This window comes from Pituophis catenifer, unplaced genomic scaffold (assembly GCF_029215685.1).
Source record: "Pituophis catenifer annectens isolate HBS135680 unplaced genomic scaffold, rPitCat1.0.hap2 SCAF_10, whole genome shotgun sequence".
Lineage (NCBI taxonomy): Eukaryota > Metazoa > Chordata > Lepidosauria > Squamata > Colubridae > Pituophis > Pituophis catenifer.
The window spans coordinates 10864350-10935816 of NW_027256890.1; the positions used below are offsets into that span (position 1 = coordinate 10864350).

Sequence of the window (71467 nt, forward strand, 5' to 3'; positions counted from 1 at the left end):
CTATGTTATCCCCACCTGGGCAAAAGAAATGCAGCTTTTGCCATCCTTTGTGCACCATCATCATCCTCCTTCCATCCTTCTCCCCCTTTTTCCGTCTGTTCCCAGAAAATAGACAGAAAAATATGGAGGAGTTGAAAGAGAACAGGAATGGGACATTTTAATACCATGACACCAAAAAAGACACTTTAGCTCAACATTATATCTATGTTTTGTCTTTGTGCTTCTCTGTGCTTCTCCTTCTTCACTTTAGTGGCATGCTTGAGGTTGAGGTGAAGGATGTACAGTATCTTCCATCAGAAGAGTTTCATGTTTTTAGTGGCACATTCGTTTCTCCTAAGAAGCACAGCTTTAGCACATGGTCTCCTCCGTTCAACATCTCATGTAGGAGAACCACACATGACTGTGCCAATCTTCACTAAGAGTTCATCCATACTTCCAGAGTCCATGACGCAAACCTGACCCAGGAATTACTTTTTAGTGCTCTGTCCTCCTACAATCTCTTTTATTCCATTTCCATTTAGCATTTGTCTAAAGATCACACCCAGCTTCTCCAATTTCACTTCTTCTCCATTCACAATTTGTGAAGGACTGAGACCTGGGACCTGTGCGCTTCCCTTGCACCCTTCTCATCCACACTCCTGTCTCCATCATCCCTCTTGTTGGTCAATGAGAGATTCCTCTGCAGAAGGAGATGAACCTGCAGGAGTTTTGCTTGTGTCTTCTCCTCAATTCGAATGTCCCCGTTCACAAGCCAAGATAGGTTCCTTCTTGTCTCAGGCTGAGGAGGCACAGAGGAGGTTTTTGTCACACTTCCCCATAAGAATTCACCACCGTGGAACGCGTTGCCTGCACTGTTCCAGCTACCACAGTAATAATCAGCCTCATCTGCCGCCTCTGCACTGGTGATGGTCAAAGATCCTGTGGTCCCAGACTGGGTGGCAGTGAATCGATTTGGGATCCCTTCTCCCCTGCTGCAGCCGTTACAGTGGACAAAATGAGGGCCTTTTCCTGCTTTCTGTTGATACCAGTGGATGTTGTAAGTACTCTGGGTTGTGCAGGAGATCGTAACGGTTCCACCTGGGGACACGGAACCTGTCGGAGGCTGAGTCCAACTTAGTTGACCATCAATGCCTTCAGGGGAGAAAAAGAAAGAAATACTCTGACTCTGATTCTTTTGCTCTTAGACACTTACAAATTCTTATGAGAATCACAGCCAAATCCTCTCTTGGCCCAGGAAAACTTTACCTGTGCAGTAAGCGAGGAGCGCAAGGAAGACCACAGCCCAACCCATGGTCACCTTTGGCAAGGAAGGTCCTTCTAGGGGAGACAATTCTAACCTTCTTCTTCTCCTTTCCTTTCCTTAAATGCCTCTGATTGGCCGCTTCATGCAAATGAGATTTGCACTCATTGGTTCCGCTGGAATATTTTATTCCCCCAAAACACTTTGAAGTCTTCTAGTTTAGCCAATGAAAGGAGGACAGATTTGCATCGAGATTTGAAAATTGGAGAGACTTCAAAATTCCCAATTTAACCTGACCGTGTTATTGGGGATCAGGGAGCCTTCAATGTTTCTTCAAGCATACTACTTTTTAGGTGAACGGGAGATAGAAATGTTTATATGTAAATCTAATTTTAAAACGATTTATCTGCATAACATGTCAGGGCTAATATGTCATTTTTTGCACAAACATGAAAGGACAGCAGCACCTCCTGTTGGCCACTGATTTTGCAACACCTGTGTTATCCTCACCTGGGCAGAAGAAATGCAGCATTTCTCATCCTTTGAAGACCATCATCATCATCCTTCTCCTTAAATATTAGAGGAAGGACAAAAAAAATAAAGATGGAACAAAAATGGAACAAAATGTGTCATCTTTATTCAATCTCTTTCAGAAGATGTCCCAAAGTCTTCCTTAATATTTTTAACACTTTGAATTCAGGTAGATGTTATATGTATGTCTGGGGCATCATGATTGTTTATGATTTTCCTTCTTGGCTTTCCTGGTGTGCCTGAGGTTGAGGTAAAGGAGGTTCCTGCTCAACAGAAGAGTTCCATGTTTTCAGTGGCTCATTCATTTCTCCCAGCAGGAACATTGAAGCACATCATCTGTAAAACTCAACATCTAATCTTGGAGAACCACATGTGAGGATTCCAATTGATATGAAGTGTTCATCCTTCCATCCTCTAACCTTGACCCAAACTTGTCCCAGTGGCCACTTTTCGCCTGTGTCTTCATAGAGTCCCTTTTATCCTATCTCCAGTCAAGTGTTGATGCACCTGCAAATCCCCTGTAGCTCCTCTCCAATTTTACATCTTATCCATTGATACTTTTTACTGAACCCATGGGGGACTCAGACGGTGGGTCTGTGGCCTTTCTCTTTCCTGTTCCTGCATTCCTCACCCCTCTTCATAGAGACAGAACGACTTCTTTGCAAAGGGAAATGAACCTGCACGAGTTTCTCTCCTGTCTTTTCAGCTCTAGTTTCCACAGTCAAAAGTCAAAGTAGGTTGCGTCTTGTTTCAGGCTGAAGAGGAAGAGAGGAGGTTTTTGTCACACTTCCCCATAAGAATTTACCACTGTGGCACACGTTACTGCTCCAGCTGGCACAGTAATAATCTGCCTCGTCACCAGCCTCTGCATTGGTGAGGGTCAAAGATCCTGTAGTCCCAGACTGGGTGGCAGTGAATCGATTTGGGATCCCTTCTCCCCTGCTGCAGCCGTTACAGTGGACAAAACGAGGGGATTTTCCTGCTTTCTGTTGATACCAGCGGATGATGTCAGTACTCTGGGTTGTGCAGGAGATCGTAACGGTTCCACCTTTGGACACGGAACTTGTTGGAGGCTGAGTCCAACTTAGTTGACCATCAATGCCTTCAGGGGAGAAAAAGAAAGAAATACTCTGACTCTGATTCTTTTGCTCTTAGACATTTACAAATTCTTATGGGAATCACAGCCAAATCCTGTCTTGGCCCAGGAAAACTTTACCTGTGCAGTAAGCGAGGAGCGCAAGGAAGAAAACAGCCCAACCCATGGTCACCTTTGGCAAGGAAGGTCCTTCTAGGGGAGACAATTCTAACCTTCTTCTTCTCCTTTCCTTTCCTTAAATGCCTCTGATTGGCCAGTTCATGCAAATGAGGTCTGTACTCATTCGTTCTGCTAGAATATTTTATTCTCCCAAAGCATTCTGAGCTCCTCCAGTTTAGCCAATGACCAGAGGACAGATTTGCATAGAGATTTGAAAATTGGGGAGACTTAAAAGCTTACAATTAAACCTGACCCCATTATTTTGGATCACGGAACAAGCCTTCAATGTGTCTTCCAACACCCTATGTTTTACATGAACGGGACATGGAATTGTTTATATGTAAATGTCATTATGAACTTGTATTTATCTCCATGTCACGTTAGAACTAATATGCAATTCCTACAGAATGTGAAACCTAATATATATACATATATTTTCAAAAAGCAAGAAATAAAAACCAAGAAGCGGTTGTGCGAAACAAACCAGAATTTTGCCTTTGGTCATTTTATTTTATTATTTCCTTCGACAAATTTAGGATAGATTGGCAGATTGGGCCCCAAACTTATTGATTAATTGTTATAGTTCAAGGAAAGGAGATTTCCCTTCAAGAACACCAGTCTAGGGAAAAAAAGAACCATCCTCCAACTGGACCTATATACTAGAGCAGATTATAGGCAATTTTCTTACTTTTTCAAAATTGTTTTGAAAAGCCGCTGGGAGCGGAATTGGTGGACCTAAACCTTCTCCTTTTATCCTTCCTTATTTCACCTGCTGGGTGAGGACTCAGTGCCCTCCTCCCTCCTTTACTCTAGAAGAAGAGGTTGAACTTTCCAGGAGCCACATCTGCCCCTCCTTTTGCTGAAGTCACGTTTTCTTATTTCTTCTGAAAGGGCAGCAGGACCCCCTACTGGCTACTAATATTGTAACATCTATGTTATCCGCACCTGGGCAGAAGAAATGCAGCTTTTGCCATCCTTTGTGCACCATCATCATCCTCCTTCCATCCTTCTCCCCCTTTTTCCGTCTGTTCCCAGAAGATAGACAGAAAAATATGGAGGAGCTGAAAGAGAACAGGAATGGGACATTTTAATACCATGACACCAAAAAAGACACTTTAGCTCAACGTTAAATCTATGTTTTGTCTTTGTGCTTCTCTGTGCTGGTCCTTCTTCACTTTAGTGGCATGCTTGAGTTTGAGGTGAAGGATGAACAGTATCTTCCATCAGAAGAGTTTCATGTTTTTAGTGGCACATTTGTTTCTCCTAAGAAGCACAGCTTCAGCACATGGTCTCCTCCGTTCAACATCTCATGTAGGAGAACCACACATGACTGTGCCAATCTTCACAAAGAGTTCATCCGTACTTCCAGAGTCCATGGTGCAAACCTGACCCAAGAATTACTTTTTAGTGCTCTGTCCTCATACAATCCTGTGTTGTGGCCGTCAGCGGCCAGTGCAGCTGGTGGCTGATTCCGACAGCGAGGAGGCTGGTGTGGTGCTGCGCCAGCAGCCTGTGCAGCTGGCACTCGGGTCGGACAATGAGGAGGCTGAAGAAGATGTGGTGCCGGAGGCAGGGATTCAGCCAGGGCCTTCAGAACCTCCAGAAGCTTCCATGGGTGAAGAGGAAGAAGAGGAGGAGCCTCTTCTCGATGCACGGGCGCGCAGTGCTACCAAAAGGCAGGAGTGGCTCCTCAGGAGGAGGTCTCCTCGAGAGTAAGGCTTGGGGCTAATTGGCCACTCCCTTAGCCTATTTAAGGATGAATGCCGACTGAAGCAATTTGCAGGGAACAACTTAGTTCACATACCTTCATGTCTTGTCTTGCTTATCTTATCAGCTTTCTGCAAAGTGCTTCTTGGCATTCTGCCAACCACAGTAAGCTTTCAGTATTATTCTTTGAATTCTTGGCAGCTGTTAATGCAGTTAATTAACAGCAGTTGTTGTAAAAAAACTGGTTTATTTAGTAAACTAAAGTTTGAATGGACTTTGTGTGTGCTGCGTTCTTTAGCTGGGGCAAAACATCTCTTTTATTCCATTTCCATTTTTCATTTGTCTAAAGATCACCCCTAGCTTCTCCAATTTCACTTCTTCTCCATTCACAATTTGGGAAGGACTGAGACCTGGGATCTGTGGGCTTCCCTTGCACCCTTCTCATCCACACTCCTGTCTCCATCATCCCTCTTGTTGGTCAATGAGAGATTCCTCTGCCGAAGGAGATGAAGTTCCAGGAGTTTTGCTTGTGTCTTCTCCTCCCTGGTCACAAGCCAAGATAGGTTGCTTCTTGTTTCAGGCTGAGGAGGCACAGAGGAGGTTTTTGTCACACTTCCCCATAAGAATTCACCACCGTGCAACACGGTATGTGCACTGTTCCAGCTACCACAGTAATAATCTGCCTCATCTTCAGCTTGCACATTGTTAATGGTCAAAGTTCCTGTGGTCCCAGACATGGTGGCAGTGAACCGATCGGGGATCCCTTCTCCCCTGCTGTATCCGCTACATTCAACATAGCGAGGTGCTTCTCCTGGTTTCTGTTGATACCAGCCAATACAGTAAGAAGTCTGAGTAGTTCTGCAGGAGAAAGTAATCGTTCCACCCGGGGATACAGAACTTGTCGGAGGTTGAGTCCAACTTAATTGACCATCAATGCCTTTAAAGGGGGAGAGGGAGAGAGAGAAAGAGAGAAAAAGAGTGAGGGGAGAAGAAGGAAGGAATACCGTTAAACTGATGCATCTTCCTTCACTCTGAGCCATTTAGAAGGGTCCAAATTCTTTTGAGAATCACCACCAATTCTCCTTTGGCCCAGAAAAACTTTACCTGTGCAGTAAGTGAGGAATGCTAAGAAAATCACAGCCCAACCCATGGTCACCTTTGGCAAGGAATGTCCTTCTAGGAAAGGAAATTATATCCTTCTTCAGAGCTTCTCCTTTCCTTTCCTTAAATGCCCCAGCTTTCTCCTTACATGCAAATGAGATCTGCCCTCATTGGTTCTACTAGATTATTTTCTTCCCCTGAAAGCATGATGAAGTTTCCTAGTGAAGTCAATGAACACCAGAGAGATTTGCATATGCCAGATTTGGAACCAGGGAGGGGAAAATGTCTGTGGAGATTCTAAGTCACCTGGGTCATAGTTGTCTCAAAGGTGTTTTTTCAAAAGGCAGCTGGACTGTTTTTCCAAGGAGGAGGAGGAGGAGGAGGAGGAGGAGGAGAAAGAGGAGGAGGAGAAAGAGGAGGAGGAGGAGGAGGAGGAGGAGGGGAAGGGGAAGAAGGAGAAGGAGGAGAAGGAGAAGGAGGAGAAGGAGAAGAAAGAGGAGGAGGAGGAGGAGGAGGAGAAGGGGAAGGGGAAGAAGGAGAAGGAGAAGGAAAAGGAGGAGGAGGAGAAGGAGAAGGAGAAGGAGAAGGAGAAGAAGGTTTTATAATAGGGAACAGAAAGGGGAAAGGAGAATTCTTCTCATATTGGAGAAGGAGGAGGAGAAGAAGGAGAAGGAGAAGAAGAGGAGGAGGAGGAAGGAGAAGGAGGAGGAGGAGGAGGAGAAGGAGGAGAAGGAGAAGGAGAAGAAGGTTTTATAATAGGGAACAGAAAGGGGAAAGGAGAATTCTTCTCATATTGGAGAAGGAGGAGGAGAAGAAGGAGAAGGAGAAGAAGAGGAGGAGGAGGAAGAGGAAGGAGGAGGAGGAGGAGGAGGAGAAGGAGGAGAAGGAGAAGGAGAAGAAGGTTTTATAATAGGGAACAGAAAGGGGAAAGGAGAATTCTTCTCATATTGGAGAAGGAGGAGGAGAAGAAGGAGAAGGAGAAGAGGAGGAGGAAGAGGAAGGAGGAGGAGGAGGAAGAAGGAGGAGGAGGAGGAAGAAGAAGAAGGAGGAGGAGGAGGAGGAGGTGGAGAAGAAGAAGAAGAAGAAGAAGAAGAAGAAGAAAAAGAAGAAGAAAAGAAGAAGAAGAAGAAGAAGAAGAAAGGAGGAAGAAGAGGAGGAGGAAGAGGAAGAAGGAGGAAGAGGAAGAAGGAGGAGGAGGAGGAAGAAGAAGAAGGAGGAGGAGGAGGAGGAGGTGGAGAAGAAGAAGAAGAAGAAGAAGAAGAAGAAGAAGAAGAAGAAGAAGAAGAAGAAGAAGAAGAAGAAGAAGAAGAAGAAGAAGAAGAAGAAGAAGAAGAAGAAGAAGAAGAAGAAGCAGCTGCTATATCAGTTCATTGTTCCAGTTGCCTTGTGAAGAAGCACCTTTGAGACAGGGAGGCAATAGAATTAAAAAGATCTCAATTAAAAAATCAAAGCATGATGTTTTAGGAAACATCTGAATAGGTACACTATTCTGATCAATAGGTGTACTATTGATCCCTGAATTCGACATGGAAACGATCCATGGAATTGTATAACCAGGGCCGGATTTTCCTATAGGCTAACTAGGCTTCAGCCTAGGGCCTCAAGATCAAGAGGGGCCTACACAGTGGTGGGATTCTGGGGGTTCTAGGGGGTTCGGCCGAACCCTTTGTTAAATTGCTGGCTCGCCCGCCCCTCGCCTCCCACCTGCGCGGCGCCAGCCTACCGTAGCCAGGGGTGGGCAATTGTGGCTCTTTTACAACCTGTGGACTTCAACTTCCAGAATTCCTGAGACAGCTTGGCTGTCTGAGGAATTCTGGGAGTTGAAGGCCACAGGTTGTAAAAGAGCCACAATTGCCCACCCCTTCCCTAGCCTGAGTTCCGCTGCCTGGGATCCACGTGGGCTGCCACGTGGTTCCCCACCGGCTCTGGATGCAAGAGAGCAGGATGGAGAAAGCAGGTTCCACGCCTTCACTCACCCTCACTCTCTGCTCTGTTGGATCGCCGGCCGTTCGCTTACCCCGCCCACTCCCCATCTATTGCTGCCTCCGATGGCTGGAGGAAAAAAAACCTTCAAATTCTTGCCGCGGGGCTTCAAAGGGCCGCCCTAGAGCCAGTGGTGCAGCCGAACCCTTTGTTAAATTGCTGGCTTGCCCCGCCCCTCCGCACCACTATTTATTGCCAATAAATAGTGGTGGGCGAGGGGCGGGGGAGCCAGCAATTTAACAAAGGGTTCGGGGTTTTTTTTGTAATTTTATTGGCCCCCGGAGCTTCAGCAGAGGCTAATTAGCCCTTGCTTAGATCGGCTCCCCACCCCCAGCTGATTTGCTCTCAGCTGTTTTGCTCATGGATCTGCTCCTTGCTTGCAAAGAGTGCTGATTTCCCCCCCATCCCCCGCTATACTGAAAAACGAAAGAGAAAGTAAAGCAGGCTGTTGGCTTTGCACGTTGGAAAATTAGGTAGGCAGATTTCTTTTTCCTCACCAAAAAAGGTAGGTGCAAACAACAGGAAATTTAGGGAAAAAGAGGAGATTTTAAAACACAAAAGAAAAAAAGCTCTATTTAACTAGGGAATTGTAATAATTGAGATACTATTAATTGTATATTGTGTTGAAAGCAGAAATGGTTAAGTTGTGGTTTGGAGGAATATATGGGGGAAATTATTTGGTTTATTATTATTGGTAAATATAATTAATGGATTTGTAAGAAATTGGAATGCATGGAAATAATTGGAATATTCATGTTCATATTGATTAATATACAAAAAGGTAGTTATATAACTAATTGATTTATATTGAAATGTTGAATTCATATTAAACAACTGTAATATTACATAATTAACCAATGTGAGGATGGATATAAAAATAGATGACAATGGGAAGGGGTATAATATAGAATAGAAGGGAAAAATTGAATTTGATTAAGATTAGAGATGAGGATGAGGATAATATTAATATTACCCCTTAATTAATATTAAGACTTTTCTATTTTATCAAGCTGGCCTGGCCTAAATCTTCCCCCTTTTTAAATGTGGAAATTTTAAATTTTTAAATTTTAAATTCATCTTATTTATAGGGGTATGGGTAAGGCATTTTAAATTGGGGAGCCATTTTAGATTTAATTCTGTTTTAAACGTATTTTAATTGTTTATATTGTATGTTTTTTAATTTTGGCTGTTCACCGCCCCGAGTCCTTCGGGAGAGGGGGCGGTATAAAAATCTAATAAATAAATAAATAAATAAATAAATAAATAAATAAATAAATAAATAATATTGGTTTTTTACAAAAATAGATGAGGAATAAATATGGCAAAAAGGAAATATAGAAATTGTAAATTTAATTGAAATTACTAAACACTGTTTAAATTTGTGAACCGACCAAATACTCTGTTCAAAGAAAATACATTGTATGTTTGTATGTGTGTTTCTAATTATTGTTATTTATTCATATTTGTTCTCTTTTATTCTTTAAAGTTTAACAATTCATTCTTTATCTTAATATCTTTATATTTGTTTGGGGTTGGCTTTCTTCCCTTTCATCTTTTTTATTGTACAGTAATCTTTCTCCTCAAACCTACCACCTCTCTTTTCTTTCCTTCTTACTTTCTCTTCCTCCCCCTCTTCTTCTCCTCCCTACTTCCTCTTCCTTTCTCCTTCTCCTCCTCTCTTCCTCCCTCTCTCTCCTACTCTAATTTCCCTTCCCTTCCTTCATCCCTCTCTATTGCTGTATCCTTTTATGCATATGGACTACTCAGAGGGCTGAAAAAGTTATTTCTGACTGGTCCTCGCACTTTTGACCAGTCCTCGAACTTACGACTGTCCTCACATTTTACATTTTTGCCCTATCTTGTCACCATGGTGAAGAGAAGCAGTTGTGAAATGAGTGACATGATTGTTAAGAAAGCTGCACGGGCATAAATGTGAGGATGGTCATAAGTGTGAGGACCGGTCAAAAGTGCGAGGCCCAGTCAGAAATGACTTTTTTCAGCCCTCTGGGTAGTCCTTTTGTGCATATGGACTACTCAGAGGGCTGAAAAAGTTATTTCTGACTGGTCCTCGCACTTTTGACCAGTCCTCGAACTTACGACTGTCCTCACATTTTACGTTTTTGCCCTATCTTGTCACCATGGTGAAGAGAAGCAGTTGTGAAATGAGTGACATGGTTGTTAAGAATGCTGCACGGGCATAAATGTGAGGATGGTCATAAGTGTGAGGACCGGTCAAAAGTGTGAGGACCTGTCAGAAATGACTTTTCAGCCCTCTGAGTAGTCCCTATACACATAGCCATGGCCACCCGGTCACATGACCAGCTAGCCATGCCCACCCAGTCACATGGCCTCCAAGCCACGCCCACACAATAAGTCACGCCCACAATGGTGTCCCTCTTACCAATGTTAAAATCTGTTCACCTTACCCTATACACATAGCCATGGCCACCCGGTCACATGACCAGCTAGCCACGCCCACCCAGTCACATGACCAGCTAGCCACGCTCACAAAATAAGCCACGCCCACAATGTCCCTCTTTACCAATGTTAAAATCTGGTCACCTTACATAATAGGAAACCATAAATTATCTAGGATTGCTTGTTTTCTGCTGCTACAATCACCATTTCCCACCTATTGTGAAGCTTGTTCATATCTCCGCGGACATCAGTAAGTGGCCTTTGAACTGCTAGCAGTGAAGGTGAGTTTGGATTGGGGAACCAAGTGTAGGGAAACAATAATATAGAATATAAAATATACTGATATACTAGATTTAGTAAAAGCTTGTTATTCTGTAATCATTAGGTTCCTGTAACATATATATTGTGCTTTTGTATCACATATATTATTCCTTTCTATTTGTATCTCCTGTTACAAACATATTGTCATTAGGCCTCTGAAATGTATCTGGTATTTGTCAAACGTTATGTCCCTGCCATTTGACCTGCTCATATCAATCTCTTTCTGTGCCACCTAAAAACATGGCACGTATCTGTTGGAACTCCAGCCATCAACAAAGGGGTAATTTACATCTCAATCCTAATTTATGTCTGATCTGGGTAAGATCTGGTCTTCAGGAGCCAGGCGCTAAGTGGCCAATTAAGTAAACAAAGATAAGACTAATTGGAAGTTTAGATTCCTTTGCAGGGCAACAAAGAATACACAAACATAAATTAAGGGGCCAGAATTGGGGATCTAACTGATGCTTTAAAGGTATAAAAGGTGGTTACATCTTCTCTGAAGGTGTGAACCCTCCCATATACATATCTCTTTGTATGTGTTTGGAATGGTTTTACCCAGCCTTTTGTCTTTGATCAAAGATTAAATGTTGATTCTTATTCAAGCCTCCGTTTAAGTCTTTCTTTTTGGTTCGCTGAGAGCTTAAGCGTATAGCCGGACCTTACACAAGATTTGGCTGCAGGTGGACTTGAATAATAGCTGCCCAGTGTTGCAGGAGATAAATCAAAACTGGCCTTGAGACATTACTCTGTAACCCTGAAAATATCAGAAGCTAAACTCTAAAGGTGAACACCCAGAGACTCATTAGAGTCCAGGGAAATATGAGTTCTTATCTGTCAGGGTAATGCAGGCAGATAAACCAAACCAAGGAGACTGAGCTAGTGAAAAAAGAAAGTGAAGGTATTCAACCAAGAGATGGTAAACAGGATGTGATGGAAAGTAATGAGACAAGAGTATACAGAGTTATTAGAAAATGAAATTGCGAGCAGTTCCAGCAGCAGCAGAAGTAATGGTACTAGTAGTGTTTGTATCAGTGACGGTAGAAGCCCAAAGCAGGAGACAAGGACATAATAGAGATAGAAAACATCATGAATATTGGAAAGGATTAACAGCTGTTCACCTTTAAATGGGAGGAGTGTTAAGGTAATGATGATTTAATAGCTGACCAGCTGCTGTAATGCTGTAATACTCTAATGATGATGCAACGGTAGTAATGAGTCAGTAGGATTATTTGATTTATTTTATTTTATTTTATTTTTCTTAAATTTGATTTTTATGCCGCCCTTCTCCGGAGACTCAGGGCGGCTTACAATGTGTTAAGCAATAGCCTTCATACTTTTGTATATTTTTACAAAGACAGTTTATTGCCCCCACAAACTGGGTCCTCAATTTACCTACCTTAGAAAGGATGGAAGGCTGAGTCAACCTTGAGCCTGGCAAGATTCGAACTTACTAATTGCAGACAGCTGGAGTTAAATTACAATGCATTAGTCTGCTGAGCTATCCAGCTATCCAATTATTTGAAAATAGGGTTATTTATTTTACCACTTTAAGAGTCTGTATTATAAAGAAAGGACCTGTTGGGGCATATCTCTCTCTCCGTGTTTTCTTCCCTGCTGTAGCTGCTGTTTGATTGTTTGACCTTTGCCTAGTACGTGTATGTATATATTCTTTGATAAAACCACTATTTAAATACAAACCTTACTGTATTTGCTCCTGGGTTGTCTCATATAGTCACACTGTATGCACTCTGACGTTATCAAACTTCCCTAAGATTTCAGTAAGGAACATGAAAAGAATAAAAGCAAAAAGGATTATGAGGGAGCTGGGCTTTCTGAAGGAAGATCATCTGGATAGGATGGTCTCCTCCTCTTGTTTATATCAACCACAATTGTACATTTGTCCTCGTGTCACATTGCACCGAGACAGGCAGAACCAAAAAAAAAAGGGGGAAATGAAATGAAAAGAAGGCTTTTTTGTCTCACTTCCCCATCTGAACGAACCACTGTGGAACTGATTGTCTGACCAGACACAACAATAATAGGTGGCTTCGTCTTCAACCAGAGCCCCGGTGATAGTCAAGGACATCATGTTTCCTGATCTGGAACCAGAAAAACGTTCTGGAACTCCCGGTGCTTTGGAGGTGGTGTAAGTGATCACTCCTCGATGTTGATGCCCAGCTATCTCCTTGGTCCATAAAGGGTAGTGGCCATCCCCAAGATTTCCACCATTATATCGACAAGATATGGTGACTGTGCCTCCAGTGGGGACAAATTCTGCATCCTTCAAGGTCTGCAGTTGTTGAAGGCTAGAACCTGAAAGAGAGCAAAACGCTGCTTGTTCAATGGAGGGTCAAGAGGATTACAGCCAAGAATAGCCAACTCAGCTATCCAGCAAGGAAATTCTTCTGAGTTTAGTTCTAGAGAGAGTCATGCTTCCTTCCAAAGGGATCTCTCTTACCAATAGAGATCAGGACTACGGAGAGAAGAAGTGCCTGGGACATGGTGGGAGAACTCAATCCCTTCTCTAAACCAAGTGGATTTCCCACTCACCTCCTCTCCATCTCTCCTAAATCCCCAAAGGACAAGAGACGACCTCCTCATGCAAATGTCTTGCTCTTCAACTACCAACCCAATCCTCTGGGTGTCTGATTAAAGATGGGGATGAGCAACTGCTAAGATACGTCTTGTCTGAAAGATTAATAACTCCTTGAAGCGGGAGGAAAGGAAGAGACAAAATGAGCTATTTAATAGACTGAAAACTGTCCAGCATTCAGTCCATGGAACCTGTTTTGATCTTTTTGAGTTTACGGAGCCATATTACACAAAAAGGTATCTGCATTTGGACAAATATGGGATGTGTTGGAGGTTATGTATCCCACACTCATTGATTAATTCTCGTGATTCAAGGAGAAGGAATCTCCCTTCAAGACCACCAGTCTAAAGATATGATAAAGGGACTACATATCTAGTTTTGCATGTACTGACAGCAGCAAGGATTGTATTTGCAAAATGCTGGAAAAATGAGAACACTCCCATCAAATGAGGATGTAATTCACAAAATGTTAGATTGCGCTGAGATGGACAGACTGACTTTAAAAATAAAAGACACAGGAGACACTGAATATTACTTGATGTGGAATAGATTTTATGAGTGGTTAAAGACAAGAGGTAGAAATTAGATGAAGAAAGATTATTGCTATGCATGAATTAAATATAAAGATGGTCTATAACTATAAATACGCCAGTATGTTTAACAGAATTATAAATAAGTTAATATAAAAAGAAATTTAGCTAAAACCATTCTGTTAAACATTATTACTATTGTTAGCAGTATATGTGTTAATATTTTTACTGTCTTTTCTTTGTTTTTCTTTTGTAAATGATATACCCTGACAATACACTGTATTCAAAATGTTTATGAATAAAAATTAAAAATAATAATAATTAAAAAAAAAAGGAAAAAGAGGAGAGCTGGACTTCAGTTGGAGATAAGAGCTAAGAGAGGTCATAAGTAATCCTCATATTAAGTTTTCTTCATTTTTGGACCAAGGCACTGGAAGCAGAGCTGATGGACATAAACCATTTCCTTTCATCCTGCATATTTCACCTGTTCTGTGGGGATCAGTGCCCTCCTCCTCCTCCTCCTCCTCCCTTACTCTGGAGGAAGAGACTGGACTTTACAGGAGCCACATCTGCCCACCCTTTTCTTTAAGTCACTTTTGGAGAACCATGAAAGCAGCAGCCTCTACTGGCTACTGATATTCCACCATCTGCATTATCTCCACCTGGACTGAAGACATTTGCCAATCCTTTGAGAACCATCATCTTCCTTCTCCTGCACTCTCCAAAGTGCTAAGCTACCCAGCTTTCAGAAGAAAGAAGCTCATAGTGCTGGTTTCATCTTTTGTCTGTTTCACCTGAACCAGGTAGAGGTTGCTAGACAAATGGCCCCGTTTGGCAAATGAAGCAGGATCTGCCTAGAATTTCTGTTTCTTGGATTCATACGGAACCAAGATCAAATTATATGGTTTGTTCTAATCCTCTTGAGAATGGTGGAGGAAGCATCTTCTCATAATGCTCCAAGCTAGTTAATCCCAGAATAAGAGAATAACAAGTTCGAAGGGACCTTGGAAGTCTTCCAGTCTAACCCGCTGCTCAAACAGAAAACCCTATACCAGTGATGGCTAACCTTTTTGCCGTCGCGTGCCAAAAGTGGGGGGAGCACAGGGGGAGTCGCACACATGTGTGCCCACACCCATAATTCAATGCCCCTCATGCCCCACCCCTCCCCCACATGCATGCATGTGCGACCTCCTCCACACTCCTCCCGCTTTTGGCACGCGATGGCAAAAAGATTACCGGTCAGCCCGGTCGGCCTGTTTTTCACCCTCCCCAGGCTCCAGAGGCTTCCTTGGAGCCTGGGGAGGGCGAAAACAGACTTCCCCACCCACTCGGAGGCCCTCTAGAGGCCAGAAATAGCCTGTTTCCCGACTTCTGGTTGGCCCGAAAGGCCCATTTTTCATCCTCCCCAGACTCCAGAGGCTTTTTTGGAGTCAGGGGAGGGCAAGAACGGCCTCCACCACCATCCCTGGAGGTCCCTTGGAGGCCCTCCAGAGGCCGGAAACGGCCCATTTCCCGACTTCTGGTGATCCCAGAAGGCCTGAAAATCAGCTGACCGGCACGCACATGCGCGCTGGACCTGAGCTAGAGCAACGCTCGCGTGCTCACAGATATGACCCCATGTGCCACGTGTGCCACAGGTTCGCCATCACGGCCCTATACCATTTCAGACAAATGATTGTCTAATCTATTCTTAAAAACCTCCAGGGATGGAGCATCCACAACTTCTGGAGGCAAGTCGTTCCACTGGTTAATTTTCCTCACTGTTAGGAAGTTTCTCCTTAGTTCTAGGTTGCTTCTCTCCTTGATTAGTTTCCATCAAAACAGTTATGAGTTCTTAAAAATCTTAAATAAAGAACAGGAAAAAAATAAAACCATAAACATGATGAGGAGCTGGGCTTTCTGAATGAAGATCACCTGGATCGGATGATCTTTCCCTCGTGCCTAAAATTACACATTTGTCCCTTCTTGTCAAATTTCACTGATACACACAGGACAAAAACAAAATAAAGGAAATGAAGTGAAGGGGTTTTGTCTCACTTCCCCAGCTGAAAGAATCACTGTGGGACTGACTACCCGTCCAGACACAACAATAATAGGTGGCTTCGTCTTCAACCAGAGCCCCAGTGATAGTCAAGGACATCACATTCCCTGATCTGGACCCAGAGAAACGTTCTGGAACCCCCGATGGTCTGGAACTGGTCGAATGGATCAGAATTTGAGGTTTATTCCCAGGTATCTGCTGTGACCACCAAGGTTGGTTGCTATCCCCAAGATTTCCACCATCGTATCGACAAGATATGGTGACTGTTCGTCCAACTGCAACAAATTCTGGGTCCTTCAAGGTCTGCAGTTGTTGAAGGCTGGGGCCTGAAAGAGAGCAAGACATTGCTTGTTCAATGGAAAGTCAAGAGGACCACGAGTAACAAACCTAGCTACCTGGCAAGGAGTCTCTTGTGGGTTTAGTTCTAGAAAGTGTTGTGCCTCCTTACTATAGTCTCTTACCAACAGAGATCAAGACCATAGAGAGAAGAAGCGCCTGGGACATGGTTGGAGAACTCAATGGGCCAATCCCTTCTCTGAAGCAAGTGGATTTTCCCCTGGACTCCTCTCCGCCGCTCTTAAACCCCCAAAGGACAAGACAGGACCTCCTCATGCAAATGTCTTTCTCTTCAACTATCAAGCCAACCTTTTGGGAGGCTGGTTTGAGAAGAAAGGAAGAAGCTGCTAAGATGTGACTTGTTGAAAAGCAATATTTCTGGTAGTAAGGAGCGGAGGACGAGGCAAAACTTAGTCTTTGAATAGCTTGAAGGATTTCTGGAGGGTATTCCATGAATCTCCTCTGATCTCAGGAGTTAAGGAGTTAAGCATTGCAGAAAAGCAATGCTTCGGACTGTAGGTGGGATGGATTGGGGGGGGACAAAGAGCAAGTTCATTGATTAACAGAATAACAGACAGAATAACAGAATAACAGAGTTGGGAGAGACCTTGGAGGTCTTCTAGTCCAACCCCCTGCCTAGGCAGGAAACCCTACAACCACTTCAGACAAAGGGTTATCCAACATCTTCTTAAAAACGTCCAGTGTTGGAGCATTCACAACTTCTGGAGGCAAGTTGTTCCACTGATGAATTGTTCTCACTGTCAGGAAGTTTCTCCTTAGTTCTAAGTTGCTTTTCTCCTTGATTAGTTTCCACCCATTGCTTCTTGTCCTGCCTTTAGGTGCTTTGGAGAATAGCTTGACTCCTTCTTCTTTGTGGAAGCCCCTGAGATATTGGAACACAGCTATCATGTCTCCCCTAGTCCTTCTTTTCATCAAACTAGACATACCCAGTTCCTGCATTCATTCCATTCTTTGTCTGTTTTATCCTCCAGTCCCCTAATCATCTTTGTTGCTCTTCTCTATGCTCTTTCTAGAGTCTCCAATCTTTTTCACATCGTGGTGACCAAAACTGGATGCAGTATTAATTCTACTCAAGTAGGTCTCTAAGAGAGGAAAAAGAGGAGAACGATCCTCCGATTGGACATATAAAGTAGGGCAGTTCATAAACAATTCCTTATACTGTTTTTTTTTAAAATCTTTGAAACGTGCCACCAGAAGCAGAATTGGTGCAACTAAGCATTTTCTTTTATCCCACATATTTCTCATGTTCTGTGAGGGATCATCCTCCCTTACCTAGAGGAGATCAACCCTGACTGCTCTTTAGAAGGTGAGATCCTGAAGAGGAAACTCAAATACTTTGGCCACCTAATGAGAAGGAAGGACTCACTAATGCTGGAAACGATGGAGGGCAAAAGAAGAAGCGGACGGCAGAGAATGAGGTGGCCGGATGGAGTCACTGAAGCAGTCGGCGTGAGCTTCAATGGACTCCGGAGGATGGTAGAGGACAGGAAGGCCTGGAGGAACGTTGTCCAGGGGGTCACGATGGGTCGGACACGACTTCGCAACTGACAACAACAGCTGGCCATCCTTTTGCTTAAGTCTTTTTTGGAGAAACATGAAAGGGCACCAGCAGCCCCTACTGGCCACTGATGTTGCAACATCTGCATGGTCCCTATATGGGCTGAAGAAATGTAGCATTTCTGGTCCTTCAAGGACCATCATCGTCCTTCTCTCCAGACATCAGAGGAAGGGCAGACAAAAGAAAAGAATGAGGCGAAAAAGGACAAGAATGGAACAAATTTGCCTTCTTTATTATTTCCGTTATAGAAGATGTCACTGTTGATTTTAATACTTGGATTTGAAAAAAAGGCATTTAGGTAGAAATTAGGCATACATCTGGAGCATTGTGCTTCTGTGAGCTTGTCCTTCTCAACCTTAGTGGCTTGCTTGTGGTTGACGCAAAGGATGGCAGGACGATTGTTAAGTGGGCTGCACTGAATCGTTGCACCTTTTTTTGCCAAGGTTGTTAAACGAATTACTGCAGTGGTTACATGAATCTCTCTTTTTTATCTTTGGGAGAACTTTTTCAGTTTTATTTCTTATACACATAATATAAAATGTACATTTTCTTATACATAATTAATCCTACATAAACATTTTTTTCCTTAAAGAAAGCATTAAAATAAGGCATTTCAATTTACATTCGGAGTTGCTCGTCTACCCTTTCTTCCCTCATTTTGCAACAACCCTTCTTCTTCTCCCCTTCTCTTCCTTCCTCTATCTCGTCCTACTTTCTCCTTCCTCCTCTCCTACCTCATCCTACTTCCCCTTCCTTTCCCCCACTCCTCTCTTCTTTTCCTCCTTCTCACCTTCTCTCCTACTCCTGTCCCCTTCCTTCCTCTCCTTTTCCCTTTCTTCCATTCCTCTCCCTCCCTCTCCTCTTCCTACCCTCTCCTCCTCTCTCCTTTCTATCTTCTTTGCTGTGGAATATTCTCCTTGTTTGGTATCCGAACAGTTTACATGAATCTCATGGTTGCAAACTGAAACTGGGGTTTCCCCATTGACCTGGTTTGTTGGAAGCCAGCTGGGAAGGACTGGCTGATCACATGACGCCAGAATGCTCGAACCATCCAAAATACCTTCCCTGACTGTGTGCAGTTCTTCTCTAAAACCACCTGCAACCCATGTTGAGCGAAGCGTTCAAGGAAGGCTGAGCCACCTTCTGGTTTTTGTCACAGTTCCCCATAAACTGCAATCACTGTGTGCTGCCCACTGCCATCATGAGACAAACAATAATAGTCAGCCTCATCTTCTGTTTGAACGTTGGAGATGGATAAAGTGGCCGAATTGGAGGAAGAATCATAAGAACCAGAAAATCGCTCGGGGACTCCAGAAGGTCTGCTAGAATAACTATAGATCAATAGTACTGGTTTAGTGCCAGGTTTCTGCTGATACCAGCTCACAACGTAGCCAGTAATGCTACCCCCTGCCCTGGTACAGCTGATCCAGATTGTTCCTCCAGGGGATACCGACAGAGAAGGTGGCTGAGTCATGGTGAACTGGGCCAAGGTACCTGCAGGGGGAAGAAAAGGGAATGAAATGCAACTGAGAGGCAACCACAGAGAAATCCATTTATTCAGCTGAAAGAAGAAAAGAAGAAGATGCTTGATTATTGCCAGACAACAGGATACTTTACCAGTGAGATAGGTGAACAGGAAGAGGAGGAAGAGAAACGGTTGGGCCATGGCAGAGAAATGGGCAAAAACTGATCTTCTGAAGCCAAACTTCCTTCTAGGTGGACCTCTTCTCCCCACGCTTAAGTTGAGCTGCAAGAAAGATGGGTTGCAAAGGTATGCAAATACCCTTCCTGTTCCTCCCTTTTAAAGCCCCTAGATCTATTTCTAAGACCAAGGCAAAAGGTGCCTGGCAGGAGATTTCATTCATCTTCAGAGAAGGGTTAAGATGCTTTCTTAGCTCTTTGGCAATTTATCTCTCCAAGGGAATCACTGTGATTTGGGCACCCCCTTCAGGAGATAAACAGTAATCATCAGCCTCATCTTCTGCATGGAAGTTGGAGATGGACGAGTGGCTGAATTGGACCAAGGGTCAGTAGAATCAGAAAAATCACTCAGGGATTCCAGAAGAGAAAAATAATTTTGCAAATTAAAGGGATATTTCCCAGTGGAGGATTGTATCTGGGGAGTAAGAAGGCCAAGAGAAGCTGAGATGCCATCAGATAGAAATGCAGTTTATTAAGTTTAGGGAAGTAGAAAGGAGGACAGGAGAGGTCCAAATTCCCACGAAACTAGAAATGTTCCTAGGAGGAGAATTGAACATTGAGCTCCTCTTAGGAAGAGATATCTTACTACTGGAGTAGAGGAGGAGTAAGAACCCAAGGAGAAACATTTGGGCCATGGCAGAGAAATGGGGAACAGTTGTATTTGTGAAAGCAACATTTCATTTCAATTGTCCATTTCTTGACTTTTATATTAAGTTGCAAGAAGAGGTGGTGCAAAATAAAGCAAATATTTTCTCATTCTATCCGTTTCTTAGGGATCCCGTTCATCCATTCCTTCAACAACTAAAAGGGGGCTTGCATAGGATCTCATTTTTAAGTCTCCCTTATGGGGTGGGGTTAGGGGGTTGAAATCTGTCAGCTGCTCCCCCCAATTCAGGGAAGTGACCTGACTTTGAGGTTAGAGCAGGGTGTGCTAAAAGCAAAGGGAGGGGCTTCATCCAAAACACACACTAACCCCTCCCCAGATTCAACTCAGCATGTGGTCCTCTCCATTAAGGGACCTGATTTCTTCTGTTGAATGCTGTACACCTTCTATACAGGTAGCCTGCAATTTATGACCCAACTGAAACCAGTAAGGAGGTTCTTACACAAATCCCATCCAATGTTACCACTTTTTTGCCATTGGTTGTTAATCAAATAACTGCAGTTGTTAAGTGAGTCATGCAGTTGTTAAGGGAATCTGGTTTTCCCCATTGGCTTTCTTTGTGGAATGCTGGCTGGGAAGGTCATAGAAGGGGGATCGCATGAAAAGACAATGTCAAAAATGTTGAAAATACATTCCCTACTTGTCTGCAATTCTTTTGTGAAACCATCTGCAACCCATGTTGAGCGAAGCGTTCAAGGAAGGCTGAGCCACCTTCTGGTTTTTGTCACAGTTCCCCATAAGGTGGAATCACTGTGCTCTGATAATTGCCATCATAAGACAAACAGTAATAGTCAGCCTCATCTTCCGGTTGAACGTTGGAGATGGATAAAGTGGCCGAATTGGAGGAAGAATCATAAGAACCAGAAAATCGCTCAGGGATTCCAGAAGGTCTGCTAGAAAAATCATAGATCACTGCTAAGGGTTTAGTGCCAGGTTTCTGCTGATACCAGCTCACATAGTAGCTAGAAATGCTACCGCCTGCCCTGGTACAGGTGATCCTGACTGTTCCGCCAGGGGATACCGACAGAGAAGCTGGTTGAGTCATGGTGAACTGGGCCAAGGCTCCTGCAGGGGAGAGAAAAGGGATAAAATAAATCTAAAATGCAGTCAGAAGGAAAAGATTTAATTCAGCTGAAAGAAAGGAAAAAAGGGAGAGGAGAAGGGAATAATTCCAGAAATGTAGAAATGTTCCAAGGAAGAGGAAAAGTTGCTAGATCTTTGCCAGTCAACAGTATACTTTACCAGTGAAGTAGGTGAGGAGGAAGAGGAGGAAGAGAAATTGTTGGGCCATGGCAGAGAAATGGGCAAGGACTGATCTTCTGAAACCAACGTTCCTTCTAGGTGGACCTCTTCTCCCCACGCTTAAGTTGAGCTGCGAGAAAGAGAGGCTGCAAAGGCATGCAAATACCTTTCCTGTTCCTCCCTTTTAAAGCCCCTAGATCTATTTCTAACACCAAGGCAAAAGGTGGCTGGCAGGAGATTTCATTCAACTTCAGAGAAGGGTTAAGATGCTTTCTTAGCTCTTTGGCAATTTATCTCTCCAAGGGAATCACTGTGACTTGGGCACCCCCTTCAGGAGATAAACAGTAATCATCAGCCTCATCTTCTGCATGGAAGTTGGAGATGGATGAGTGTCTGAATTGGATTTTTCTGGAAAAATCACTCAGGGATTCCAGAAGAGAAAAATACCTTTGCAAATTTAAGGGATATTTCCCATTCTAGGATTCTATGTCGGGAGTAAGAAGGCCAAGAGAAGCTGAGATGCCATCAGATAGAAATGCAGTTTATTAACTTTAGGGAAGTAGAAAGGAGGACAGGAGAGGTCCAAATTCCCACAAAACTAGAAATGTTCCTAGGAGGAGAATTGAACATTGAGCTCCTCTTAGGAAGAGATGTCTTACTAATGGAGTAGGGGCGGAGTAAGAATCCAAGGAGAAACATTTGGGCCATGGCAGAGAAGTGGACGAAACTTATATTTCTGAAAGCAACATTTCATTTCAATTGTCCCTTTCTCTACTTTTATATTAAGTTGCAAGAAGAGGTGTTGGAAAGTAATGCAAATATTTTCTGCGATTCCGTTTCTTAGGGGTTCCCTTCACAATTTCCTTTAAGAACTAAAAAGGAGGTTCATAGGATCTCATTTTTAAGACTCCACCATGGGGTAGGGGTAGGGCAGGGGTGAAATCCAGCAGGTTCTGACAGGTTCTGGAGAACCAGTAGCGGAAATTATGAGCAGTTTGGACAACCGGCAAATACCATCTCTGGATGGCCCCAGAGTGAGGTGAGAATGGAGATTTTGCAGTATCCTTCACTCAAGAGTGAGGAGGGAATGGGGATTTTGCAGTATCCTTCCCCCAAGAGTGAGGAGGGAATGGAGATTTTGCAGTATCCTTCCCCCAGGAGTGAGGAGTTAAACTACTGCGTTAGGGGATTGAAATCTGTCAGCTGCTCCCCCCAATTCAGGGAAGTGACCTGACTTTGAGGATAGAGCAGGGTGTGCTAAAAGCAAAGGGAGGGGCTTCACCCCAACACACACTAACCCCTCCCCAGATTCAACTCAGCATGTGGTCCTCTCCATTAAGGGACCTGATTTCTTCTGTTGAATGTTGTACACCTTCTATACAGGTAGCCCTCAATTTATGACCCAACTGAAACCCGCAAGGAGGTTCTTACACAAATCCCATCCAAAGTTACCACTTTCTTTGCCATTGGTTGTTAATCAAATAACTGCAGTTGTTAAGTGAGTCATGCAGTTGTTAAGGGAATTTGATTTCCCCCATTGGCTTTCTTTGTGGAATGCTGGCTGGGAAGGTCATAGAAGGGGGATCACATGAAAAGAGGATGCCAAAAATGTCAAAAATACATTCCCTGCCTGAGTGCAATTCTTTTGTGAAACCATCTGCAACCCATGTTGAGCGAAGCGTTCAAGGAAGGCTGAGCCACCTTCTGGTTTTTGTCACAGTTCCCCATAAGGTGGAATCACTGTGCACTGAGAATTGCTATCATAAGTCAAACAGTAATAGTCAGCCTCATCTTCTGCTTGAACGTTGGAGATGGATAAAGTGGCCGAATTGGAGGAAGAATCGATAGAACCAGAAAATCGCTCAGGGATTCCAGAAGGTCTGCCAGAATAACCATAGATCATTGCTAAGGGTTTAGTGCCAGGTTTCTGCTGATACCAGCTCACAGAGTAGCTAGAAATGCTACCGCCTGCCCTGGTACAGGTGATCCTGACTGTTCCCCCAGGGGATACCGACAGAGAAGGTAGCTGAGTCATGGTGAACTGGGCCAAGGCACCTGCAGGGGGAAGAAGAGGTATAAAATAAATCTAAGATGCAGTCAGAAGGAAAAGTTTTAATTCAGCTGAAAGAAAGGAAAAAAGGGGTGAAGAGAAGAGAACAATTCCAGAAATGTAGAAATGTTCCAAGGAAGAGGAAAAGTTGCTAGATTCTTCTGTACTCTACGGGGTACTCTACCAGTGAAGTAGGTGAGGAGGAAGACGAGGAAGAGAAATAGTTGGGCCATGGCAGAGAAATGGGCAAGGACTGATCTTCTGAAACCAACGTTCCTTCTAGGTGGACCTCTTCTCCCCACGCTTAAGTTGAGCTGCGAGAAAGAGAGGCTGCAAAGGCATGCAAATACCCTTCCTGTTTCTCCCTTTTAAAGCCCCTAGATCTATTTCTAAGACCAAGGCAAGAGGTGGCTGGCAGGAGATTTCATTCAACTTCAGAGAAGGGTTAAGATGCTTTCTTAGCTCTTTGGCAATTTATCTCTCCAAGGGAATCACTGTGATTTGGGCACCCCCTTCAGGAGATAAACAGTAATCATCAGCCTCATCTTCTGCATGGAAGTTGGAGATGGACGAGTGGCTGAATTGGACGAAGGGTCAGGAGAACCAGAAAAATCATTCCTCTCCTTCCCTTCCCTCTCCTCTTCCTACCCTCTCGTTCCTCTCTCCTTTCTATCTTCCTTGCTGTGGAATATTCTCCTTCTTTGGTATCCAAACAGTTTACATGAATCTCATGGTTGCAAACTGAAACTGGGGTTTCCCCCATTGACTTGGTTTGTTGTAAGCCATCTGGGAAGGACTGGCTGATCACATGACCCCAGAATGCTCGAACCATCCAAAATACCTTCCCTGACTGTGTGCAGTTCTTCTCTAAAACCATCTGCAACCCATGTTGAGCGAAGCGTTCAAGGAAGGCTGAGCCACCTTCTGGTTTTTGTCACAGTTCCCCATAAGGTGGAATCACTGTGCTCTGAGCATTGTCATCATAAGACAAACAGTAATAGTCAGCCTCATCTTCTGGTTGAACGTTGGAGATGGATAAAGTGGCCGAATTGGAGGAAGAATCGATAGAACCAGAAAATCGCTCAGGAATTCCAGAAGGTCTCTCAGTATCTTCATAGATCACTGCTAGGATTTTAGTATCAGGTTTCTGCTGATACCAGCTCACATAGTGGTCAGAAATGCTACCGCCTGCCCTGGTACAGGTGATCCTGACTGTTCCCCCAGGGGATACCGACAGAGAAGGTGGCTGAGTGAACTGGGCCAAGGCACCTGCAGGGGGAAGAAGGGGTATAAAATAAATCTAAGATTCAGTCAGAGGGAAAAGTTTTAATTCAGCTAAAAGAAAGGAAAAAAGGGAGAGGAGAAGGGAATAATTCCAGCAAAGTAGAAATCTTCCAAGGAAGAGAAGATGCTTGATTTTTGCCAGTCAACAGGATACTTTACCAGTGAAATAGGTGAGGAGGAAGAGGAGGAAGAGAAACAGTTGGGCCATGGCAGAGAAACGGGCAAGTACTGATCTTCCGAAACCAACGTTCCTTCTAGGTGGACCTCTTCTCCCCACGCTTAAGTTGAGCTGCAAGAAAGAGAGGCTGCAAAGGCATGCAAATCCCCTTCCTGTTTCTCCCTTTTAAAGCCTCTAGATCTATTTCTAAGACCAAGGCAAAAGGTGGCTGGCAGGAGATTTCCTTCAACTTCAGAGAAGGGTTAAGATGCTTTCTTACGGAGTCACATCCAATTTCATGAACATCTTTGCCATGGTTGTTAAGCAAATCAAACAGTTATTAAGTGAATCATGCAGTTCTTAAGGGAATCCGGGTTCCCCCATGGACAACACCTGGACAGACTCGACAAACAGGAGGCTGTGAGTTTGGATCCTAGGGAGAGGCAGATATTTCTCCCTCTGGGCACAATGAGAATATATCTGCTGAACAAAACTCTGCATTGGTGACAGGAAAGGCATCCGGCCATTAAAATGCTCTGTTCATTGAATGCTAGATGGGAAGGTTATAGAAAGTGATCACATGAAAAAAAAAAAAAGGATGCTGAAACTATCGAAAATACATTCCCTACTTGTGTGCAATTCTTTTGTGAAACCACCTACAACCCATGTTGAGCGAAGCGTTCAAGGAAGACCGAGCCACCTTCTGGTTTTTGTCACAGTTCCCCATGAAATGCAATCACTGTGCTATGAGAATTTTGATCGCTAGTCAAACAGTAATAGTCAGCCTCATCTTCTGGTTGAACGTTGGAGATGGACAAGGTGGCCGAATTGGAGGAAGAATCATAAGAACCAGAAAATCGCTCAGGGATTCCAGAAGGTCTCTCGGTATCTTTATAGATCATTGCTAAGAGTTTAGTGCCAGGTTTCTGCTGATACCAGCCCACATAATAGCCAGAAACGCTACCCCCTGCCCTGGTACAGGTGATCCTGACTGTTCCTCCAGGGGATACCGACAGAGAAGGTGGCTGAGTCACGGTGAACTGGGCCAAGGCACCTGCAGGGCAGAGAATAGGGAATGAAATGCACCTGAGATGCAGTCAGAGAGAAATGCATTTATTCAGCTGCAAAAAAGGAAAAAAGGGAGAGGAGAAGGGAATGATGAACATCTAGAAATCTTCCAAGGAAGAGAAGAAGATGCTTCATCTTGGCCAGTCGACAGGATACTTTACCAGTGAGATAAGTGAGCAGGAAGAGGAGGAAGAGAAACGATTGGGCCATGGCAGAGAGATGGGCAAGGGCTGATCTTCTGAAACTAACGTTCCTTCTAGGTGGACCTCTTCTCCTCACGCTTAAGTTGAGCTGCAAGAAAGAGAGGCTGCAAAGCCATGCAAATCCCCTTCCTGTTTCTCCCCTTTAAAGCCTCTAGATCTATTTCTAAGACAAAGACAAGGGGTGGCTGGCAGGAGATTCCATTGGCGAGTCTCCCCTGAAGGAGGAAGGAGGAAGGGTAGAGAGTCCAGAACCAATCTGCCTTTCGCATTCTCACATTTCAGTGTCCTGGAACCTAAGCAAAGGATCTGATGGACAGATAGACAAATGAAAAGAGATGTCCTTCCAGTACGCTAGGCTCATGCCATGAAAGTTTTAGAAGGAGGACTAGAACCTTGAATGGCACCGAGAAGCATATTGGGAGCTAGTGCAGCTCATTAAGCAAAGGTGCAACCTGATTGACAGCATGTTGGAGTAGTCCATTTGGGAAGTGACCAAAGCATTTGTGACCATAAGCACCGTATCCTTGTCAGGGGTGGTATTCATTTACCTTCGCTACCGGCCCACAAATTTGAGCGCCTGTGCCTCCTCCACACATACTCATAGCCTTCTGTGCATGCTCAGAGGGTCTAAAAAGGGACGTGATGACATTCGGGTGGCTGGGTGAGTGAAGCCTCCCACCACCGGCATTACCAGTTCGTGCAATCCGGATAGAGCCAGCTGAATTTCACTACTGATCCTTGTCCAGGAAAAGATGCAACTGCTACACGACACAAATTCTGCAACAGTCCTTCTGGGGTTGACTGTCATCTTCTCCTCAAACAGGTGCCACTGTTTCAGGAATGTTGCCTGCCACAGAATCCATGGTTGACCTTGAGGAAAGAAAGGAAGAGATGCTGCAATGGAAACAATCAGATAAGAGGAGCAGGAGCCCAGAATCACTTAATGGTCATAAGAAGAATCTGAGGAAAGACCCACCCTTAAGGTTCCCACCAGTTAGAAGTGGCAGTGGGACGTTTCTACTTTCAGGCTTGCAAAGGTTACGTTAATACAGCCTTACAATGAAGTAGATTTAGTTTATCTTGAGTTGGAGAGTTGACTTCCCCTGAATGCACAATGGCTCTGTTGGACATTGCACAATCAAAATCAGGATCAAAGATGGAAAATCACAACATCCAGAAGGTCCAAAACCCCAAACACATTCAATTTCAAGAGTAGAGTTGCACTTTATTCTATCCCATTCATCCCTACGTCCTCCAGACATAAAGATAGAACCTCCCCAGTAACCAATTGATGCCTTGAATGGGGTCTTATACCCAGCATAGAAGCCTGAAGGCCAGTGCAGAAACAATCTAGAAATTTCCAGTATCCTAAGAGAAATGATGGGAAAGGAGGCACCAAGGTCTGGAAGAGGATTAGTTCACCCCCGAAGGAAAAATGGAGAGGGGAACTGGAAGGCAATGAAAGGGTGGATCAAACAATAAGCAACTACACACAATCACACAAAACACACACGTTACTCTGCTTGTATCATCTCCGCTCCATGTTCTCCAAGACTGGTTCAATGCCTCTTTTACAGCCCGACTTAATCAAACCTGTTATTTTTATTCTTTACTAAAAATCGGCATGCATAGCCACCTGCCCCAATGCGAAGTGAAAATTCGGAGAAGGGTTAAGATGCTTTCTTAGCTCTTTGCCAATTTCTCTTTTCACTGTGATTTGGGGGCCCCCATCAGGCCACGAAGAGCGATGATCAGCCTCGTCTTCTGCATGGAAGTTGGAGATGGACGAGTGGCTGAATTGGACGAAGGGTCAGGAGAACCGGAAAAATCACTCAGGGATTAGAGAAGAGAAAAATACCTTTGCAAATTAAATTTCTCAGTGGAGGATTGTATCTGGGGAGTAAGAAGGCCAAGAGAAGCTGAGATGCCATCAGATAGAAATGCAGTTTATTAAGTTTAGGGAAGTAGAAAGGAGGAGAGGAGAGGTCCAAATTGCCACGAAACTATAAATCTTCCTAGGAGAACTAAACATTGAGCTCCTCATACAAATTTTGTTTGTAGATAGCAAGCTGGAAAGGTCATAGAGGGGAACCACATGAAAAGTCGGTGCTGAAACCATAGAAAATATGTTCCCTGGCTGTGCTCGCTTCGGCAGCATATATACTAAAATTGGAACGATACAGAGAAGATTAGCATGGCCCCCGCGTAAGGATCACACGCATATTCATTAAGTGTTTGATAAGAAAGAAAGAAAGAAAGAAAGAAAGAAAGAAAGAAAGAAAGAAAGAAAGAAAGAAAGAAAGAAAGAAAGAAAAAGAAAATACATTCCCTGTCTATATGCAATTCTTTTGTGAAACCAGCTGCAACCCATGTTGAGCGAAGCATTCAAGGAAGACAGGGCCACCTTCTGGTTTTTGTCACAGTTCCCCATAAGGTGGAATCACTGTGCTCTGAAAATTGCTATCATAAGACAAACAGAAATAGTCAGCCTCATCTTCTGGTTGAACGTTGGAGATGGATAAAGTGGCCGAATTGGAGGAAGAATCGACAGAACCAGAAAATCGCTCAGGGATTCCAGAAGGTCTCTCACTATCATCATAGATCACTGCTAGGATTTTAGTATCAGGTTTCTGTTGATACCAGCTCACATAGTGGTCAGAAATGCTCCCCCCTGCCCTGGTACAGGTGATCCTGACTGTTTCTCCAGGGGATACCGACAGAGAAGGTGGCTGAGTCATGGTGAACTGGGCCAAGGCACCTGCAGGGGGAAGAAGGGGTATAAAATAAATCTAAGATGCAGTCAGAGGTAAAAGTTTTAATTCAGCTAAAAGAAAGGAAAAAAGGGAGAGGAGAAGGGAATAATTCCAGCAAAGTAGAAATCTTCCAAGGAAGAGGAAAAGTTGCTAGATCTTTTCCAGTCAACGGGGTACTCTACCAGTGAAGTAGGTGAGGAGGAAGAGGAGGAAGAGAAATTGTTGGGCCATGGCAGAGAAATGGGCAAGGGCTAATCTTCTGAAACCAACGTTCCTTCTAGGTGGACCTCTTCTCCTCACCCTTAAGTTGAGCTGCAAGAAAGAGAGGCTGCAAAGGCATGCAAATCCCCTTCCTGTTTCTCCCTTTTAAAGCCTCTAGATCTATTTCCAGGACAAAGACAAGGGGTGGCTGTCAGGAGATTTCATTGGTGAGTCTCCAATGAAGGAAGAAGGAGAAAAGATAGACACTCCAACTCCACCTCTCTTCCCATAACATCCAGAATTGATCTGTCTTTAGGATTCCCAGATTTCAGTATGTTGGAACCTAAGCAAAGGATCCGATGGACAGGTAGATCATTGGAAAGAGGTGGTCCCTGCAGTAAGATGCCCCCATGCCATGAAAGCTTTAGAAGGAGGACTAGAACCTTGAATGGCTCCGAGAAGCTTATTGGGAGTTAGTGCAACTCAGGAAACAGAAGTGTAACTTGGATTACCAGACACTTCTTCAAGTATTTTCAGCTTATAGATACTCTTCAAGGGCAACCCTGTTGACTGCACCTTGCAGTAGTCCATTTGGGAGGTAACCGAAAGCTGATCCCCCCAATTCAGTGAAGTGACTTGACTGCAAGGTTAGTGTTTGCTAAAAACCCAGAGATGGCTCTTCCCCTAAAATGCACTAAGCCCTTCCCAAATTTCCAAACCAAACTCAATGCAGCATCTGGTCATATCCATTCAAGGACCTGAGTCTGTATGTTGTATTAAAACCTTTGGTCTCACGTCCATTATCTTATGGACCAAAGTCACTTTCTCTTTTTATGTATTGTTTTTTGTATTAATATATGTATCTTGTATATACATGGTACAACATTATACTTTTTATATGTTTAATAAAGTTTTGTTTTTAAAATTAAAAAAAAAGAAAGAAAGAAAGAAAACCTTCTAGGCAGATAGTCCTTGATTTATGACCACAGTTTAAACCAGAATTTTTGTTGCAAAGTAAAAGAGTCCACACCTGAGTCACACCGATTTTATGATCCTTTTGGTCATTAAACAGATGACTGCTCGTTTAAAGTGAATTACACAGTTGTGGAGCCAATCCGGTTTCCCCGATTGAATTTGCTTCTCAGAAGCTGGCTGGGAAGGTCATACTTGTGATGACATGAAAAGAGGATGCCAAAAATGTCGAAAATACATTCTGTGGCTGCGTGCACTTCTTTTGTAAAACCATCTGCAAACCAAGTTAAGCAAAGCATTCAAGGAAGACAGGGCCACCTTCTGGTTTTTGTAACAGTTCCCCATAAGCTGGAATCACTGTGCTCTGAGAATTGCTATCCTGAGACAAACAGTAATAGTCAGCCTCATCTTCTGGTAGAACATTGGAGATGGATAAAGTGGCTGAATTGGAGGAAGAATCATAAGAACCAGAAAATCGCTCGGGGATTCCAGAAGGTCTGCCAGAATAACTATAGATCACTAGTACTGGTTTAGTGCCAGGTTTCTTTTGAAACCAGCTCACATGGTGGTCAGAAAAGCTGCCCCCTGCCCTGGTACAGGTGATGCTGACTGTTCCCCCAGGGGATACCGACAGAGAAGGTGGCTGAGTCATGGTGAACTGGGCCAAGGCACCTGCAGGGGGAAGAAGAGGTATAAAATAAATCTAAGATGCAGTCAGAAGGAAAAGTTTTAATTCAGCTGAAAGAAAGGAAAAAAGGGGTGAAGAGAAGAGAACAATTCCAGAAATGTAGAAATGTTCCAAGGAAGAGGAAAAGTTGCTAGATTCTTCTGTACTCTACGGGGTACTCTACCAGTGAAGTAGGTGAGGAGGAAGACGAGGAAGAGAAATTGTTGGGCCATGGCAGAGAAATGGGCAAGGACTGATCTTCTGAAACCAACGTTCCTTCTAGGTGGACCTCTTCTCCCCACGCTTAAATTGAGCTGCGAGAAAGAGAGGCTGCAAAGGCATGCAAATACCCTTCCTGTTTCTCCCTTTTAAAGCCTCTAGATCTATTTCCAGGACAAAGACAAGGGGTGGCTGGCAGGAGATTCCATTGGTGAGCCTCCAATGAAGGAAGAAGGAGAAAAGGTAGAGACTCCAACTCCACCTCTCTTCCCATAACATCCAGAATTGATCTGTCTTTAGGATTCCCAGATTTCAGTATGTTGGAACCTAAGCAAAGGATCCGATGGACAGGTAGATCATTGGAAAGAGGTGGTCCCTGCAGTAAGATGCCCCCATGCCATGAAAGCTTTAGAAGGAGGACTAGAACCTTGAATGGCTCCGAGAAGCTCATTGGGAGTTAGTGCAACTCAGGAAACAGAAGTGTAACTTGGATTACCAGACACTTCTTCAAGTATATTCAGTTTATAGATACTCTTCAAGGGCAACTCTGTTGACTGCACCTTGCAGTAGTCCATATGGGAGGTAACCCAGAGCTGATCCCCCCAATTCAGTGAAGTGACTTGACTGCAAGGTTAGTGTTTGCTAAAAACCCAGAGATGGCTCTTCCCCTAAATGCACTAAGCCCTTCCCAAATTTCCAAACCAAACTCAATGCAGCATCTGGTCATGTCCATTCAAGGACCTGAGTCAGTATGTTGTATGTAAACCTTCTGGGCAGGTAGTCCTCGATTTACGACCACAGTTTAAACCAGAATTTTTGTTGCAAAGCAAAAGAGTCCTAATATGAGTAACACTGATTTTATGACCCTTTTGGTTGTTAAGCAAATGACTGGTTTTTTAAAGTGAATTAAACAGTTGTGGAGCCAATCCGGTTTTCCCTGATTGAATTTGCATCTCAGAAGCTGGCTGGGAAGGTCATAGATATGATGACATGAAAAGAGGATGCCAAAAATGTCGAAAATACATTCTGTGGCTGCGTGCACTTCTTTTGTAAAACCATCTGCAAACCAAGTTAAGCAAAGCATTCAAGGAAGACAGGGCCACCTTCTGGTTTTTGTCACAGTTCCCCATAAGGTGGAATCACTGTGCTCTGAGAATTGCTATCACCAGACAAACAGAAATAGTCACCCTCATCTTCTGGTTGAACGTTGGAGATGGACAAGGTGGCTATATTAGAGGAAGAATCAACAGAACCAGAAAATCGCTCAGGGATTCCAGAAGGTCTCTCAGTATCTTTATAGATCACTGCTAGGATTTTAGTATCAGATTTCTGCTGATGCCAGCTCACATACTGGTCAGAAAAGCTGCCCCCTGCCCTGGTACAGGTGATCCTGACTGTTCCTCCAGGGGATACGGACAGAGAAGCTGGTTGAGTCAAGGTGAACTGGGCCAAGGCACCTGCAGGGGGAAGAAGGGGAATAAAATAAATCTAAGATGCAGTCAGAGGGAAAAAATTTAATTCAGCTGAAAGAAAGGAAAAAAGGGAGAGGAGAAGGAAATAATTCCAGAAATGTAGAAATGTTCCAAGGAAGAGGAAAAGTTGCTAGATCTTTTCCAGTCAACGGGGTACTTTACTAGTGAAGTAGGTGAGGAGGAAGAGGAGGAAGAGAAATAATTGGGCCATGGCAGAGAAATGGGCAAGGACTGATCTTCTGAAACCAACGTTCCTTCTAGGTGGACCTCTTCTCCTCACGCTTAAGTTGAGCTGCAAGAAAGAGAGGCTGCAAAGGCATGCAAATCCCCTTCCTGTTTCTCCCTTTTAAAGCCCCTAGATCTATTTCCAGGACAAAGACAAGGGGTGGCTGGCAGGAGATTCCATTGGTGAGCCTCCAATGAAGGAAGAAGGAGAAAAGGTAGACACTCCAACTCCACCTCTCTTCCCATAACATCCTGAATTGATCTGTCTTTAGGATTCCCAGATTTCAGTATGTTGGAACCTAAGCAAAGGATCCGATGGACAGGTAGATCATTGGAAAGAGGTGATCTCTGCAGTAAGTTGCCACCATGCCATGAAAACTTTAGAAGGAGGACTAGAACCTTGAATGGCTCCGAGAAGCTTATTGGGAGTTAGTGCAACTCAGGAAACAGAAGTGTAACTTGGATTACCAGACACTTCTTCAAGTATTTTCATCTTATAGATACTCTTCAAGGGCAACTCTGTTGACTGCACCTTGCAGTAGTCCATATGGGAGGTAACCCAAAGCTGATCCCCCCAATTCAGGGAAGTGACTTGACTGCAAGGTTAGTGTTTGCTAAAAACCCAGAGATGGCTCTTCCCCTAAATGCACTAAGCCCTTCCCAAATTTCCAAACCAAACTCAATGCAGCATCTGGTCATGTCCATTCAAGGACCTGAGTCAGTATGCTGTATGTAAACCTTCTGGGCAGGTAGTCCTCGATTTACGACCACAGTTTAAACCAGAATTTTTGTTGCAAAGCAAAAGAGTCCTAATATGAGTAACACCGATTTTATGACCCTTTTGGTTGTTAAGCAAATGACTGGTTTTTTAAAGTGAATTAAACAGTTGTGGAGCCAATCCGGTTTTCCCTGATTGAATTTGCATCTCAGAAGCTGGCTGGGAAGGTCATAGATATGATGACATGAAAAGAGGATGCCAAAAATGTACATTCCGTGGCTGCGTGCAATTCTTTTGTAAACCCATATGCAAGCCAAGTTGAGCAAAACATTCAAGGAAGACAGGGCCACCTTCTGGTTTTTGTAACAGTTCCCCATAAGGTGGAATCACTGTGCTCTGAGAATTGTTATCCTGAGACAAACAGTAATAGTCAGCCTCATCTTCTGGTAGAACATTGGAGATGGATAAAGTGGCCGAATTGGAGGAAGAATCATAAGAACCAGAAAATCGCTCGGGGATTCCAGAAGGTCTGCCAGAATAACTATAGATCACTAGTACTGGTTTAGTGCCAGGTTTCTTTTGAAACCAGCTCACATGGTGGTCAGAAAAGCTGCCCCCTGCCCTGGTACAGGTGATCCTGACTGTTCCTCCAGGGGATCCCGACAGAGAAGCTGGTTGAGTCAAGGTGAACTGGGCCAAGGCACCTGCAGGGGGAAGAAGGGGTATAAAATAAATCTAAGATGCAGTCAGAGGGAAAAATTTTCATTCAGCTGAAAGAAAGGAAAAAAGGGAGAGGAGAAGGAAATAATTCCAGAAATGTAGAAATGTTCCAAAGAAGAGGAAAAGTTGCTAGATCTTTTCCAGTCAACGGGGTACTCTACCAGTGAAGTAGGTGAGGAGGAAGACGAGGAAGAGAAATTGTTGGGCCATGGCAGAGAAATGGGCAAGGACTGATCTTCTGAAACCAACATTCCTTCTAGGTGGACCTCTTCTCCCCACGCTTAAGTTGAGCTGCGAGAAAGAGAGGCTGCAAAGGCATGCAAATCCCCTTCCTGTTTCTCCTTTTTAAAGCCCCTAGATCTATTTCCAGGAGAAAGACAAGGGGTGGCTGGCAGGAGATTCCATTGGTGAGTCTCCAATGAAGGAAGAAGGAGAAAAGGTAGAGACTCCAACTCCACCTCTCTTCCCATAACATCCAGAATTGATCTGTCTTTAGGATTTCCAGATTTCAGTATGTTGGAACCTAAGCAAAGGATCCGATGGACAGGTAGATCATTGGAAAGAGGTGGTCCCTGCAGTAAGATGCCCCCATGCCATGAAAGCTTTAGAAGGATGATTAGAACCTTGAATGGCTCCGAGAAGCTTATTGGGAGTTAGTGCAACTCAGGAAACAGAAGTGTAACTTGGATTACCAGACACTTCTTCAAGTATTTTCAGTTTATAGATACTCTTCAAGGGCAACCCTGTCGACTGCACCTTGCAGTAGTCCATATGGGAGGTCACCCAAAGCTGATCCCCCCAATTCAGTGAAGTGACTTGACTGCAAGGTTAGTGTTTGCTAAAAACCCAGAGATGGCTCTTCCCCTAAAATGCACTAAGCCCTTCCCAAATTTCCAAACCAAACTCAATGCAGCATCTGGTCATGTCCATTCAAGGACCTGAGTCTGTATGTTGTATGAAAACCTTTGGTCTCACGTCCATTATCTTATGGACCAAAGTCACTTTCTCTTTTTATGTATTGTTGTTTGTATTAATATATGTATCTTGTATATACACAGTACAACATTTTACTTTTTATATGTTTAATCAAGTTTTGTTTTTAAAATCAAAAAAAGAAAAAAGAAAACCTTCTGGGCAGGTAGTCCTCGATTTATGACTATAGTTTAAACCAGAATTTTTGTTGCAAAGTAAAAGAGTCCTCACCTGAGTCACACCAATTTTATGATCCTTTTGGTCGTTAAACAAATGACTGGTTTTTTAAACTGAATTACACAGTTGTGGAGCCAATCCGGTTTCCCCGATTGAATTTGCTTCTCAGAAGCTGGCTGGGAAGGTCATACTTGAGATGACATGAAAAGAGGATGCCAAAAATGTCGAAAATACATTCCGTGGCTGCATGCAATTCTTTTATAAACCCATCTGCAACCCATGTTGAGCGAAGCGTTCAAGGAAGACAGGGCCACCTTCTGGTTTTTGTCACAGTTCCCCATAAGGTGGAATCACTGTGCTCTGAGAATTGCCATCATGAGACAAACAGTAATAGTCAGCCTCATCTTCTGGTAGAACATTGGAGATGGATAAAGTGGCTGAATTGGAGGAAGAATCATAAGAACCAGAAAATCGCTCGGGGATTCCAGAAGGTCTGCCAGAATAACTATAGATCACTAGTACTGGTTTAGTGCCAGGTTTCTTTTGAAACCAGCTCACATGGTGGTCAGAAAAGCTGCCCCCTGCCCTGGTACAGGTGATCCTGACTGTTCCCCCAGGGGATACCGACAGAGAAGGTGGCTGAGTCATGGTGAACTGGGCCAAGGCACCTGCAGGGGGAAGAAGAGGTATAAAATAAATCTAAGATGCAGTCAGAAGGAAAAGTTTTAATTCAGCTGAAAGAAAGGAAAAAAGGGGTGAAGAGAAGAGAACAATTCCAGAAATGTAGAAATGTTCCAAGGAAGAGGAAAAGTTGCTAGATTCTTCTGTACTCTACGGGGTACTCTACCAGTGAAGTAGGTGAGGAGGAAGACGAGGAAGAGAAATTGTTGGGCCATGGCAGAGAAATGGGCAACGACTGATCTTCTGAAACCAACGTTCCTTCTAGGTGGACCTCTTCTCCTCACGCTTAAGTTGAGCTGCAAGAAAGAGAGGCTGCAAAGGCATGCAAATCCCCTTCCTGTTCCTCCGTTTTAAAGCCTCTAGATCTATTTCCAGGACAAAGACAAGGGGTGGCTGGCAGGAGATTCCATTGGTGAGTCTCCAATGAAGGAAGAAGGAGAAAAGGTAGAGACTCCAACCCCATATCTCTTCCCATAACATCCAGAATTGATCTGTCTTTAGGATTCCCAGATTTCAGTATGTTGGAACCTAAGCAAAGGATCCGATGGACAGGTAGATCATTGGAAAGAGGTGGTCCCTTCAGTAAGATGCCCCCATGCCATGAAAGCTTTAGAAGGAGGACTAGAACCTTGAATGGCTCCGAGAAGCTTATTGGGAGTTAGTGCAACTCAGGAAACAGAAGTGTAACTTGGATTACCAGACACTTCTTCAAGTATATTCAGTTTATAGATACTCTTCAAGGGCAACTCTGTTGACTGCACCTTGCAGTAGTCCATATGGGAGGTAACCCAGAGCTGATCCCCCCAATTCAGTGAAGTGACTTGACTGCAAGGTTAGTGTTTGCTAAAAACCCAGAGATGGCTCTTCCCCTAAAATGCACTAAGCCCTTCCCAAATTTCCAAACCAAACTCAATGTAGCATCTGGTCATATCCATTCAAGGACCTGAGTCTGTATGTTGTATGAAAACCTTTGGTCTCACGTCCATTATCTTATGGACCAAAGTCACTTTTTCTTTTTATGTATTGTTTTTTGTATTAATATATGTATCTTGTATATACACAGTACAACATTTTACTTTTTATATGTTTAAAAAAGTTTTGTTTTTAAAATCAAAAAAAAAGAAGGAAAGAAAGAAAACCTTCTAGGCAGATAGTCCTTGATTTATGACCACAGTTTAATTTTTGTTGCAAAGTAAAAGAGTCCACACCTGAGTCACACCAATTTTATGATCCTTTTGGTCGTTAAACAGATGACTGCTCGTTTAAAGTGAATTACACAGTTGTGGAGCCAATCCGGTTTCCCCGATTGAATTTGCTTCTCAGAAGCTGGCTGGGAAGGTCATACTTGTGATGACATGAAAAGAGGATGCCAAAAATGTCGAAAATACATTCTGTGGCTGCGTGCACTTCTTTTGTAAAACCATCTGCAAACCAAGTTAAGCAAAGCATTCAAGGAAGACAGGGCCACCTTCTGGTTTTTGTAACAGTTCCCCATAAGCTGGAATCACTGTGCTCTGAGAATTGCTATCCTGAGACAAACAGTAATAGTCACCCTCATCTTCTGCTTGAACGTTGGAGATGGATGAAGTGGCCGAATTGGAGGAAGAATCATAAGAACCAGAAAATCGCTCGGGGATTCCAGAAGGTCTGCCAGAATAACTATAGATTACTAGTACTGGTTTAGTGCCAGGTTTCTTTTGAAACCAGCTCACATGGTGGTCAGAAAAGCTGCCCCCTGCCCTGGTACAGGTGATGCTGACTGTTCCCCCAGGGGATACCGACAGAGAAGGTGGCTGAGTCATGGTGAACTGGGCCAAGGCACCTGCAGGGGGAAGAAGGGGTATAAAATAAATCTAAGATGCAGTCAGAGGGAAAAGTTTTAATTCAGCTGAAAGAAAGGAAAAAAGGGGTGAAGAGAAGAGAACAATTCCAGAAATGTAGAAATGTTCCAAGGAAGAGGAAAAGTTGCTAGATCTTTGTCAGTCAACGGGGTACTCTACCAGTGAAGTAGGTGAGGAGGAAGACGAGGAAGAGAAATTGTTGGGCCATGGCAGAGAAATGGGCAAGGACTGATCTTCTGAAACCAACGTTCCTTCTAGGTGGACCTCTTCTCCCCACGCTTAAGTTGAGCTGCGAGAAAGAGAGGCTGCAAAGGCATGCAAATCCCCTTCCTGTTTCTCCCTTTTAAAGCCCCTAGATCTATTTCCAGGACAAAGACAAGGGGTGGCTGGCAGGAGATTTCATTGGTGAGCCTCCAATGAAGGAAGAAGGAGAAAAGGTAGAGACTCCAACTCCACCTCTCTTCCCACAACATCCAGAATTGATCTGTCTTTAGGATTCTCAGATTTCAGTATGTTGGAACCTAAGCAAAGGATGTGATGGACAGGTAGATCATTAGAAAGAGGTGGTCCCTGCAATAAGCTGCCCCCATGTCATGAAAGCTTTAGAAGGAGGACTAGAACCTTGAATGGCTCCTAGAAGCTTATTAGGAGTTAGTGCAACTCAGGAAACAGAAGTGTAACTTGGATTACCAGACACCTCTTCAAGTATTTTCAACTTATAGATACCCTTCAAGGGCAACCCTGTTGACTGCACCTTGCAGTAGTCCATTTGGGAGGTCACCCAAAGCTGATCCCCCCAATTCAGTGAAGTGACTTGACTGCAAGGTTAGTGTTTTCTAAAAACCCAGAGATGGCTCTTCCCCTAAATGCACTAAGCCCTTCCCAAATTTCCAAACCAAACTCAATGCAGCATCTGGTCATGTCCATTCAAGGACCTGAGTCAGTATGTTGTATGTAAACCTTCTGGGCAGGTAGTCCTCGATTTACGACCACAGTTTAAACCAGAATTTTTGTTGCAAAGCAAAAGAGTCCTAATATGAGTAACACCGATTTTATGACCCTTTTGGTTATTAAGCAAATGACTGGTTTTTTAAAGTGAATTAAACAGTTGTGGAGCCAATCCGGTTTTCCCTGATTGAATTTGCATCTCAGAAGCTGGCTAGGAAGGTCATACATGTGATGACATGAAAAGAGGATGCCAAAAATGTTGAAAATACATTCCCTGTCTGTGTGCAATACTTTTATAAACCCATCTGCAAACCAAGTTGAGCAAAGCATTCAAGGAAGACAGGGCCACCTTCTGGTTTTTGTCACAGTTCCCCATAACGTGGAATCACTGTGCTCTGAGAATTGCTATCATAAGACAAACAGTAATAGTCAGCCTCATCTTCTGGTTGAACGTTGGAGATGGACAAGGTGGCTATATTAGAGGAAGTATCAACAGAACCAGAAAATCGCTCAGGGATTCCAGAAGGTCTCTCAGTATCTTTATCGATCACTGCTAGGGGTTTAGTATCAGGTTTCTGCTGATGCCAGCTCACATAGTGGTCAGAAAAGCTGCCCCCTGCCCTGGTACAGGTGATCCTGACTGTTCCCCCAGGGGATACCGACAGAGAAGGTAGCTGAGTCATGGTGAACTGGGCCAAGGCACCTGCAGGGGGAAGAAGGGGTATAAATAAATCTAAGATGCAGTCAGAAGGAAAAGTTTTAATTCCACTGAAAGAAAGGAAAAAAGGGATGAAGAGAAGAGAACAATTCCAGCAAAGTAGAAATCTTCCAAGGAAGAGAAGATGCTTGATTTTTGCCAGTCCATAGGATACTTTACCAATGAAGTAAGTGATGAGAAAGAGGAGGAAGAGAAATAGTTGGGCCATGGCAGAGAAATGGGCAAGGACTGATCTTCTGAAACCAACGTTCCTTCTAGAATCTAGGTGGACCTCTTCTCCTCACACTTAAGTTGAGCTGTCAAAAAGAGAGGCTGCAAAGGCATGCAATCTGCAACCCATGTTGAGCGAAGCGTTCAAGGAAGACAGGGCCACCTTCTGGTTTTTGTCACAGTTCCCCGTAAGGTGGAATCACTGTGCTCTGAGCATTGTCATCATAAGACAAACAGTAATAGTCAGCCTCATCTTCTGGTCGAACGTCGGAAATGGACAAGGTGGCCGAATTGGAGGAAGAATCGATAGAACCAGAAAATCGCTCAGGGATTCCAGAAGGTCTCTCAGTATCTTTATAGATCACTGCTAGGGGTTTAGTGCCATTCTGTTGATACCAGCTGACCCAGTAGCTAGAAATGCTACCCCCTGCCCTGGTACAGGTGATCCTGACTGTTCCTCTTGGAGATACCGACAGAGAAGCTGGTTGAGTCATGGTGAACTGGGCCAAGGCACCTGCAGGGCAGAGAATAGGGAATGAAATGCACCTGAGATGCAGTCAAAGAGAAATGCATTTATTCAGCTGCAAAAAAGGAAAAAAGGGAGAGGAGAAAGGAATGATGAACATCTAGAAATCTTCCAAGGAAGAAAAGAAGATGAGTGATTTTTGCCAGTCAACAGGATACTTTACCAGTGAAGTAGGTGAGGAGGAAGAGGAGGAAGAGAAATAGTTGGGTCATGGCAGAGAAATGGGCAAGGGCTGATCTTCTGAAACCAAAGTTCCTTCTAGGTGGACCTCTTCTCCTCACGCTTAAGTTGAGCTGCAAGAAAGAGAGGCTGCAAAGCCATGCAAATCCCCTTCCTGTTTCTCCCTTTTAAAGCCTCTAGATCTGTTTCTAAGACAAAGAGAAGGGCTGATTGGCAGGAGATTTCATTGGTGAGTCTCCAATGATGGAGGAAGGCGGAAGGGTAGAGAGTCCAGAACCAATCTGCCTTTCGCATTCTCACATTTCAGTGTCCTGGAACCTCAGCAAAGGATCTGATGGACAGATAGACAAATGAAAAGAGATGTCCTTCCAGTACGCTGGGCTCATGCCATGAAAGTTTTAGAAGGAGGACTAGAACCTTGAATGGCACCCAGAAGCATATTGGGAGCTAGTGCAGCTCATTAAGCAAGGTGCAACCTGATACCTTTTCAACTATTTTCAGCTTGTGGTTTACTTCTAGGGCAACCCCATTGACAGCATGTTGGAGTAGTCCATTTGGGAAGTGACCAAAGCATTTGTGACCATAAGCACCGTATCCTTGTCAGGGATGGTATTCATTTACCTTCGCTACCAGTTTGCAAATTTGAGCACATGTGCCTCCTCCACAGATACGCAGAGCCTTCTGCACATGCTCAGAGGGTCTAAAAAGGGACATGATGACATTCGGGTGAGTGAGTGGGCGAAGCCTCCCACCACCGGCATTACCAGTTCGTGCGATCCAGATAGAGCCAGCTGAATTTCACTACTGATCCTTGTCCAGGAAAAGATGCAACTGCTACACGACACAAATTCTGCAACAGTCCTTCTGGGGTTGACTGTCATCTCCTCCTCAAACAGGAGCCACCATTTCAGGAATGTTGCCTGCAACAGAATGGATGGTTGACCTTGAGGAAAGAAAGGAAGAGATGCTGCAAGGGAAACAATCAGATAAGAGGAGCAGGAGCCCAGAATCACTTAAAGGTCATAAGAAGAATCTGAGGAAAGATCCACCCTTAAGGTTCCCACCAGTTAGAAGTGGCAGTGGGACGTTTCTACTTTCAGGCTTAGGTTAATATAGCCTTACAATGAAGTAGATTTAGTTTATCTTGAGTTGGAGGGTTGACTTCCCCTGAATGCACAGTGGCTCCGTTGGACATTGCACAATCAAAATCAGGATCAAAGATGGAAAATCACAACATCCAGAAGGTCCAAAACCCCAAACACATTCAATTTCAAGAGTAGAGTTGCACTTTATTCTATCCCATTCATCCCTACGTCCTCCAGACATAAAGATAGAACCTCCCCATTAACCAAGTGATGCCTTGAATGGGGTCTTATACCCAGCATAGAAGCCTGAAGGCCAGTGCAGAAACAACCTAGAAATTTCCAGTATCCTAAGAGAAATGATGGGAAAGGAGGCACCAAGGTCTGGTAGAGGATTAGTTCACCCCCGAAGGAAAAATGGAGAGGGGAACTGGAAGGCAATGAAAGGGTGGATCAAACAATAAGCAACTACACACAATCACACAAAACACACATGTTACTCTGCTTGTATCATCTCCACTCCATGTTCTCCAAGACTGGTTCAATGCCTTTTTTACAGCCCGACTTAATCAAACCTGTTATTTTTATTCTTTACTAAAAATCGGCATGCATAGCCACCTGCCCCAATGCAAAGTGAAACTTCAGAGAAGGGTTAAGATGCTTTCTTAGCTCTTTGCCAATTTCTCTTTTCATTGTGATTTGGGGGCCCCCATCAGGCCACGAAGAGCAATGATCAGCCTCGTCTTCTGCATGGAAGTTGGAGATGGACGAGTGGCTGAATCGGACGAAGGGTCAGGAGAACCAGAAAAATCACTCAGGGATTAGAGAAGAGAAAAATACGTTTGCAAATTAAATTTCTCAGTGGAGGATTGTATCTGGGGAGTAAGAAGGCCAAGAGAAGCTGAGATGCCATCAGATAGAAATGCAGTTTATTAAGTTTAGGGAAGTAGAAAGGAGGAGCGGAGAGTTCCAAATTGCCACAAAACTAGAAATCTTCCTAGGAGGAGAACTAAACATTGAGCTCCTCATACAAATTTTGTTTGTAGATAGCAAGCTGGATAGGTCATAGAGGGGAACCACATGAAAAGTCAGTGCTGAAACCATAGAAAATATGTTCCCTGGCTGTGCTCGCTTCGGCAGCATATATACTAAAATTGGAACGATACGGAGAAGATTAGCATGGCCTCCGCGTAAGGATCACACACAAATTAATGAAGTGTTTGATAAGAAAGAAAGAAAGAAAGAAAGAAAGAAAGAAAGAAAGAAAGAAAGAAAGAAAGAAAGAAAGAAAGAAAGAAAGAAAAAGAAAATACATTCCCTGTCTATATGCAATTCTTTTGTGAAACCATCTGCAACCCATGTTGAACGAAGCGTTCAAGGAAGACAGGGCCACCTTCTGGTTTTTGTCACAGTTCCCCATAAGGTGGAATCACTGTGCTCTGAGAATTGCTATCATAAGACAAACAGAAATAGTCAGCCTCATCTTCTGGTAGAACATTGGAGATGGATAAAGTGGCCGAATTGGAGGAAGAATCGATAGAACCAGAAAATCGCTCAGGGATTCCAGAAGGTCTCTCACTATCTTCATAGATCACTGCTAGGATTTTAGTATCAGGTTTCTGCTGATACCAGCTCACATAGTGGTCAGAAATGCTACCGCCTGCCCTGGTACAGGTGATCCTGATTGTTCCCCCAGGGGATACCGACAGAGAAGGTGGCTGAGTCATGGTGAACTGGGCCAAGGCACCTGCAGGGGGAAGAAAGGGAATGAAATGCAAGTAAGAGGCAACCAGAAAGAACTCCATTTATTCAGCTGAAAGAAGGGAAAAAGGGGTGAAGAGAAGAGAACAATTCCAATAATGTAGACATGTTCCAAGGAAGAGAAGAAGATGCTAGATCTTTGCCAGTCAACAGGATACTTTACCAGTGAGATAGGTGAACAGGAAGAGGAGGAAGAGAAACGGTTGGGCCATGGCAGAGAAATGGGCAAGAACTGATCTTCTGAAACCAAACTTCCTTCTAGGTGGACCTCTTCTCCTCACGCTTAAGTTGAGCTGCGAGAAAGAGAGGCTGCAAAGGCATGCAAATCCCCTTCCTGTTTCTCCTTTTTAAAGCCTCTAGATCCATTTCTAGAACAAAGACAGAGTTGATTGGCAGATTTCATTGGTGAATCTCCACTGAAGGAGGAAGGAGGACGGGAAGAAACTCCAACTCCACCTCTCTTCCCATAACATCCTGAATTGATCTGTCTTTAGGATTCCCAGATTTCAGTATGTTGGAACCTAAGCAAAGGATCCGATGGACAGGTAGATCATTGGAAAGAGGTGATCTCTGCAGTAAGCTGCCCCCATGCCATGAAAGCTTTAGAAGGAGGACTAGAACCTTGAATGGCCCCCAGAAGCGTATTAGGAGCTAGTGCAACTCAGGAAACAGAGGTGTAACCTGGATAATTTTCAGTTTATGCATAATCTTCAAGGGTTGATTGCACATTGCAGTAGTCCATTTGGGAGGTAATCCAAAACTGATCCGCCCCAATTCAGAGAAGTGACTTGATGGCAATCTTAGGGTAAGGTTTGCTAAAAACAAAGAAATGGCTCTTCCCCTAACCACACTAAGCCCTTCCCAAATTTCCAAACCAAACTCAATGCAGCATCTGGTCACGTCCATTCAAGGACCTGAGTCAGTATGTTGTATGTAAACCTTCTGGGCAGGTAGTCCTCGATTTACGACCACAGTTTAAACCAGAATTTTTGTTGCAAAGCAAAAGAGTCACACCAGTTTTATGATCCTTTTGGTTGTTAAACACATGACTGCTTTTTTAAAGTGAATTACACAGTTGTGGAGCCAATCCGGCTTCCCCGATTGAATTTGCTTCTCAGAAGCTGGCTAGGAAGGTCATACATGTGATGACATGAAAAGAGGATGCCAAAAATGTTGAAAATACATTCTGTGGCTGCGTGCAATTCTTTTGTGAAACCATCTGCAAACCAAGTTAAGCAAAGCCTTCAAGGAAGACAGGGCCACCTTCTGGTTTTTGTCACAGTTCCCCATAAGGTGGAATCACTGTGCTCTGAGAATTGCTATCAGCAGACAAACAGAAATAGTCAGCCTCATCTTCTGGTTGAACGTTGGAGATGGACAAGGTGGCTATATTAGAAGAAGTATCGACAGAACCAGAAAATCGCTCAGGGATTCCAGAAGGTCTCTCAGTATCTTTATAGATCACTGCTAGGGGTTTAGTATCAGGTTTCTGCTGATGCCAGCTCACATAGTGGTCAGAAAAGCTGCCCCCTGCCCTGGTACAGGTGATCCTGACTGTTCCCCCAGGGGATACCGACAGAGAAGGTGGCTGAGTCATGGTGAACTGGGCCAAGGCACCTGCAGGGGGAAGAAGGGGTATAAAATAAATCTAAGATGCAGTCAGAGGGAAAAATTTTCATTCAGCTGAAAGAAAGGAAAAAAGGGAGAGGAGAAGGAAATAATTCCAGAAATGTAAAATTGTCCCAAGGAAGAGGAAAAGTTGCTAGATCTTTTCCAGTCAACGGGGTACTCTACCAGTGAAGTAGGTGAGGAGGAAGACGAGGAAGAGAAATTGTTGGGCCATGGGAGAGAAATGAGCAAGGACTGATCTTCTGAAACCAACGTTCCTTCTAGGTGGACCTCTTCTCCACACGCTTAAGTTGAGCTGCAAGAAAGAGAGGCTGCAAAGGCATGCAAATCCCCTTCCTGTTTCTCCCTTTTAAAGCCTCTAGATCTATTTCCAGGAGAAAGACAAGGGGTGGCTGGCAGGAGATTCCATTGGTGAGTCTCCAATGAAGGAAGAAGGAGAAAAGGTAGAGACTCCAACTCCACCTCTCTTCCCATAACATCCAGAATTGATCTGTCTTTAGGATTTCCAGATTTCAGTATGTTGGAACCTAAGCAAAGGATCCGATGGACAGGTAGATCATTGGAAAGAGGTGGTCCCTGCAGTAAGATGCCCCCATGCCATGAAAGCTTTAGAAGGAGGACTAGAACCTTGAATGGCTCCGAGAAGCTTATTGGGAGTTAGTGCAACTCAGGAAACAGAAGTGTAACTTGGATTACCAGACACTTCTTCAAGTTTCACTATTTTCAGTTTATAGATACTCTTCAAGGGCAACCCTGTTGACTGCACCTTGCAGTAGTCCATATGGGAGGTAACCCAAAGCTGATCCCCCCCAATTCAGTGAAGTGACTTGACTGCAAGGTTAGTGTTTGCTAAAAACCCAGAGATGGCTCTTCTCCTAAAATGCACTAAGCCCTTCCCAAATTTCCAAACCAAACTCAATGCAGCATCTGGTCATATCCATTCAAGGACCTGAGTCTGTATATTATATTAAAACCTTTGGTCTCACGTCCATTATCTTATGGACCAAAGTCACTTTCTCTTTTTATATATTATTTTTTGTATTAATATATGTATCTTGTATATACATGGTACAACATTTTACTTTTTATATGTTTAATAAAGTTTTGTTTTTAAAATAAAAAAAAAAGAAAGAAAGAAAGAAAACCTTCTAGGCAGATAGTCCTTGATTTACGACCACAGTTTAAACCAGAATTTTTGTTGCAAAGCAAAAGAGTCCTAATATGAGTAACACCGATTTTATGACCCTTTTGGTTGTTAAGCAAAGGACTGGTTTTTTAAAGTGAATTAAACAGTTGTGGAGCCAATCCGGTTTTCCCTGATTGAATTTGCATCTCAGAAGCTGGCTGGGAAGGTCATAGATATGATGACATGAAAAGAGGATGCCAAAAATGTCGAAAATACATTCTGTGGCTGCGTGCACTTCTTTTGTAAAACCATCTGCAAACCAAGTTAAGCAAAGCATTCAAGGAAGACAGGGCCACCTTCTGGTTTTTGTAACAGTTCCCCATAAGGTGGAATCACTGTGCTCTGAGAATTGCTATCCTGAGACAAACAGTAATAGTCAGCCTCATCTTCTGGTAGAACATTGGAGATGGATAAAGTGGCCGAATTGGAGGAAGAATCATAAGAACCAGAAAATCGCTCGGGGATTCCAGAAGGTCTGCCAGAATAACTATAGATCACTAGTACTGGTTTAGTGCCAGGTTTCTTTTGAAACCAGCTCACATGGTGGTCAGAAAAGCTGCCCCCTGCCCTGGTACAGGTGATCCTGACTGTTCCCCCAGGGGATACCGACAGAGAAGGTGGCTGAGTCATGGTGAACTGGGCCAAGGCACCTGCAGGGGGAAGAAGAGGTATAAAATAAATCTAAGATGCAGTCAGAAGGAAAAGTTTTAATTCAGCTGAAAGAAAGGAAAAAAGGGGTGAAGAGAAGAGAACAATTCCAGAAATGTAGAAATGTTCCAAGGAAGAGGAAAAGTTGCTAGATTCTTCTGTACTCTACGGGGTACTCTACCAGTGAAGTAGGTGAGGAGGAAGAGGAGGAAGAGAAATAGTTGGGCCATGGCAGAGAAATGGGCAAGGACTGATCTTCTGAAACCAACGTTCCTTCTAGGTGGACCTCTTCTCCCCACGCTTAAGTTGAGCTGCAAGAAAGAGAGGCTGCAAAGGCATGCAAATCCCCTTCCTGTTCCTCCCTTTTAAAGCCCCTAGATCTATTTCCAGGACAAAGACAAGGGGTGGCTGGCAGGAGATTCCATTGGTGAGTCTCCAATGAAGGAAGAAGGAGAAAAGGTAGACACTCCCAACTCCACCTCTCTTCCCATAACATCCAGAATTGATCTGTCTTTAGGATTCCCAGATTTCAGTATGTTGGAACCTAAGCAAAGGATCCGATGGACAGGTAGATCATTGGAAAGAGGGGATCTCTGCAGTAAGCTGCTCCCATGCCATGAAAGCTTTAGAAGGAGGACTAGAACCTTGAATGGCCCCCAGAAGTGTATTAGGAGCTAGTGCAACTCAGGAAACAGAGGTGTAACCTGGATAATTTTCAGTTTATGCATAATCTTCAAGGGTTGACTACACATTGCAGTAGTCCATTTGGGAGATAATCCAAAACTGATCCGCCCCAATTCAGAGAAGTGACTTGATGGCAAGGTTAGGGTAAGGTTTGCTAAAAACAAAGAAATGGCTCTTCCCCTAACCACACTAAGCCCTTCCCAAATTTCCAAACCAAACTCAGTGCAGCATCTGGTCACATCCATTCAAGGACCTGAGTAGTATGTTGTATGTAAACCTTCTGGGCAGGTAGTCCCCGATTTACGACCACGGTTTAAACCAGAATTTTTGTTGCAAAGCAAAAGAGTCACACCAGTTTTATGATCCTTTTGGTTGTTAAACACATGACTGCTTTTTTAAAGTGAATTACACAGTTGTGGAGCCAATCCGGTTTCCCTGATTGAATTTGCTTCTCAGAAGCTGGCTGGGAAGGTCATAGATGTGATGACATGAAAAGAGGATGCCAAAAATGTTGAAAATACATTCTGTGGCTGGGTGCACTTCTTTTGTGAAACCATCTGCAACCCATGTTGAGTGAAGCGTTCAAGGAAGACAGGGCCACCTTCTGGTTTTTGTCATAGTTCCCCATAAGGTGGAATCACTGTGCTCTGAGAATTGCTATCACCAGACAAACAGAAATAGTCAGCCTCATCTTCTGGTTGAACATTGGAGATGGACAAGGTGGCTATATTAGAAGAAGTATCGACAGAACCAGAAAATCGCTCAGGGATTCCAGAAGGTCTCTCAGTATCTTTATAGATCACTGCTAGGGGTTTAGTATCAGGTTTCTGCTGATGCCAGCTCACATAGTGGTCAGAAAAGCTGCCCCCTGCCCTGGTACAGGTGATCCTGACTGTTCCTCCAGGGGATACCGACAGAGAAGCTGGCTGAGTCATGGTGAACTGGGCCAAGGCACCTGCAGGGGGAAGAAGGGGTATAAAATAAATCTAAGATGCAGTCAGAGGGAAAAGTTTTAATTCAGCTGAAAGAAAGGAAAAAAGGGATGAAGAGAAGAGAACAATTCCAGCAAAGTAGAAATCTTCCAAGGAAGAGGAAAAGTTGCTAGATCTTTTCCAGTCAACGGGGTACTCTACCAGTGAAGTAGGTGAGGAGGAAGAGGAGGAAGAGAAATTGTTGGGCCATGGCAGAGAAATGGGCAAGGACTGATCTTCTGAAACCAACGTTCCTTCTAGGTGGACCTCTTCTCCCCACGCTTAAGTTGAGCTGCAAGAAAGAGAGGCTGCAAAGGCATGCAAATCCCCTTCCTGTTTCTCCCTTTTAAAGCCCCTAGATCTATTTCCAGGACAAAGACAAGGGGTGGCTGGCAGGAGATTTCATTGGTGAGTCTCCCCTGAACGAAAAAGGAGAAAAGGTAGACACTCCAACTCCACCTCTCTTCCCATAACATCCAGAATTGATCTGTCTTTAGGATTCCCAGATTTCAGTATGTTGGAACCTAAGCAAAGGATGTGATGGACAGGTAGAACATTAGAAAGAGGTGGTCCCTGCAGTAAGCTGCCACCATGCCATGAAAGTTTTAGAAGGAGGACTAGAACCTTGAATGGCTCCGAGAAGCTTATTGGGAGTTAGTGCAACTCAGGAAACAGAAGTGTAACTTGGATTACCAGACACTTCTTCAAGTATTTTCATCTTATAGATACTCTTCAAGGGCAACTCTGTTGACTGCACCTTGCAGTAGTCCATAAGGGAGGTAACCCAAAGCTAATCCCCCCCAATTCAGTGAAGTGACTTGACTGCAAGGTTAGTGTTTGCTAAAAACCCAGATATGGCTCTTCCCCTAAAAGCCCTTCCCAAATTTCCAAACCAAACTCAATGCAGCATCTGGTCATGTCCATTCAAGGACCTGAGTCAGTATGTTGTATGTAAACCTTCTGGGCAGGTAGTTCTCGATTTACGGCCACGGTTTAAACCAGAATTTTTGTTGCAAAGCAAAAATATGAGTCACACTGATTTTATGATCCTTTTGGTTGTTAAACAAATGACTGGTTTTTTAAACTGAATTACACAGTTGTGGAGCCAATCCGGTTTTCCCTGATTGAATTTGCTTCTCAGAAGCTGGCTGGGAAGGTCATAGATATGATGACATGAAAAGAGGATGCCAAAAATGTCGAAAATACATTCCCTGTCTGCGTGCACTTCTTTTGTAAAACCATCTGCAAACAATGTTGAGCGAAGCGTTCAAGGGAGGCAGAGCCAGCTTCTGGTTTTTCTTACAGTTCCCCATAAAGTGCGATCACTGTGGGCGGCAAAGTGCCATGATAAGACAAACAATAATAGACAGCCTCGTCTTCTGGTCGAACGTTGGAGATGGATAAAGTGGCCGAATTGGAGGAAGAATCAACAGAACCAGAAAATCACTCCGGGATTCCAGAAGGTCTCTCACTATGTTGATAGATCACTAGTACTGGTTTAGTGCCAGGTTTCTTTTGAAACCAGCTCACAAACGAGCCAGAAATGCCACCACCTGCCCTGGTACAGGTGATCCTGGCTGTTCCTCCAGGGGATACCGACAGAGAAGGTGGCTGAGTCATGGTGAACTGGGCCAAGGCACCTGCAGGGCAGAGAAAGGGGAATGAAATGCAATCGAGATGCAAGCAGAGAGTAATCCATTTATTCAACTGAAAGAAAGGGAAATAAGGAGAAGGGAACAATTCCAGCAAAGTAGAAATGTTCCAAAGAAGAGAAGAAGATGCTTGATTTTTGCCAGTCAACGGGGTACTTTACCAGTGAAGTAGGTGAGGGGGAAGAGGAGGAAGAGAAACAGTTGGGCCATGGCAGAGAAATGGGCAAGGACTGATCTTCTGAAACCAACGTTCCTTCTAGGTGGACCTCTTCTCCCCACGCTTAAGTTGAGCTGCAAGAAAGAGAGGCTGCAAAGGCATGCAAATACCCTTCCTGTTTCTTGCTTTTAAGGCCTCTAGATCTATTTCTAGGACAAGGGCAAAAGGTAGCTGGCCGGAGATTCCATTCATGAGTCTCCAATGGAAGAAGGAAAAAGGCAGAAACTCCAACTCCGCCTCTCTTCCCATAACATCCAGAATTGATCTATCATTAGGATGCCCAGATTTATGCATGTTGGAACCTAAGCAAAGGATCTCATGGACAAATGGACCATTGGAAAGAGGTGATCCCTGAAGTAAGCTGCCCCCATGGCATGAAGGCTTTAGAAAGAGCAATAGAACCTTCAATGGAACTCAGTTGGTGAAGCTCCTGATGCAACGTTGTTACCTGGATTAACAGTCACCTTTTAAACTAAAGTGGGTGGCAGGAGATTTCACCGGTGAGTCTCCTCTTTGGCGAAGGGTAGAAGGTCCAACTCCATCTCTCTTCCCATAACATCCCGAATCGATCTGCCTTTTGCATTCTCACCTTTCGGTGTTGCTGGAACCTAAGCAAAGCATTGGATGGACAAGTGGACCATTGGGAAGAGGTGGTCTCTCCAATAAGCCACCCCCATGCCATGAAAGCTATAGAAGCACCACCAGAAGCCTATTGGGAGCTAGGGCATTTCATGAAGCACAGGTGTAACTTTGGCTACTGAACGGAGGCCCCTTTCCCAGATAGAAGAATAAAACATGAGACAGCAAATAATCCAAACTCAATACAAATAATTAAATCACAACCGTTTACACAAAAGAAGGAAAGCCCTGTCTGGCTCATTGCCAAAGCTCACACCCCAGGCAAGGTCAAGTGTAAACACTTGAGATAAGCCTAACCACAACGAATGCAATTAGAGCTGGAATGTAGTGAAGGATGCAAACATAGTATTTGTTGCTTGTTAATTACCAGAACCAACAGACACAGGAACTAGCCAGATTTCTCAACTCTGCTTCTTTTCAGGAACAGAAGATTAACTTTTTTCCTTCCAAACAAAGCTGAATAGGGAAAATTATCCCATCAATAAACACAGGGTTAAACGTCACCAAGCACAGAATTAAACGTCACCAAAAACCAGTTTTAGACCAAAACTCAGAAACTCACGTTTGAATGTCAATCTTTCTAACTAGCCAAGAAGCCATGCTGAATGTCACTCATCTTGGTTCCTTGTCATTAAAAGCCTCTTTCCGGCAGCTAATGAAAACTAATCAAGGAGAAAAGCATCCTGGAACTGAGGAGTAACTTCCTAACGGTGAGGACAATTAACCAGTGGAATCGCCTTCAGAAGTTGTGGGTGCTTCATCACCGGAGGCTTTTAAGAAGAGACACTTGTTTGAAATGGTATGTCAAGGTTCTGACAGATGCCATAATTAAATCATGATCTTCAACCCAAGCTTCAAAAGAAATCCAGTCATTTATTAGGAGCTTCATGTCGGCATGTTTCAAGTGAAGCCAACTCTGACCCCACGTAATTTACGACCCAATCTTGACCCTGTTTTCCCCCACCCCCCAGGGTGTCTCATCAGTCACATTTGCCAACAGAGCAATTTCACAGGTTGTAGAGATCACTCCCCTCCGGCCGCTGTGGGTAACCCTGGGAGACAGCCTTGAGAGAGATATGTCTGGAATGCACTTTTGTTTTTGCCATTTTCCCATCCCCCTTGCCTATGGCAACTCGAGAGCAGGCCAGGGATGCTTTGCAAGTTGACATGGTATAGGGTCTCCTGCTTGAGCAGGGGACTGGACTAGAAGACCTCCAAGGTCCTTTCCAGCTCTAATTCTGATTGAGATTGAGACTCACAAGATTCTGTTGGTTTAGGTTTGCAGTAAAGAAGATTTAATTCATCTTGTCTGGTTTGCCAGATCCTCACTTCATTTTTTCCCTAGCTGGTTTGACTCACTTTCTATTTCAAGACACTTGTTTTTTGTTTTTTGTTTATTTTCTTTGGGGTTTTCTTTTTACTGAAAATTGTTCCGGGTGGTCACTCCTACGCTTAGCCACCTGCAACTAAGAGAGGCTTGTCTGAGCACCGATGAGGAAGGTTTTGTCCTAGTTCTCCCGTTAGGTAAGATCATTGTGCTCAGCTCTCTTGTCTTCACGAGATAAATTGTTATTATCAGCCTTGCTTGAACGTGGCAGATGGACCGAAGGGAAGAATTGGACAAAGAGTTAGCAGAACTGTAAAATCACTCAGGGATTCCCAGATGGACATGTAGGTAGTTCTCAACTTACAAACCATTCATTTATGCGTATGGTTTGCCTTTTGCACAGTGGCAGATAGGACAGCACTCCAGAGGGTTAACACGTCATTGCCCAGAGGTTCATTAGTTGCCCTCTCCCCTCTTTGGAAGAGGTTTATAGCTCCCGCTGCCTTCAGAAAGTTCAAAACATTCTTAAAGATCCATCTCATCCTGGGCACCCTTTTTTTTTTTTTTAAACTATTACCATCTGGCAGCCGGTACAGGATAAAAAAAAAAAAAACAAGGACAAATAGGCTGAAAAACAGCTTTCCAGAGCAGTAACTATATTGAATTCTACTGTATAGCACAATATCAATGCAATGTCAGGGGTGTCAGGTTTCGTTGCTATCTTAAATAAACTTCATTCTCAAACGCAAGGTCTCTAATGAATCTTTTTTTTTTATTTATTTAAGAATAGGAGAACGACATCCCTGAACTCTGTGTGCAGCCAAAACTGGCACCTCCTTCCAACCCCTCCCTTTCCGTTCCTCAACCCCAATGTCTCATTGGCCATCGTGCAGATCCATCTCTTCGTCCCAAGCACTTTCTTTTCACAGGAATTTCCCCCCTCCCTCTGTCACCCAGGTAACGCTATCTACTGAAGAGCAGGGAACTAGGTAAAAGTTCATCTCAGCATTAAAGCAAAGCTTCTCCCTCTTTCATTCACTCATGTCAGCGCTGAAGGAGATCATAATTTGGAACACTGACAAGGGGTTTTCAATTCAATTGTATAGAATGTGAAGGAGGTGTGCTTGTGTTTTATTTTTATAGTTATAATGTACACGGAAGATGGCATTTAATTTTGTTGTACCATGTGCAATGACTTTAAAGTAAACAACTAATTTAGCGACCGTTTGAAGTTACAAAGGCACTGAAAAAGGTGACTTATGAACAGACCTCACACCTGTGACCATTGCAGCATCCTCACGGTCATGTGATCCAAATTTGGGGCATGTATTTGTGACGGTTGCCCTGTCCCAAGGTCAGGTGATCCCCACTTGCAAACTTCCTGGCTTCTAACAAGCAAAGTCAATGGGATTCGCTTAACAACAGCAGGATTCACTCAACGTTTGCAGGGATTCGCTTAACAAATGGGGCAAAAGTGGTATATAAAATCGGACGTATTTGCCGGTTTTCCAAACTACTCAAAATTTCCACTACCGGTTCTCCAGAACCTGTCAGAACCTGCTGGATTTCACCCAGGGGTGAAATGCTATGGGTTCGCTCCGGTTCTGGCGAACTGGTAGCAGCGGCAGCACATGGCTTGGCAAACTGGTAGCGACGGCAGTGCGAGGCTCTGCCCACTCGCCTGGACATCATTACTTCCTGGTTTTAACCAGGAAGTCACCTGTTTTTGATCCTCTGCACATGCACAGAAGGCTTTGCGCATGCCCAGAGTGTCTAAAATCGGACGTAACAATGGCCCATGCACGTCCGAACCGGTAGGGAAGGTAAGTAGATTTCACCCCGATTTCACCCCTGGTTCCGAGACAACCAACACAGTACAGTATGTGAAATTCAAAAGGATCAAAGCAGATGATGTCAAGTAAAAGGAGAAAGGGGGGAGGGGGGGATAAAAGGGAAAAAAGTGAGATATCATAAAAATGTACGCAAATGATGTAATAAAATAAAATAATAAATTGAAATGAAATGAGAATAAAGATAATTAGAAAATCGGGGCTGCTCGAATACCACTTTAGATTGAACTGAAAAAGGGGAAACAACAGGAGAGAGGGGAAGGAGTAGCGAGAGAGGAAAGGAGAAGAGAGGAGAGGAGAGAAGAGGCGAAAAAAGAAAGGGAAAAGGAGAGGAAGAAAAGGGAGGGGATAGAGGAGCAGAGGAGAAGGTTAGAAGGGGGGAAGATTTATTTATTTGTTTTATTTATTGGTTCGATTTCTATGCCGTCCTTCTCCAGAGACTCAGGGCGGCTTACAATGCGTTAAGCAATAGCCTTCATACTTTTGTATATACCTGCTTAGTAGGGCTTTCGGGGCCCCCCTAAACGGTGTTCTTTTTTATACAAAGTCAGTTTATCGCCCCCACAATCCGGGTCCTCATTTTACCTACCTCGGAAAGATGGAAGGCTGAGTCAACCTTAAGCCTGGTGAGATTTGAACTCGCAGTCATTGCAGGCAGCTGGCAGCTAAGTGCTACTTAACAGCACTTAGCCTGCTGCGCCACCAAGGCTCCTTGGTGGGAGGAGTGGGGGAAGAGAAAGGGAAGGAGGAAAGAGAAGGAGAGGAAGAAGGAAGGGAGTAGGAGGAGAAAGAGGAAGGAAGAGAAGGGGAGGAGGAGAAGAAGAAAGGTTGGAGTAAAGGTAAAGGGTAAAAGAGCAGCCCCCGAAAAAGTAAAAATGAAAAATGAAAGTTAAAAGAAAAGACGAATGAAAAATGATGGAAATGACTGTACAGATGAATGTGTTTATGAGAAATAAAAATAAAAAAAACTTTTTCTAAAAAAAAGCAAAATTGTGGGTCTGTTCCTTTCCACTTGGTTCCTCTAGGCAGTGAGTAGGGCTTAATGTTTCAGTTCTGCTTCTGAATGCAACAGCGTGTAACTGATCGTTATGCCACATGGCACAGTAATAAGCCCCTTCGTCGCCCTCCTCGACACTCGAAATGGTCAGCTTTGCAATGTTGCCGTAAGTGTCTGCAGAGAAACGGTCGGGAATCCCGTAGGCTCTTTCCCTGGATTTGTAGAAGAGCAACTTGGGAGGCTGTTCTTCTTTCTGTTGATACCAGGATGGGTTCGTGGGGCTGATAAACTCCACGCCTTGCAGAGTGCAGCTTATGACGGTTGTTCCTGCAAGACCCACTGAAAGGGGGTCGCTTTGAATCACCTGAGCCTGGGAGAGAACACCTGCAAAGAACGAGATTGTCTTGCTTGCAAGGCTGCAAAGGAACCTTGTGTTGCTGTAAATTGAGGAAGAGAAAGAGGAAGGGAGAAGGGAGAAGGGAGGAGGAGGAGGAGGAGGAGGAGGAGGAGGAGGAGGAGAAGAAGAAGAAGAAGAAGAAGAAGAAGAAGAAGAAGAAGAAGAAGAAGAAGAAGAAGAAGAAGAAGAAGAAGAAGAAGAAGAAGAAGAAGAAGAAGGTTTTATAATAGAGAACAGAAAGGGGAAAGGAGAATTCTTCTCATATTGGAGAAGGAGGAGGAGGAGAAGAAGAGGAGGAGGAGGAAGAGGAAGGAGAAGAAGAAGGAGAAGGAGGAGAAGAAGGAGGAGGAGAAGAGAAAGAGGAAGGAGAAAGAGAAAGAGGAGAAGAAAGAGGAGGAGGAGAAGAAGAAAAAGAAAAAGGAGGAGGAGAAGAAGGAGAAGGAGGAGAAGGAGAAGGAGAAGGAGAAGGAGAAGGAGAAATAGAAGTAGGAGAGGGAGAAGGAGAGGGAGAAGGAGAAATAGAAGTAGGAGAAGGAGAAGGAGAAGGAGAAGGAGAAGGAGGAGAAGGGGAAGGAGAAATAGAAGTAGGAGAAGGAGAAGGAGAGGGAGAAGGAGAAGGAGAAGGAGAAGGAGAAATAGAAGTAGGAGAAGGAGAAGGAGAAGAAGGAGAAGGAGAAGGAGAAGGAGAAGGAGAAATAGAAGTAGGAGAGGGAGAAGGAGAGGGAGAAGGAGAAATAGAAGTAGGAGAAGGAGAAGGAGAAGGAGAAGGAGAAGGAGAAGGAGAAGGAGAAGGAGAAGGAGAAGGAGAAGGAGGAGAAGGGGAAGGAGAAATAGAAGTAGGAGAAGGAGAAGGAGAGGGAGAGGGAGAAGGAGAAGGAGAAATAGAAGTAGGAGAAGGAGAAGGAGAAGGAGAAGGAGAAGGAGAAGGAGAAGGAGAAATAGAAGTAGGAGAGGGAGAAGGAGAGGGAGAAGGAGAAATAGAAGTAGGAGAAGGAGAAGGAGAAGGAGGAGAAGGGGAAGGAGAAATAGAAGTAGGAGAAGGAGAAGGAGAGGGAGAGGGGGAAGGAGAAGGAGAAGGAGAAATAGAAGTAGGAGAAGGAGAAGGAGAAGGAGAAGGAGAAGGAGAAGGAGAAGGAGAAGGAGAAGGAGAAGGAGAAGGAGAAGGAGAAGGAGACAACATAGCCATAGTTAAGGCTTCCTCCTTGTATTTTCCCAACCATGACCTTACGAAGTAGATTGGGCTGAGAGGGAGTGACTAGTCCATTTAACTGGCTCCCATGCCTTGCATCAGAGTAGACTAAAAGATCTCCCAGTTTCTACTCCAGCACTTTCACCACTATGCCATTCTTGTTCTCCAACACTGCTTTCAGGAAACCAAGACAAAATCCTTGGCTAAAACCATGACACGAACAACTCAGATTCTTGTTAAATTGCCTCTACTCAGCTTCAACCCTTCTCATGCTCACCAAAGCAAGAAACTAGGACAATGACGACTCCATAGCAATTCGCCATGGTGATGACTGGAGACCAGAGCAGCTTAGCAAAGTTCTCCCATTCTTCTCAATTTAAAGTCTTGGGAGGGCTAGAAAAGATATCCTGTATGCAAATCGGCACTTCCTTCCTGGAGTGGAGTGGAATGATTGTGGGTCAAATCATTTTTGCTCAAAGTTTTTTTATATATATATTTTTTGAAAAAGAAATAATTTTAGAAATGATATTCTGAGTACAGGTTTACTCTGAGGGACCCCGAGTTTACCTTCTCATAAGAAAGGGATCTTCTCATTTCATGCCTGCTTTAAAAGGGACAACCTTTGGTCCTGAATGAATGCCCATTGAGGTTTTAGTCTTATTCCTCTCACACTGCTCCTTCCACAGGGGTGAGTAAAGTTACAATTTGACTCTTCAGCAAAAATACAATCCATTAAGTTAAGACCGTTGCTCCATCACTGGAGCATCACTCTTCAAAAAGAGTGACAGCTTTGGAAGCCATATTAGCCCCGGAAGCTTCCGCACTGCCACCTTCTCGTGTGTGGGAAAGTAGGAGGGGGGATTCGAGTTAATGTCAGCGTTCCAGAAAACCCCAACTCCATTAAGAGCCTTGGTGGCGCAGCAGACTAAAGTGCTGTTAAGTAAACCAGCTGCCTGCAATTACTGCAAGTTCAAATCTCACCAGGTTCAAGGTTGACTCAGCCTTTCATCCTTTCGAGGTAGGTAAAATGAGGACCCGGATTGTGGGGGAAATAAGCTGACTTTGTATAAAAAAAGAACACTGCTGAGGGGGGGGGGGGCGAAAGCCCTAATAAGCAGGTATATACAAAAAGTATGAAGGCTATTGCTTAACGCATTGTAAGCCGCCCTGAGTCTCCGAAGAAGGGCGGCATATAAATCGAACCAATAATAAACAATAATTAAAAACTGCAAAGCAATCATTTTCTCAAAGTTCCCATTTATTAGAGTAGGTATACTGGCACATCTGGGAAAACCCGAATCTGAGAGTTCCGGGTTCTCCCTCAGTAAATCAAAACCCCGATAACCATCCTCTCACTCATCAGTCCATCGCATGCTCCAATCACCATCTGTCCCATCTTGAGACATCACTCCAACCACTCCTTCTCCAGATGCAGGATCATCCTGACCTTGACCGAAAGGAAGAATGCTATTTTGTCTAAATACATTCCCTCTACTAAATCCCTTCCTCTTACTTTCCCACACACAAGAAGTTGGCAGCATGGAAGCTTCCACTGCTAATATGGCTTCCAAAGCTGACAAAGAGATTGTATAACTATTTGTCTGAAAGGGTATAGGGTCCCTTTCGAGGACTCTATACCCTTTCAGTCTAACCCACTCGAGTCTAGTCTAACCCACCCGAGCAGAGTGTTAGATTAGAAGCCTCCAAGGTTTTCAAGATCTGTTGGGAAGTGTAGGAGAAGAAGTATAGGAGACCATAATGAAGCCCAAAAGATGTTGAGACTCTAGAAAGAGTGCAGAGAAGAGCAACCAGGATGATGAGGATGAAACATATGATGAACGATTGCAAGAACTGGGCATGGCTAGTCTAGTGAAGAGAAGGACCAGGGAAGACAGGAGAGCAGTCTTCCAATATTTGAGGGGCTGCCACAGAGAGGAGGAGAGGGTTGAGCTATTTTCCAAAGCACCCGAAAGCCAGACAAGGAACAATGAATGGAAACTGAACAAGAAGAGATTCAACCTGAAAATAAGGAGGAATTTTCTGACTGCGAGAGCAATCAACCGATGGAACAGAAGTTGCCTTCGGAAGTAGTGGGAGCTTCATCACTGGAGGCTTTCAAGAAGAGAAGAGTGTTACTAACTTAACAACTGCAGTGATTCACTTAGCAACTCTGACAAGGAAGGTCATAAAATGGGGGCAAAATTCGCTTAACAAACTGTCTTGCTTAGCCACTAAATTTGGGGCTCAATTGTGGTCGTAAGACGAGGACTGCCTGTATATTCGAGATGCCCAAGAGCAAGTGGCTGAAAAACATTCGTCTCCAATCTTGGAAAGCCATCACTAAAGAGACAGCAGTTGGATAAATAGTCTGACTTAGTAGTTATCAAAATTCAGACGTTTAGAAACTGGTTCATACTTATGACGGATGCACTGCCCCGGGAGTCATGAGATTCTCCTTTTGTGACCTTCTGACAAGCAAAGACCATGAGGATGCCAGGGTCACTTAACACACCGTATTCCTAACTTAACAACCGAAGGGATTCGCTTAGTAACTGCGACACAAAAAGTCATGAAATGAGGCAAAACTCACTTATAACCGTCTCACTTAGCAACATAAACTTTGGGCTCATTGGTGATCGTAAGTCCAGGACTACCTGTACTTCTTCTCCTATATTTCCCAACAGATCTTGAAGCAGGCAAAATGATGAGGACATTTTGATGGACCTGGGAGAAAGAGAAGGCCCAACCTGCTGATACGCTCAAGTATACACATTGGAATAAGTTTTTTCCCACCCTTTCAGAGGGACAGTGCAAAAAAGGGCCAGGTTTCCCTGGAACTCCACTAGCTTCTGTTGGGTTTCCAAACTTAATTGAAATACATTTAACTCCTTGTTTTTTCAGTTGAGTTCAGTTTTCAGTTCCTTTCCTTCTTAGCAAATGTGTTTCAGTTTCAACTGTACACCTGCCTGCATTCTAATGGAACAGGTTATTGGCAGATAAATTTAACAAATAAACATAAACAATAGAATAGAATAGAATAGAATAGAATAGAATAGAATAGAATAGAATAGAATAGAATAGAATAGAAATAAGGACTAGAATAGAATAGAATAGAATAGAATAGAATAGAATAGAATAGAATAGAATAGAATAGAATAGAATAGAATAGAATAGAATAGAAATAAGGACTAGAGTAGAGTAGAGTAGAGTAGAGTAGAGTAGAGTAGAATAGAATAGAATAGAATAGAATAGAACAGAATAGAATAGAATAGAATAGAAATAAGGACTAGAATAGAATAGAATAGAATAGAATAGAATAGAATAGAATAGAATAGAATAGAATAGAATAGAATAGAAATAAGGACTAGAGTAGAGTAGAATAGAATAGAATAGAATAGAATAGAATAGAATAGAATAGAATAGAATAGAATAGAATAGAATAGAATAGAATAGAAATAAGGACTAGAGTAGAGTAGAGTAGAGTAGAGTAGAATAGAATAGAATAGAATAGAATAGAATAGAATAGAATAGAATAGAATAGAATAGAATAGAATAGAATAGAAATAAGGACTAGAGTAGAATAGAATAGAATAGAATAGAATAGAATAGAATAGAATAGAATAGAATAGAATAGAATAATTTATTGGCTAAGTGTGATTGGACACACAAGGAATTTGTCTTTGGTGCACATGCTCTCAGTGTACATAAAGAAAAAATAAAATATATTTATCAAGAATCATAAGATGCAACACTTGGTGATAGTCATAGGCTACTAATAAGCAATCAAGTCATACTAGGAAACAATAAAAACAATATAAGTTGTAAAGATACAAGCAACATGGATATAGCCATAAAGTGGGAAGAGATAGTAAGGATGAGAAGAATAGTAATACAGTCTTAGTAGTTATTGACAGTGGGCATTGGGCATTGGTCCCTTTGTCATTGGCTAGAGTTTGAGGGTATTGTGAGCTTTATTTTGTTATTATACAGATCTCTGGATAAATATTTGGGAATCTCAGACAGGATTTTATTTTTAATTGTACACGAACAATTGAAAAGTCATTTCCGATCTCGTTAGCATTTAATAATCTCCCCACTGCACAAACTACAGGATATAAACCCCTTCCCCTATGGAAACAATATATTCCTGGATCTTTTCATGCTACTAAAAATGTAGATAAGTGTCTTTTGTCTAATCAAAGAAATGAGTTTATCCGTCTCAGTGAGTTCTGTCAATTTTACCAACTATTCCTCCAAGGTAGTTAATGTCCATTTTTTCCATCTCTGTGCATATAAAAATCTCATTGCAGCAGTCATAGATTGATTGAAATAATCTCCCATGGATTTTTAAAAACATTATCAGTTCTAAAAGGGAAAATGTTGGCTTCAGTTGACTGTTGAAATTAATCCTGTTGAGGTTCTCCATGCTGCTAATATAACCAGGCAGCCAAAGGTCCACTTAGAGTGTCATATGTTATATTTTATATATGTTATTTATAGTTCCATGGTATTCAGTAGATACCACCTATCCCCACAGGAAGAGGACAATGGATCCATTTCTACCAGTTCATATAGATCTTCTCAAAGCTTAGGAGCCAGAAGTTGTTTTTTGATCTTCGAGCTCCACCTGGTGGCAAGGCTTTTGGATCACTATCTTGGCTTGAGTTGGGTGAGAAGGTTCTTCAGCTTGAATGAATCAAACAGATGTTCAGATCAACAAAAGGTTTCCTCCCATGGGAGGTGGCAACAGATGCAGCAAAAATATCCGTGGTTTCCGGAATCCGAATGACCGTTAACCACAAATAAGAAGTATGGTGAGATAGACGCAACCTTCACACACAAATAGTTTCCTGTTGGCTGAAGTTGGTCAAGATACTTGCAGATATCTTTGTTTTGGCATGCGGTCATGCGGTCACCTTGAAAGTGACCGCATGACTTTCTCTTTTAGGCTCCTCTCTCTCTTTTTTTTTATTAAATGTAAACAAAGATATAAAGACAATACAAAGACAAAAAAAAACCCCACCACCTACCAAACCCACACAACATTCTACATATATACTTTTTGTCATCAACAGAAGATATAGTATTTTACTTTACATATTAATAAAAAAAATAGTATTAGATTCTTAATTCAAATACTTTAAACTAAAAATATACTTGCATCATCTCCTTATTCATCTCCTACTGTTAATCTTTCACCCTAATTTCTACTATCTACTGTTATGCTAATTTTCCTTTCCAGCCATTGATACCATTGGTGCCACACAAGGTAATAATCACTTTCTTCCTTGTTCTGGAGTTCCAGCGTCAATCTATCCATTTCGGCACATTCTGTTATCTTTGAGATAATTTTATCTTTGGTTGGGAGTTGGTCTGATTTCCAATTTTGAGCGAACAGTAATCGTGCTGCTGTCAAAATGCGTATAATAAGATATTTCGTCTCTTTGGTGTATTGTGCTGCTGTCATGCCGAATAAAAAGAATTCAGGCTCCTCTCAGTTGACCAATTGATCAACTCAACTCAACCCTGTGCTTTTCAACAGGAACCGTGTCTAATTAACCTAGTTTGGATCTGGCCCGAGAATTCCATAGGCACAACATTAATGTTCCTTCACAGATGAAGGAGGAGGGTTCATAATGCAAATGTGTTGTCCCACCTCACATCCGAATCACAAGTTCTGCCAACTGGTTTCCCAAATTAATTCCGTTATGGATCAGAGCTGGAGAACCTCTTCAGACCTTAAGCTGAATCCATCAGTCAGTTGGCCGTCTCTTACCAGCTGTCATGAATGAATTCCCCAAGGGGTAGGAGTTTTGTTTACGTTACTCCATAGTGTGTAGCACAGTGGTATTCTGACCCCGTGGAAGATAGGCAATAATAGGTGGCTTCGTTGCCTGCTTGGACCTCAGAGATGGTTAGATAACAGGCGTTAAGACCATCATCTTTGGAAGCCGCAAATCTATCTGAGACACCAGTTTTCCTCCTTTGATTGGATCCATCTTTATAATACAAAAGATATCTGGGAGGGTTTGGCAGTTGATGCTGAAACCAGCTTATGGTGTGAGTTGTCATGGTGCCACCGGAAAGGGTGCAAGAGATCTGAACAGCTTTTCCCAGGGATGCCGACACGGAGGGAGGCTGGACCAATGAGATTGCTGCATCTCCTGCAAGTTGGAAGACACAAACACAATGCATAGATCAGGATAGGAAGGATGTTCCTTTCTAGAGGTTCTTGAGATGGTGCTGTGATGCCAGGAGTCCTGGAATCCATCCTTTGTAACTCAGTTGGACAAGTAACAGAGACAGCAGGTTGTCCTTTGGTCTTCTTGAGATAAAAGCTATCCTGTTTCCTGGACCAGCTCCCTCAATTTTCTCTGATTGCTCATTACGCCAGGAATTGCCACTCCAAATTCTTCTGCGAAGTCTCCTACCCCTAGTCCTTCCTCAAAAACTCACTTTTTCTAGCTAATACTTGGGTCATTCAAGTATTTTATGATTACTGCTCAACCAAGACCAGTTGGTAGAAAGAATGGTGGTAGCTGCTCTCGTACAGAACCACAGAGATGATCTCAGAGAAGGTCTGCAAAAAACCCAACCATGCTTGAAGCCCTTGGAAATATGGACAACATTAAGAAGCTGGAAACTACTTCCCACTCGCTCCCAAGGAAGACCAAATGGTCAGCCTTTCAAGATTTTGTTAACCTGTATCAACAAAGTAGACTTATCAAATTCATGGATTCTCTTTTTCTCATCTGGCCAACTTGAAGAACAGACAGGTCCACTCTTCCACCCACCATATTTCTATATTCTCTTTTTCGGTCTTTCTTTAGCATGTTTCTTCTTCTTTGTGCCCCTTACAAGGTCTGTTGTCCCCAAATCACCCTTTGCATGAAAGGGTTCTGTCCATCCATCAATTCCTAATGGGACCAGCTGATCGTGGCTTAAACTCTGCCAGTTCCTTAAGATCCAAGTGCCATTAACTTAACTTGCATTTATCTTCCTCTCCCTCATAATATCATCCATCATTAATTTAACCTGCATTTCTCCCCCTCTCCCTCATAATATCATCCATCATTAATTTAACCTGCATTTCTCCCCCTCTCCCTCATAATATCATCCAATAATGAAGAAATTTGCAGCCAAAGCTTGCTGTTTGGGCATAAAATATTACCCCTAGTGCTTGCTATCAAGAGCGCCAGAAGCAAGAATGAGGATGCTAGCAGGTTCATATTAGAAATCAGTTTTGCAAACCTGACTATCTCTAATTAAAAAAAAAAAAAAAAACTTTGGCATCTATCTCTGATAAAAATGTTGATTTGATGCCGATGGTAGAGAAACATTGAAAATACAAGTAATTATAGACCAGACACCCATCCCCAAAAAAAGAATGCAAATGAACTCCTACCTTCTGGGGTATTTGCATATATCTTCCCCCAAACTGTAGGAAAGCATTAATAAGGATGGTTATCAGGGGTGTGCTATAGCCAGCCTGTGCTGATTCATGGCAGTCCGTTGTTAATTTTTTGGGAAGTTTGCTAGCCAGCTGAAAGCAGAGTTGGCCCTCTGCAGCTGTAGCACCCATCAGCTGTTTGGCAGCTGGCAATGAAGCACAGTGGGTAGAGTCTCTTGTTATACATTTACCAGCACATCACTGGTGGTACAGATATTGCTCAAGTTACAGCTATAATGGAACCTACCTTTCTTCCTTCCTTCCTTCCTTCCTTCCTTCCTTTTTTCCTTCCCTTCCTTCCTTCCTTCTTTCCTTTTTCTTTTCTTTCCATTTTTCCTTTTTCCTTTCTTTTTTCCTTTCTTCTTTCTTTCCTCCTATTTTTCCTTCTTTTTTCTTTCCTTCTATTTTTCCTTCTTCTTTCTTTCCTTCTATTTCTTCTTTTCTCTCTCTCTCTCTCAACCTGAGGAAAGGATGAACTCACAGACACTGTAAACAGTTGCAGGAACTGGGTATGTCTAGTTTAATGAAAAGAAGGACTAGGGGAGACATGATAGCAGCCTTCCAATATCTCAGGGGCTGCCCCAAAGAAGAGGGAGTCAAGCTATTCTCCAATGCACCTGAGGGCAGGACAAGAAGCAATGGGTGGAAACTAACCAAGGAGAGAAGCAATTTAGGACTAAGGAGAAATTTCCTGACAGTTAGAACAATTAATCAGTGGAACAACTTGCCTCCAGAAGTTGGGAATGCTCCAACACTGGAAATTTTTAAGAAGGTGTTGGATAACCATTTGTCTGAAGTGGTGTAGGGTTTCTTGCCTAAGCAGGGGGTTGGACTAGAAGACCTCCAAGCTCCCTTCCAACTCCATTATTCTATCTATTCTAAAGCTTGAAATTCAGAAGCAGCTATAAAGATGGAGAGCTGGCCAGTCCCCGTAAAAAATGTTTTAAAACCCAAAAGCGTTTAGTTTTGAAAATGAAAGCCTTCAAAATGTTTGCAGATAGAAGAGGGAGGCATCAAGGAATAGGAAGATATTTCTGGTTCTTTGCATTAGCCAAATGACCCCCTCACAAACCAGGTTTTGGACAAACCCCCATTTGGAGAATGAAGGGACACACCTTGTGTTGAATTAGGACCGTGATGGCGAACCTCTGGCACACGTGCCAAAGGTGGCACGCAAAATCCTCTCTGTGGACACGTGCGCCGTCGGCAGCTGGTTTTTCTGGTTTCCAGCACGTACATGGATACTGGCCAGCTGGTCTTCGTGGGCATCAGAGCACCAGAAAACAGCCTGAAAACAGCCCAAAAAATGGCCAAAAACGGCCAAAAAACGGGTTGTTTTCTGGGCCTTTTTTGGGCTGTTTTCTGGGCCGTTTTCAGGCCTTTTTCAGGCCGGAAAATGGCCTGAAAAACAGCCTAAAAACAAGCCATTTTCTTTTTATTTATTTATTTTTAAAAAGTTTTTTATTAATAATACAAAATTTTAAAAGACATTGGACGTAGATATGACATCACTGGTTCCAAACATCTTCCGTCACTTTACAATAATATTAGTACTCACATAAACATATAGTTCTTAAACATTCATTTATCTATAATAACATATATATTTTTGTTCTAACACTATACATTTGCCCTCTTGTTATCTATCCAAGCATAAAATTGTTCCCAGATTTTGTAGTACTTAGTTTCGGCTTTTATCCTCGAGTTCCAAAGTGAGTCTGTCCATTTCTGCACAGTTAAGAGATTTTCAGTAATATTTCTTCTTCCGTTGGAATATCTTTCTCTTTTCATTTTTGAGCAAAGGCTATTCGTGCCGCTGTGAGTATATGCAGTCATAAATAATTTGTATCTTTCTTATATTTTCTTTCTATAATTCCCAGTAAGAAAAATTCTGAAACAAGCCATTTTCTAGGCTGTTTCTGGGCTGTTTTTCAGGCCAAAAATGGTCCAAAAAACGGCCGGAAAAACAGTTGGAAAACGGCCAAAAAACAGGCATACGCCTGCCAGCTCGTCTTAGGGTTTCCGGCGCACGCACATACACAGTCAGGGTTCCAAGTAACCCAGTCGATCGGGTCCACACGAGAACACACGCACATGCATATTTTTTTTTTTTAATTTGATTTATATGCCGCCCTTCTCCGAAGACTCAGGGCGGCTTACAATGTGCTCAGCAATAGCCTTCATCCTTTTGTATATTTATACAAAGTCAGCTTATTGCCCCCACAAACTGGGTCCTCATTTCACCTACCTTAGAAAGGATGGAAGGCTGAGTCAACCTTGAGCCTTGGCGAGATTCGAACCCTGCAGTAATTGCAGGCAGCTGGTCTTAATAACCAGCTTAATAACAGGGTGCCTTAAACCCCTGTACTACCAAGGCTCTTATGCGTTGTGGTTTGGGCACTCAGTGCCGAAAAGGTTCGTCATCATTGAATTATAATATCTTTTTTTTACCCAAGGTTATCTCATCCTTGGCAGGCTGTGAGCGCTAATCTCCGAGGCCCAGATCAGCATTGGCAGACTTAACCTGACACCTCTGCCCTTGCATGCTTTATGTAATAAGCTAAGATCTAAATTAAGACCAGGAAAGGGTCATAGAGTTAAGCTTGAACATCTCTCCACCTCCCTTCCCTCCCTTCCATCCACGCACTGTAATCTCCCACATCTGAAGTCGTCCAGCATTTACCAACCGAAAAATAACAATGCAGGACTCTGTTGAGGCTAGAATGAGTCCAACTGTCAGTTCTTCTTGGTCCTACCAACAACGACATTCTCTTCCACAATAGTAAATACCGTATTTTATGGAGTATAAGATGCTCCAGACTATAAGATGCACCTATCTTTTTCGGGGAGGAAAAAAATCTGCTTCTGTCTCCCAGCAATTTTTTTTTTTTTAATTTGATTTATATGCCGCTCTTCTCCGGAGACTCAGGGCGGCTTACAATGCATTAAGCAATAGCCTTCATACTTTTGTATATTTATACAAAGTCAGCTTATTGCCCCCACAATCTGGGTCCTCATTTCACCTACCTTAGAAAGGATGGAAGGCTGAGTCAACCTTGAGCCTGGTGAGATTTGAACCAGCAGTAAATTGCAGGCAGCTGTGTTAATAACAGGGTGCGTAGACCACTGTACCATCAAGGCTCATTTGCCTCCTTGCAGCAAATGGGGCATGCGGCAATAGGCAGTGGCAATCCCTCCAGCCTGAAACAGCTGAGGGTCAGGAGGCTGATCCAACTGACAATCAGCTGCTTGTGCTAATCAGGTTGTGTTGTAGCTGAAACGGGCTGTTTGCTGTAAGGAGGCAAATTGCTGGGAGGCAGAGGCCAAAGGGTGGGGGCCGGTGTGTGGCTGGGGCTACATTCGGTGTATAAGACGCGCCCAAATTTTCACCCTCTTTTAGGGGGGAGGGAAGTGTGTCTTATACTCCGAAAAATACGATACGTACTTGAGAAGCTGAGAACTTCCAACCCATGGATCAAAGTGCATCACTCTTCTCTTAAGTTCCGTTACTGCCACATTCTTAATTATGGAGTCGGTCAATATCCTACTTCTTCAATTCCCGCAACTTGCAAACTTGGAAAAGGAGGATGGCAGGAAGTGCTCTCTGCTGGATCGTCCTAGACCAAGGGTGTCAAAACTCAAGGCCCACGGAGTGTTTAGATCTGACCCATGGGGTCACCCTGGAAACAGCGAAGGACCGGCCCGCAGCACCTCTGCCAGCGAAAACAGAGCTTGGGATGGCCGCATGTGTCCAGAATAAATCTACCATGTTCCAAGGACGGTTTCTGTATTGCATTTTTTTTTTTTATTTGATTTATATGCCATCCTTCTCCGGAGACTCAGGGCGGCTTACAATGTGCTCAGCAATAGCCTTCATCCTTTTGTATATTTTATACAAAGTCAGCTTATTTCCCCCACAAACTGGGTCCTCAATTTACCTACCTTAGAAAGGATGGAAGGTTGAGTCAACCTTGAGCCTTGGCGAGATTCGAACCTGCAGTAATTGCAGGCAGCTGTTTTAATAACCAGCTTAATAACAGGGTGCCTTAGACCACTGTACTACCATATGTTTATTATATATGTAGAGGGACGAAGTGGCTCAGTGGCTAAGACACCGAGATTGTCGATCGAAAGGTCGGCAGTTCAGCGGTTCGAATCCTGAGTGCCGCATAATGGGGTGAGCTCCCGTGACTTGTCCCAGCTTCTGCCAACCTAGCAGTTCGAAAGCACGTAAAAAAAATGCAAGTAGAAAAATAGGGACCACCTTTGGTGGGAAGGGAACAGAGTTCTGTGCATCTCTGGCGTTGAGTCATGCCGGCCATGTGACCACGGAGACGTCTTCGGACAGCGCTGGCTCTTCGGCTTTGGAACGGAGATGAGCACCGCCCCCTAGAGTCAGGAATGACTAGCACAGATGTGCGAGGGGAACCTTTACCTTTATCTTAGGGAAGTGAATACCACCCTGGGCAGAGTGCTCGGGCAAACCACAGGCGCCCCTGACACGAGTGACATCAAGAAACCCACCACTGACGTGGACTTGAACAAACAGAAAGAGGGACTCAGGTGCTAGTTTTAAATAAACCATCTGCTTTTATTTGACTTTCCTCTGTACAAAAATCAATTTGCCCTTTGCATTTAAATCCTTCCTTTGCTTATAACTCTACAACTGAGAAAACCAGATTGAGCCGGCTAGGTTCTCTGCTAATTCTCTTGTCCCCTTGTGGCTCGGTGTTGACCTTCCTTCATTTCTTCACAAAAGGGAAGCCACGCCTGCGAAAGGAAAGACGTGACCAGTTGACGTCAACCTGCAAGACGTTTTCACAAAAGCGATGGAGACGCACTGGCTGAACAGGGCCCTGAATTGCACCCAAGGACGGACAGGGAATGAGGATGGAACGCCTGCCCTGTCAAGCAGAGTTCTCACGTTTCAGATGGGAGGGAGGGAGGGAGAAAGGAAGGAAAAGAAGGGGACGGAAGGAAGGAAGGAAGGAAGGAAGGAAGGAAGGAAAAGTGGAGGGAAGGAAGGAAGGAAGGAGAAGGGGAAGGAAGGAAGGAAAGAAAGATGGAAAAGAAGGGGAGGGAAGGAAGGAAGGAAGGAGAAGGGGAAGGAAGGAAGGAAGGAAGGAAAGATGGAAAAGAAGGGGAGGGAAGGAAGGAAGGAAGGGAATGGGAAGGAAGGAAGGAGAAAGGGAAGGAAGGGTTAGGGTTAGGGTTAGGGTTAGGGAGGGAGGGAAGGAAGGAGGGAGGAAGGAAGGAAGGAAGGAGAAAGGGAAGGAAGGGTTAGGGTTAGGGTTAGGGAGGGAGGGAAGGAAGGAGGGAGGAAGGAAGGAAGGAAGGAGAAGGGGAAGGAAGGAAAGAAAAAAGGAAAAGAAGGGGAAGGAAGGAAGGAAGGAAGGAAGGAAGGAAGGAAGGAAGGAAGGAAGGAAGGAAGGAAGGAAGGAAGGAAGGAAAAGAAGGGGAAGGAAGGGTTAGGGTTAGGATTAAGGGAAGGAAGGAAGGAAGGAAGGAAAAGAAGGGGAAGGAAGGGTTAAGGTTAGGGGAAGGAAGGAAGGAAGGAAGGAAGGAAGGAAGGAAGGAAGGAAGGAAGGAAGGAAGGAAGGGACAGCCTGATTAGCACAAGAAAAAAAAATTGCCTCTGCCTCCCAGCAATTTGCCTCCTTGCAGCAAACAGCCTGTTTCAGTTTCAGCACATCCCGATTAGCACAAGAAAAAAAAAATCTGCCTCTGCCTCCCAGCAATGTGCCTCCTTGCAGCAAACAGCAGAGGCCGAAAATGGAGGCGGCAATAGGCAATGGCAATCCCTGCAGCCTGAAACAGCTGATGGTCGGGAGGCCAATCCAACCGACAATCAGCTGCTTGTGCTAACCAGGTTGTGCTGAAGCTGAAATGGGCTGTTTGCTGCAAGGAGGCAAATTGCTGGGAGGAAGAGGCCAAAGGGTGGGGGCCGGTGTGTGGCTGGGGCTACATTCGGTGTATAAGACGCGCCCAAATTTTCACCCTCTTTTATGGGGGGGGGGGGGGAATTGTGTCTTATACTCCGAAAAATACGGTAATTGAAATCCTCCATCCATCTAACGGCTTCGGGCCTCTGACAAAGTGAGATGCAGCTCCCCAAAGCTAACCCCTTTTTCATAAGTCGTGGGGCAACGAGACTCCTTCCGACCTTCGCCGTGGTTAATACTCACCGCTAGCTTGCTTGCACTGCTTCAAGGCTTCGTTGAAGCCCTCGCACAAGGTCAGGTCACTCTGGTTAGTCGCACAATCCAGGAACTGCCTCATCTCGTAGAGGCAAGGTCCATACTGAGATGGCTGGTGGGTTGGTATCTGCCTGGTCTCCTAGAGGCAGCCAAGGAAGAGACGGAAGAAAAGGTCATTTAAAAAAAAAAAATACTAGACGGTGCAGAAATGGATAGGTTGACATTAAAGATAAAAAATTAAAGAAGATACAGAATATTTTTTTTAACGTGGGGTTTGTTTTATCAATGGTCGGATAACGTAGGTAGAAATTAGAAACTGGAAAACATCATTATGTATATGCAAATTGACCCGGAGAATACATTAAGCACTTGTGTATGTTAAAGAGCCTTGGTAGTACAGGGGTCTAAGGCACCCTGTTATTAAGCTGGTTATTAAGATCAGCTGCCTGCAATTACTGCAGGGTTCGAATCTCGCCAAGGCTCAAGGTTGACTCAGCCTTCCATCCTTTCTAAGGTAGGTGAAATGAGGACCCAGTTTGTGGGGGCAATAAGCTGACTTTGTATAAATATACAAAAGGATGAAGGCTATTGCTGAGCATATTGTAAGCCGCCCTGAGTCTCCGGAGAAGGGCGGCATATAAATCAAATTTTAAAAAAAAATTAAAAAAAAAAGAAAAGAAAAATGTATAAATAGAAGAATAGAATAGAATAACAGAGTTGGAAGGGACCTTGGAGGTCTTCTAGTCCAACCCCCTGCTTAGGTAAGATACCCTACAACACTTCAGACAAATTGTTGTCCAATCTCTTTTTAAAAACTTCCAGTGTTGGAGCATTCACAACTTCTGGTGGCAAGTTGTTCCACGGATTAATTGTTCTCACTGTCAGGAAATTTCTCCTTAGTTCTAGGTTGCTTCTCTCCTTGATTAGTTTCTACCCATTGCTTCTTGTCCTGCCCTCAGGTGCTTTGGAGAATAGTTTGACTCCCTCTTCTTTGGGGCAGCCCCTGAGATATTGGAAGACTGCTATCATGTCTCCCCCTAAGCCTTCTCTTCATTAAACTAAAGGTAAAGGTAAAGGTTCCCCTTGCACATATGTGCTAGCCGTTCCTGACTCTAGGGGGCACTGCTCATTTCTGTTTCTAAGCCAAAGAGCCAGCGCTGTCCGAAGACGTCTCCGTGGTCATGTGGCCGGCATGACTCAACGCCAAAGGCACACGGAACGCTGTTCCCGTCCCACCAAAGATGGTCCCTGTTTTTCTACTTGCATTTTTTTACCTGCTTTTGAACTGCTAGGTTGGGACAAGTCACGGGAGCTCACCCCGTCACGCAGCACTCGGGATTCGAACCGCTGAACTGCCGACCTTTCGATCGACAAGCTCAGTGTCTTA

General features: G+C 43.7%; 1 protein-coding gene, 2 non-coding genes and 1 gene segment (V, D, J or C); 2 read left to right on the forward strand and 2 right to left on the reverse strand.

Moving 5' to 3' along the window:
* The first annotated feature begins 28143 nt into the window (after positions 1 to 28143).
* LOC139322512 (U6 spliceosomal RNA) lies at positions 28144 to 28250 on the forward strand. Its single transcript, XR_011600844.1, has one exon. It is a non-coding gene; the product is annotated as a U6 spliceosomal RNA (small nuclear RNA).
* An 11424-nt stretch (positions 28251 to 39674) lies between these two features.
* Positions 39675 to 40236, reverse strand: LOC139322107 (immunoglobulin lambda variable 6-57-like). The segment is given in 2 exon segments: positions 39675 to 40012; positions 40188 to 40236. Coding segments are annotated over 2 exon segments (387 nt in total).
* Positions 40237 to 42410: 2174 nt separating this feature from the next.
* LOC139322513 (U6 spliceosomal RNA) lies at positions 42411 to 42517 on the forward strand. The gene has a single exon (XR_011600845.1). It is a non-coding gene; the product is annotated as a U6 spliceosomal RNA (small nuclear RNA).
* Positions 42518 to 68449: 25932 nt separating this feature from the next.
* LOC139321707 (coiled-coil-helix-coiled-coil-helix domain-containing protein 10, mitochondrial-like) overlaps positions 68450 to 71467 on the reverse strand; it is a 9860-nt gene continuing 6842 nt past the window's right edge. Inside the window, exons 3-4 of the mRNA XM_070950532.1 lie at positions 70069 to 70219; positions 68450 to 68653 (exon numbers count right to left, since the gene is read on the reverse strand). Coding sequence (XP_070806633.1) covers positions 68634 to 68653; positions 70069 to 70219 — 171 coding nt within the window. The 3' untranslated portion in view covers positions 68450 to 68633. The remainder of the gene's footprint in view (positions 68654 to 70068; positions 70220 to 71467) is intronic.